At 33.9% G+C, this 69,378-nt stretch overlaps 9 protein-coding genes across 18 annotated transcripts; 4 read left to right on the forward strand and 5 right to left on the reverse strand.

The window, feature by feature from the left end:
* Positions 1-17: 17 nt before the first annotated feature.
* LOC7482288 (protein TAB2 homolog, chloroplastic) lies at positions 18-3,045 on the reverse strand. Its single transcript, XM_002313274.4, has 5 exons — positions 2,501-3,045; positions 2,291-2,360; positions 1,697-1,868; positions 1,271-1,414; positions 18-385 (listed from the first exon to the last, which is right to left on the reverse strand). The coding sequence occupies exons 1-5, from the start codon at positions 3,028-3,030 to the stop codon at positions 126-128; spliced, it is 1,176 nt and encodes a 391-aa protein (XP_002313310.3). The 5' UTR covers positions 3,031-3,045; the 3' UTR covers positions 18-125.
* A 2,054-nt stretch (positions 3,046-5,099) lies between these two features.
* On the forward strand, positions 5,100-11,181 carry LOC7482287 (uncharacterized). Of its 6 annotated transcripts, none has more exons than XM_002314004.4 (13): positions 5,100-5,265; positions 5,866-6,011; positions 6,112-6,238; positions 6,832-6,959; positions 7,053-7,122; positions 7,233-7,335; positions 8,168-8,285; positions 8,472-8,553; positions 8,719-8,780; positions 9,490-9,562; positions 9,655-9,738; positions 10,259-10,345; positions 10,722-11,181. In XM_002314004.4, exons 2-13 carry the CDS (start codon positions 5,977-5,979, stop codon positions 10,893-10,895), a joined length of 1,143 nt encoding a protein of 380 aa, XP_002314040.3. In that variant the 5' UTR covers positions 5,100-5,265; positions 5,866-5,976; the 3' UTR covers positions 10,896-11,181. The 6 variants fall into 6 exon arrangements, with proteins under 6 accessions (XP_002314040.3, XP_052311810.1, XP_024463864.2 ...); XM_052455850.1 differs by having other exon boundaries at positions 6,151-6,238; XM_024608096.2 differs by having other exon boundaries at positions 5,111-5,265; positions 5,871-6,011.
* Positions 11,182-12,593: 1,412 nt separating this feature from the next.
* LOC127905781 (secreted RxLR effector protein 161-like) lies at positions 12,594-13,468 on the reverse strand. The gene has a single exon (XM_052455851.1). It carries the CDS (start codon positions 13,435-13,437, stop codon positions 12,772-12,774), a length of 666 nt encoding a protein of 221 aa, XP_052311811.1. The 5' UTR covers positions 13,438-13,468; the 3' UTR covers positions 12,594-12,771.
* A 5,344-nt stretch (positions 13,469-18,812) lies between these two features.
* Positions 18,813-23,762, forward strand: LOC7482286 (uncharacterized). Its single transcript, XM_024608769.2, has 3 exons — positions 18,813-19,214; positions 20,554-20,912; positions 21,619-23,762. The coding sequence occupies exons 1-3, from the start codon at positions 18,983-18,985 to the stop codon at positions 23,062-23,064; spliced, it is 2,037 nt and encodes a 678-aa protein (XP_024464537.2). The 5' UTR covers positions 18,813-18,982; the 3' UTR covers positions 23,065-23,762.
* A 1,110-nt stretch (positions 23,763-24,872) lies between these two features.
* LOC7467336 (actin-related protein 7) lies at positions 24,873-28,943 on the forward strand. Its single transcript, XM_006379031.3, has 7 exons — positions 24,873-25,095; positions 25,285-25,506; positions 25,610-25,751; positions 26,159-26,403; positions 27,340-27,523; positions 27,664-27,731; positions 28,572-28,943. Exons 1-7 carry the CDS (start codon positions 25,018-25,020, stop codon positions 28,722-28,724), a joined length of 1,092 nt encoding a protein of 363 aa, XP_006379093.2. The 5' UTR covers positions 24,873-25,017; the 3' UTR covers positions 28,725-28,943.
* Positions 28,944-33,027: 4,084 nt separating this feature from the next.
* Positions 33,028-34,926, reverse strand: LOC7467335 (cytokinin riboside 5'-monophosphate phosphoribohydrolase LOG1). Of its 3 annotated transcripts, none has more exons than XM_052455852.1 (7): positions 34,592-34,926; positions 34,343-34,440; positions 34,205-34,235; positions 34,018-34,117; positions 33,823-33,893; positions 33,562-33,705; positions 33,028-33,366 (listed from the first exon to the last, which is right to left on the reverse strand). In XM_052455852.1, exons 1-7 carry the CDS (start codon positions 34,607-34,609, stop codon positions 33,277-33,279), a joined length of 552 nt encoding a protein of 183 aa, XP_052311812.1. In that variant the 5' UTR covers positions 34,610-34,926; the 3' UTR covers positions 33,028-33,276. The 3 variants fall into 3 exon arrangements, with proteins under 3 accessions (XP_052311812.1, XP_052311813.1, XP_002313309.1); XM_052455853.1 differs by having other exon boundaries at positions 33,823-33,916; positions 33,966-34,117; positions 34,581-34,922; XM_002313273.3 differs by having other exon boundaries at positions 34,581-34,917.
* Positions 34,927-40,371: 5,445 nt separating this feature from the next.
* Positions 40,372-44,180, reverse strand: LOC7482285 (polygalacturonase QRT2). Its single transcript, XM_002313272.4, has 9 exons — positions 43,631-44,180; positions 43,381-43,512; positions 42,691-42,858; positions 42,552-42,572; positions 42,213-42,420; positions 41,990-42,071; positions 41,734-41,842; positions 40,848-40,964; positions 40,372-40,730 (listed from the first exon to the last, which is right to left on the reverse strand). The coding sequence occupies exons 1-9, from the start codon at positions 43,958-43,960 to the stop codon at positions 40,512-40,514; spliced, it is 1,386 nt and encodes a 461-aa protein (XP_002313308.4). The 5' UTR covers positions 43,961-44,180; the 3' UTR covers positions 40,372-40,511.
* Positions 44,181-52,264: 8,084 nt separating this feature from the next.
* LOC18102041 (carotenoid 9,10(9',10')-cleavage dioxygenase 1) lies at positions 52,265-60,534 on the forward strand. The gene is made up of 14 exons (XM_006379032.3): positions 52,265-52,647; positions 53,223-53,293; positions 53,412-53,426; positions 54,500-54,611; positions 55,455-55,554; positions 55,698-55,760; positions 55,889-55,999; positions 56,083-56,267; positions 57,298-57,436; positions 58,147-58,264; positions 58,350-58,451; positions 58,601-58,852; positions 59,149-59,260; positions 60,298-60,534. The coding sequence occupies exons 1-14, from the start codon at positions 52,402-52,404 to the stop codon at positions 60,325-60,327; spliced, it is 1,656 nt and encodes a 551-aa protein (XP_006379094.1). The 5' UTR covers positions 52,265-52,401; the 3' UTR covers positions 60,328-60,534.
* A 2,697-nt stretch (positions 60,535-63,231) lies between these two features.
* On the reverse strand, positions 63,232-68,783 carry LOC7467333 (nuclear transcription factor Y subunit A-7). 3 transcript variants are annotated; one of them, XM_024609130.2, is made up of 8 exons: positions 68,623-68,783; positions 67,793-68,070; positions 66,084-66,196; positions 65,824-65,895; positions 64,748-64,909; positions 63,915-64,032; positions 63,633-63,842; positions 63,232-63,513 (listed from the first exon to the last, which is right to left on the reverse strand). In XM_024609130.2, the coding sequence occupies exons 2-7, from the start codon at positions 68,055-68,057 to the stop codon at positions 63,649-63,651; spliced, it is 924 nt and encodes a 307-aa protein (XP_024464898.2). In that variant the 5' UTR covers positions 68,058-68,070; positions 68,623-68,783; the 3' UTR covers positions 63,232-63,513; positions 63,633-63,648. The 3 variants fall into 3 exon arrangements, with proteins under 3 accessions (XP_024464898.2, XP_024464897.2, XP_052311814.1); XM_024609129.2 differs by having other exon boundaries at positions 63,605-63,842; XM_052455854.1 differs by having other exon boundaries at positions 63,605-63,842; positions 67,793-68,067; positions 68,623-68,751.
* Positions 68,784-69,378: the final 595 nt, after the last annotated feature.

The raw sequence follows: 69,378 nt of genomic DNA on the forward strand, positions 1-69,378 counted from the left end.
CCATACTCACATGAATATTTAACTGGAACAAAAAATCGGGACTTTCTATTGCTTTCATATTCTGCAGATCGTAGCCCAACAACATTAACAGTACTGTAAAGGGTTTATGAGAAAACAATGAGTAATCATACAGGTGGAGGCGGCAAGTCTAGTAAAAGCCAAAATCCGACACAGTCATCTGAATCCAAGTCGTTTTGGATGGCAAGAAAATGTAAACCTCCACATGCCTTCTTTGCAGCTTCCCAGGCTTCAGCTTCAGCTGTTGTTACAGGAGTTTTCTTATAGGTAGCATAAACATAACGGGTTGCAATTCCAACTGATAGAATCAAGCAAGCACGAGAAGTGTCAGCTTCGATCGCGACCACTTCCAGCCCGTTCATCCACGCTGCAATAGCAAACGAAAAGATTCGAATAGGTGGCTCAGTCTTACGAGCGTCACAAAGTTCTAGAAGGCATACTTACAATTAGATGCACTAAAAGACCACAAGATAGTAAGACAGGGACTTCATGGAGATGGAAGTGGGGAAGTCTGTTAAAAAATAAACAGTGTTCATGGCAATCACATTTTTTTCCCAAGGAATAATAAGTGCTCGTAACAATCATCACAGGAATCAGATTCTTGTATATTTTGATCTACATTGGGATTCACCAAAAATTATGGAAGCATCTGCTGTCGATACAGCAATTTCAGTTCCAATTCTTTAAGTGCATAATCAAGTAGAGATGTTATTTCCCAAAACTCAGAAACAAGAAAAAGCACATCATGCTTCTTTCCTATAGAAGAACGATGGTGCTGAGCAATGTGATTATCACTTAAGATGTCATCAGCAGGGATATCACAAATGCGATTAGGGCCCAGAGAAAGCTAACTGTATCAATGACATCATGCCCTGCAGATTGTTTTATCCGATGAACATTTTAAAAGATTGAGATGTGAAGCAGAACAAGTGAACAACATGCAGCTGCTTTATGATCTTGGTGAAGTGAGTTTTGCACAATTGTCCACGAAGCCAATGTCCATGCAGCTGAATAGTGCATGAACTTGAGAACTTTCTAGTCCATTTTCCCTTTTTCTGTGATTTGTTAAAATTTAACCCGGTATCTTGTACGAGGATCAAATTTCCCACGCCACAACAGAATTAGAATGCACATGGTATTCAGAGGACATAACCAGACGAATCATTTCAATATATGGTCTTTGACTATAGCAACATTTACATGAAATAACATTTCCGAGGCTAAAGTAGATGAAATTAGAGGGAGAGTAGACCTGCTAATGGTTCAGCACGTGAAGATGCAACAGCAAGTCCAGGTATCATTGTCTTGTCATCAATCTCAATTCCCAATAAATCCAAATCCAGACTTGCACCAAAAAAAAATCTTGTCTCTAATGATGCAATTTCCTCTCGGACAGCTGAAAGCAGGAAAATATATCAGCATAGAACAGAGCAGGTTTTCAAACAAATCAAAACATATAGTATATCTAAGTTGGCAGTATGTTATTAGCTTCAGAAAGCTTGGCCCTTGTAGCCCATGCCACTTTTTAAAATTTTAACTTGCGGTAAAAGTTGTGATCCGATAGACAGTCTACAATACCAAATTAAAATAACATGTACAAATGTCATTCATATGCAAGGCATATTTATCTTATGTGTTCTCAATGTTATATTTGACAACAACATGTAGTTACTTGTACCTGAGAAAGGTAATTGGACGAAGGCCCATTTCTCCCCAAAAAGGTTGTCTGGAAGTTCCATTGGGAAAGGGTTATCTAATGCCAGAAGTGGTTTAGCTCCCTTTTGGAAACCAGGATGACGCGTATATACAGTCTCATAGCGCTCCTCGAGCCATAGAAGTAGTGATATGCACTGTAAAACATATCAATTATCAAAGGTGTGACTGTAGAACATAGAAGTTCTAATCCAAAACTCGAATCGTACTTCAAACTTAAATAAGCAAGAAGCTAGAGAATCCTCAATGCACTCCATGACAAAGTACATGAAACTAGTGTGGCATGTCTGTGATTTTGAGGTATCTTAAGAACCCCCTAAATTTCCTTTCTCACTGACTAGCAACCGAAAAAATTGCGATATTTTCTCGTGTCTAACTTGGTAATGTACCAATCATGCTTTTCGGAAAGCAACTAAAATACAAGGTTTAAAGCATAGATAAACTTATTAATACTCTTAACATCTAAACTTAACCTTCAATGGTTATGACCATTTCCACATTTGATCGAAACCACATCATTAATCATACTCGTAAAACATGAACGGAAAACAGTACCTACCCGTTTACTTGGAATAGGCTTTATACCTATCTCTTTACATGCTTTGGTTATAATTGTCAGCATCTGTGACCTATAAACCAAGAAACAATGTTATCATCGGGCACATACCATCTTTAGTAAAGACAATCACTTATGCAGCTGTGTGTGTCTGCGCTAGTAAATATATAACAGAAACAGGTAAATAATGTACAAACTACCGTAAAAGATCACCTGAAGAACCTGATTCTTTCAGGCAGGGGGACACCAAGATCCACACTAATGGATACAATAGCATCCTTCAAAGTGATACTATTGATAACATTGTTAGGGAAGTATTTTGTGAATTGAAGTGACAAAGAATCATCACAAACAACAAGCTCCCATACTTTCTTGCCTCTGACATCAAGTATAGGTCTAGAACAAAAATCCAACTCCCACTCCACAATGCTATCTGGGTCAGTTTCCTGGTCAAGATAGACCGTTTCTGCGGTTGGGTCATCCTCTTCGAGGTCCTCTTTTTCAGTCTCCACTTCTTCTTCTTGTGTTGAAACTGAGAGTTTGGTTATGATGTTTGATTGGAGATGGAGTGGTTTTACGTGGTGTTTTGAGGGTTTTAGAGAGAAAGGGAAAAGCAACTCTGAGGGTTTTGAAAAAGAAGCGGTTTTGGATATGGGTTTGTGAGGAATTCTGGTTGGATTGAAGCTAAGAGTAGCCATGGAAGCTCTGTGACGGAAGAGTTGATAAGCATGGTAGTTCGGCATTTATATATCCACCACTCATGTCCGTTGGTTGTCATGGGCTGGGCTTGGATAAGATTGGTGATCCACGATGGTTCTTGTAGCCATGCCCCATGGTTGACGAATCGGCTGCTGCGATCATAATTTTAAAAGGTTACCTTAAAAATGTTTGTTTTTTTATAGATTAAATTTATCTAATAATTTCTCCTCGTATGTAAAGTGGATCTTAAAAAAATTTAAAGAGAAATATAGTCTCAGTTAATATTTGAGTTCATCCGATAATGTCTTTATCATAAAATATAAACAATCATAAATGTCAAGTCAATATGATTTTCAATCGAAATAATGGCTCATTGATTATGATGATTTTTCTTTTATTCTGGATTTAAGGTTTATTTGAAAGTGTGATTACAGTAACTTTTTAAAGTAATTTTTATATCAAAATACATCAAAATTATATATTTTTTTTAAAATTATTTTTGAAATCATCAGATCAAAACGATAATTTTTAATAAAAAAATTGAATTTTTTAAAAATACATGTTGGCTTGTGTTTTCAAACGCTCTCTAAATTAGATGATCTGTCCATGGATTAAAACTAGATATTTTCTTTACATTTTTCAAACTAAAATTAAGTAAGATGTTGGAAATTAAGCAATGTTTTTTATTGCATAAATTATGAATTATTTAGGCATTTTTAACTAAATCTCTTATCGATACTTTACCCCCCCTGGTATTATAGTTATAATTACATTACAATTATGATTATAAAACAAACTAAAACAGGATAGTATTCTACTTTTTTTGATGTGATGCTTGGCTCATGCGTGTCGTAGACTTATACGGTTAACTTGAATTGGCCATTTGTTTTGATCCTTGAAAAAATAGTTAATATCAATAACTCAATTTTTTTTTAATATTATTTTTCCATATTATAATATGATATTGTTTTAAGCCTAGTAATTTGTTTTTATTTCTCATGCTACAAGTGATGTCAAAAAATATCTCAACAGATAACTTATAGAATTAAAAGACATTGTTACATATTATATATAAAATAAACTAAAAATTCATTGAAGAAGATTTTTTTATTTTTTTCTTAATGAAAGTCTTGAATTAAATGTACTTATTTTCTCATTTTTCATAATTATCAATTCCTACCGCGTATTATTAATTTTTTTCTTTAGAGAATCCAAGTTTTTTGCTGAGTTTATTAAAAAATCAAAATTTCTATTATACCAAGCTTAATATGGCGGGCATCGAGTTTGAGAGGCAAGCCACACCCAACAGCTTTGGGTCTGGCTACCAAGTGTGACCCAACAAGTTTTGGAATTAACAACAGAAAAGACAATACTCATATTGCTACAGAGGAGTCCACGGTACAAACATTTTATGTTTATAATGTGGTCCGTAATGTAATAAAAAAAATTATATTATATAAAGCTTAATGATTGGGTTTGAGAGGTAAGTGAGATCCAAGAGTATTTTGTCTGATAACAAAGCCAGATCTAATAACTTTTTTTTTAAAAAAAATATTTTTTATGGTACTATAATATCATCCACAGTATAAATATTTTATGTTAGTAGTGCTGTTCATAGTACAATATATCTATATCCATAATAACCTGCATAATATTTTTCGCAGTTGTTCACTAGCTGAAAAAAGAACAAGGACGTGCATCTAATCTTTTATATAATATTTATAATAACAAAACATTTTTTCATAGAAGTAAAAAAATTGCATGACTAATCAAATTAGATTTTTGATTAAAATCATTTTTTTCAGTTTAACTCATCGTAGTTTTATTGAATATATGTTTTTTTTGTTGCTTTCTATTAAAATAAAGATGTTGTCAATAAAAAATATTTTATTTTTGAAATAAAAAAATTATATGAATCAGAAAAATTATTTTAATGAAAAAAATATAAATTTCTACTTTAAAATTTTATTCACACATATTTTTATTATTTTATAATTAAATAAATTCTAAAAAATTATCGTGTCGTGGAAAATACCTCTAGTAAATACAAAATAGAAGAAATGGGTAAAGTAGAAATTGATTGAGGAATTATACCTAACAATTCTAACGGTAAGACAAGGAGAGAGAAAAAAAGGACCACGAAAAAGCCCTATCAAGTATCAACAGAGACTTGCCTCAACAAAACACTTTCGTGACCTAACAAGCACAGAGGTCTCTCTGCCGCGAAGAAGGCGCGGGAGCCACTTTTCCAGTTTCGGCGGCTGATATCTTCCTCTAATGTAAACCTTAATCTCTCTGTTATTTTCTCATAATTATACAGCAATATGTTCACCTACGAAAAACTATTTGGGCTTAAGCCAGTGTATTTATTTCAACGTCTTGTTCCTTTCCTGTTTGATTAAATGCCTGTTAGAGAGTACTTTCTCTTCTTTCATCCCCAATTTCCTAGCACCCAGAACAGTTTATTCTTATGCATTCACCATAACGCTTAGCTCCAACAGGAATTTAATAGTCTAATGGTAAGAATCCCAAGCTCGAGATGTCTCCGAGTCCTTTCAAGTCCTATCTTTACTATCTAATCCAAAATTTGAATAGAAAAGAAAGGAAAAAATATATCATTTTGGCTTGAATGAAGTCGATAATTCAAGAATGTGACCAGTTTAATATCTCCATAGGGAGATTTGTTGTAGAGCATGTCAACTTGGTTGCTGCGTATAATATAATTTATATGATGATGTAGTTTCTATTTAATATGGATATAGGCACCTAAGAGGAGCAAGCTTTCTCTGATTAAAGAGAGAAAGAGGTGGTGAAGTTTCCTGGGTATTCTTTGATCTTTTCATTTACTCCTTTTCATTGTTTTATTCTCAAAAAAACAGCGCAGATTGTCAGCATTAGATTTATTTTCCAACAATTCAATCAAGTCAAGAAGAACCCCTTCTATTTGTGCTACTAAACATCAATTACATAATATAAACACTCACATCGAGATGGGTGCCGAGCGATACCGTCCTCCTTTGTTCAGGTGCGTATACTTGTGTTTCAGTTTCTCTTATTTGTTTGTTTAATTGAGTTGATAGAATGAATTTTTCTTTGCAATTGCTTTCGATTGGTTATATTTGCAGTGTTGCACCTATGATGGAGTGGACCGATAAACATTACAGGACTGTTGCACGGATCATATCAAAACATGCATGGCTGTATACAGAGATGCTTGCTGCGGAAACAATTGTTTATCAACAAGGAAATTTGGTATGTGAGTGAAAGATTGAGGATGGAAATGAATTATTTTTTATTGGTTAGTGATTGGGTGCCAGTGTGCAGACTCTTTCTGGATTCACCAGGAATTGTAGACTAACAAACGGTTTCAAGAACTTGAGATAGGGAGTTTCTGATGACTAATGAGGTTGAGCGGAAGACATGTTTCTAGTACTTTAGATCTTTCATCATGTTAGTAATCACATAGCTGGTTCCAACAATGTCATATAAAACGCATGTGTGCGCACATGTCCGTGATAAATACACACTGAAACCAAATAATTGATGAAATGTATTAATGGGGTATGCTCTTATATATATATATATATATATATATATAATTGCCTTCTCCTAAGCATGCAGTTTGGATCATTTCAGCTTATCTGTACCATCTATGGAAACTAGTTTCCTCCTTGGTATCTTCTTGTAAATGAATGTACCTACCTTTTGCCTCACATATTCGCCTGTTTCTTTCATCATTGCCATTGAGTGTTTTGGATTTCTCCTTCATTTGGTGAGATCTTGGCTTATTGATTAGTTCCTTCTTGAAAACTACTAATTCTGCATTTCTTGTTTATATTGCTCAGGACAGATTTTTGGCATTTCCTTCTGAACAACATCCCATTGTGCTGCAAATTGGTGGGAATAATTTAGACAACATTGCAAAAGCAACTCAACTTGCTAATGCTTATGGCTTTGATGAAATTAACTTGAAGTTAGTAGAATTCTCTGCTTTTCTTTTAATTCTCTTGTTGTTTTTTCTAGGATAAACTGAGTCAACTAATTTTTTTCCTCCAAAATTTACCAGTTGTGGGTGTCCTAGTGCCAAGGTAGCTGGACATGGATGTTTTGGTGCCCGTCTTATGCTCGATCCAAAGGTTTGGTAACTGTGCCAATTAAATTTATTAGTCCTGGTCTAGATGATGTTTTATTTTCTTTTTTCATATTTATTATGTTCTCATATATTCTTTGGTATTTACAAGGAAAGTTTGTCAGTGAAGCCATGTCAGTAATCGCTGCCAACACAGATGTCCCTGTCAGTGTTAAGTGCCGAATTGGTGTAGATGATCATGATTCTTATAATGAGCTATGTAAGGACCCTGCATCTGCTTTTTTATGTCTCTCTGAGGGAAAACAAAATTAGACGATTATGTAATTCAAGCACTTGTCCTGTCAAAAGATTTAACCTTTGAACAACTAGATAATCGGAAAACTGAGAATAGATGTTCTCTATCGTTCCTCTTCATGGTTTATCACATGACCTATTGCTTGCAAAATGGTTTTAAATTCTTGTACCTATGCTTTTATGCGCTTTGGATGCATTTCATCATCAAGTTATTTACTCACCACTGGTTAGAATCTTGGTATTGTGTCAGAGACCTGTAACCACAGTCTTGTGATTGTTTTTACTGTAAATTCTGAAGTACTTCACAGACCTTGCAAAAGCCACTGCTGTCCTGTTCATGCATTTTATAAAGAAGATATCTCGCACTATCTGTGTGTAAGTTAAAAAAAAAAAAGGTCACAGAACTACTAATTAATATCTCCTCTTCATTGTAGCTCTCTACTTATTTTTGTTCTTTTTAAGTATTTCCTTTCAGATCTTTTTATATATATAAGTTTTGAACTTCAAATCAGCTATACAATCTTCTGTAATTTTATTCAAGATTGTTAAATATGACCCCAATGAAAAAACATTCTAGCTATGCCACTGAGTGAAGAGGATGTATTAAGAGGTAGTTTGCTTATTCTAACAATAACACCATCCTTGATTAGCATGTAACTTTGAACACAACAGCTTGACTGATGACCATGTATATTAAAATTGTCCATACTGAATATCGACTGCTAATTACTTGTGATTTTTTGGTGCTAAAATTTCTGGCATTGTACCTTGATCTTAATGTTTTCTTCCCCTTTCAGGTGATTTTATCTATAAGGTTTCTTCTCTATCTCCCACTAAGCATTTTATTATACATTCACGGAAGGCTCTGCTCAATGGCATTAGCCCAGCTGACAATCGAAGGATTCCTCCCCTGAAGTATGTATGGGCTTTAAAATTTTAGTTTGTGATTGAATTTTAACATAATTAAATTGACGTTACATAAATTATTTAGTAAGCACAACAGTAGGTTGCTATTCTACAAATGAGTTTCTCCTTAATTTTAAGCATCCTTTGATCAGATAATGATATGCTTGAATTTGTGTTATGAACATTCTGGTGCAGATATGAGTACTATTACGCCCTCTTACGTGATTTTCCTGACTTAAGATTTACAATAAATGGAGGCATAGATTGTGTTGATGAGGTGAGGCCTTGTTTTCTCCTTGTATAATTAGCTTCTGTTTACATTTTGATTCTAGCTTTTGCAATTCTTTTAAAGGTTCATCGAATTATGAGTATTCTTTTATTGCCCATGTCCCTCATGATAAGGCAAAATTGTTTTGCTCATCACAGACATCTCAATTGATAGGTAAATGCAGCATTAAGGGAAGGAGCACATGGTGTAATGGTTGGGCGTGCTGCCTACAATAAGTATGTATAATGAGTTTTTTATGCACTTCTTGTACCTGACTTTTTTTTTTTTTTTTGAGAGGGGGTGGGGGTGGAGGAGGGAGAACAGGTGACATGGTTTAGGCAACCTTAAAATCTCCCTGTGGACATGATCTGATAATCCTTGTCTTCTCACAGTAGGGAATTTCAATGAGTGACAAACTCTGAATATCAAACGAACTGTATATTGTAAAGGAGAAAATAAAAAACTCTGAAAATCGAACGAACTGCATATTGTAAAGGAGAAAATAAAAACTTTAAATGACTTGTTTTCCTGTCTCGGGGTATTATAGTAATGATATTTGGGAAGAAGTAAAAGATACATATATGGAGAGAGAAGTTTTCATTGCAGAAACACAGGTAAAACACTTGCTGCATCATTCACACTGCTGGACAGACTATATGCCTGTTTTCTAATGTGACGGTAAAAAAACTAGAGGGGCAACTGTAAGTTGTGTTTTTTAGTCCACAGAGCAGTTGCTTCAAGCAAGTGTTCAGGCTTCAGCAGTAGAATTTTCTCCAGAATTTCTTTGTTAGGACATTTGTTTGATGTGAGACCATAAGGCCCTTTTTGGTCCCGTGGACAAACTTTGACCAAACTAGTATTGCGTTTCCATTTTTATGCAGTCCTCTCTCTATTATATTGTTCTCCTCTGATGATTAATCTAAAGAAAGCTTTATATTTTTTCAGCCTTTGGAATACTCTGGCACATGTTGATTCTGCTGTTTATGGCGAGCCAAGCAGCGGCCTTACACGTCGTCAGGTTGAAGAGAAAATATGGCCTTCCATAGGCACACACCTTTATGATTTCCTTATGTCCTATTAACTTCATTTTCTGGTTTCATTGATTTTCAGGTCCTTGAACAATATCAAGTATATGGGGATGCTGTTCTGGGAACGTATGGGAATAATAGGCCTAATATGCGGGAGTTGATAAGGGTACATTAGATTATTTTACTGATTATTTTGAAGCAATCATTTTCTGAAAATAACTGAATGTCTTATTTGAAATATAAAGCTACATCTCATAAAACTCTCTGTTTCCTTGGTATTTGCCAGGGATGAATAATTATACATCTATACTCCCTCCATAGTGCAGAACAATATTTATAATTTTTTTTTCCATGTCTACTAATTAAATGTGTATAGGGATGGGTGTACAGCTTGTGCTGCTTTTTGCCATCATCTGCTGGCTACGAGAAATTTAGATTTAGTTCTGATTTTGTTGGGTTGTAAGAAAAGGATATGCAGACATGCTATTGGTGTAGGACTCTTTTTTGTTAATCACATTTAACGTCTTGAAGTTTTGGCTACTGTTTGGTTTGGATTTATTCATGTTCTAATCCCCTTGGATAAGAATGGAATCTGCTCTACATCTCTCTGTTATCCTGTTCTTTGAATTTGCATTTTTTTACTGCTATAATATATTTGAAAACTGAAAAGTGTTAATATGCTGCAGCCTTTATCTGGTTTTTTCTATTCTGAACCCGGAAACAGTTTGTGGAAACGCAAAGCTGATGCTGCTTTCCTGAATAAGAATATCAAGGTATGTTGATCACAATAACCTACCTAGTTTTGTTGTGTTCCGATGGCTGTTTGAATCCTAACTTGCAAAGTAGATCGTGTTTAAGAATTGGGGCAAGCTTGGACAGTGTTTAACCTACTGTTTGGTTTGCAAGGGTGGTTGTGAGTGTTCGAACTACAATATCCCGATTGGAAAAATTTCCTAGTGTGTAGGCACTCAATAGCCAGATAATGTCAATGCAGAAGTTTAGGAAAGCATTGATTCATTCTTATTTTTAATTTGTCTTCCTTTCTCTAATCAAGTAACCTCACGCTAATTCCACTGTGTCCTTTTTGTTGAACATGAGATTACAGTTACTCAATTGTTACCTAAATTCAAACTACTCTGAATATTGCAGACAGTCAAATCCTTTTTTGAAGAAACCCTAGCAGCGATTCCTGATGCTGTCTTGGATTCACCTGTTGCGGAGCTACCATCTGGTCGTATAGATCTTTTTGCTAATGTACGGGGATTGCTTCCACCACCATATGAAACCAGAACAGAGGAGGTAGTAGTAAATGCTCAGTCTTAACATAGAGACTTGATTTATACCTTCCTACATCCCATAGCTTACACAGCATTTGCAATTTTTTGGATGACCTGGTCGATTGGTCCGTGTAACATTATGTGTGAATTATGTGTTAAATCAGAAGATTTATGATTGCCCCTCAACACTGAGGTACAAACACTTTGGATGTATGTACTAAAAGCCTTCGAACTAGGATTACAACAGGATACCCAAATTGCAAGCAGGTAAAATTACAAATGTATGGCAATGAATCTGATGATTTTGGAATATTAACATTTTTCAAGGTTTATTTTTTGTGCTCGTATTTTCGATGCATATGGGATTACAATTTTTGGCTTTGAAAGTCTGTGATGGCAGTTTGTTTCTACCTTTCAAAGTTTTATGGGCTGGAGCAGTCTAGCTTGTATATGCATACTCTGTCGACCCAATTCCCTGAACCACTGGTTCTCATTCTCTAAACAGATTAGCTACCGGATGATTTAAGACCACTACTTCTTCCCCATGATAGATGGCACTGAACTCGTGGATCTACGTATGTGTTAGGATAAGAGACAATACCCACTTCTTTTTCTTTCCTTTCACTTGTATTCCCGGAATTTAACTAGCCTGGACCATATAGAAAACAAATGAAATAAATTATCCGCAAATATAGCAGTACCAGTAACCAATGTACAAATGGCCTCAATCACCATGGCTGCCTCATTCGTCAACAGCACAACCTTTGGTGCCCGGTCTACTGTAGCTTCCAGCCGGAGACTTGTGGTTGTGCTGCCATCGGAACTATAATGGGATTTGATTTTCAAAGTATAAATGTGTTAGAATAATATATTTTTAATTTTTTTTAACATTCACATCAAAATATTTTAAAAACATTAAAAAATTATTATTTTAAAAAAAAACTAAATTGGAACAAAAACACGACACTCTCGCTGGGATTACTGTAGCCGAGGAGCCGAAGCCACGGAGCCCACGAGCCAAGAAGATGTACGCATCGGTTAATGTAACCATGCCAACCGCTAAGATCTGTCGCAACTGAACCGAGGATATTGTTGTCTTATCAGTTTTTCTATTCTATTCTTATTTTGAGGTTGCCATTCCCAAGAGCCTGAGATCATTAACCCGTAATGAAGCAACTTTAAACTGCTTATATTCGGCTTCTTTCGTTGAAGTTGTTGCTTCACGATCCGTCTGTGCTTCGCATCTATTTCTGTTATCATCTCATTCTCGGACAAGTTTTGACCGAGGAAAGACCAAAACAAAAAATGATCCTTCAGAGAATCAGATACATGTTTTTTTTTTTTTTTTACCTATGCTCCTTTACCACATAAGTCAATCCGAAGCATCCTTGACTCTGTCTTAATTTTTTCATATTTTTATCTGATGATGAAGATAATGGCATCATCTGACCCAAGTAATCTTCCCGCTGCGTGCGGCGATGAAAACTCTCCTGTCCTGCATGTCTCAGATAATGAGATAAATCTGGGATCGAAGCGTGCGGTGCGTGCATGGTTCAAATGTGTACTGGGGAATCGTATATGAGACTTCTCCTGATTCACAAATTTGAAATTTCAAGCAAATTAACTATTAGACAGACCATGGCCAATTTCAGGATGATGATAAAAATAATACTCTACTAGATAATTCAATTAATGATAAAGAGCCTATAAATAGGCATTACATAGTGCATAATGAACCCACTAACCCATGATTCTAGCAACACAATCACCACTCTCTTAGCCACCTAAACACATTCCTAAAGACTAGGTTCATTATGACTAAATCAACATAAAATAAATAATTAAATAAAACAATGAATTAAATAAATAAACTTTAACACCCTCCCTTAAACTGAAATCTGCAGATAACAGTTTAAGAGAAATCATCCTTCTTCAGTATTCTTAATTACTGCTGATCGCGAACACATTCCAAGTAGACCGCGCAATTTCATAAATGCAGCAAGTTTAAGAGGTTTGGTTTGTATATCTGCAACTTGATCTTCACTTCTGCAATAAACTAGGTTGATCATGCCATCATTACTGAGATCTCGCAAGAAGTAGTATCTCACATCAATGTGTTTGCTTCTCCCATGTAACACCGGATTTTTGGAGAGTTTGATAGCTGAGTTGTTATCACAAAATACCGTTGTAGCTCCAATTTGCTGAACCTGTAATTCTTCAAGGATTCTTCTTATCCAAATAGCTTGACAAGCACAAGCTGTGGCAGCAATAAATTCAGCTTCGGTGGTGGATAAAGTAACAATTTGTTGCTTTTTTGAAGACCACGAAACTGCACCTGTGCCAAACATAAAAACAAATCCCGAGGTGCTTCTCCTGTCATCTTGATCACCTGCATAATCGCTGTCAGTAAACCCAACCAGCTCCATCTTTTCTCCTTTCTTGTAGAACAACCCAAAATCCTTAGTTCCTTGCAAGTAACGAAGGATTCTCTTGGCTGTAAGCAAGTGCATTTCCGTGGGATTTTCCATATACCTGCTGATTAGGCTTACAGAATACATAATGTCAGGTCTTGTTGCAGTTAAATACATTAAACTGCCAACAATTTGCTTGTAAAGTGTGTTGTCCACTTTCTTCCCTCCATGATCTTTGTTGAGCTTTAAACCAAATTCAGTTGGAGTGCTAACAGGATTGCAATCCTTCATCTGAAATCTTTCCAGAATATCATGCACATATTTCTTCTGACCAATAAAAATGCCATTTACAGTTTGCATCACCTCTATGCCAAGAAAGTAATGCATCATCCCAAGATCGGACATTTCAAATTCAACCATCATAGAACTCTTGAAATCTTTAAACATATCCGCATCATTTCCAGTAAATAGAAGATCATCAACATATAAGCAAACAATAAGTAATTTCCCCCCATCTCCAATTTTAACAAATAATGAATGCTCATATGGACACTTATGAAATCCTTCTCTTAAGAAATAAGACTCAATACGACTATACCAAGCTCGTGGAGCTTATTTTAAACCATAAAGAGCCTTTTTCAAACGATATACTTTATGCTCATATCCGATCTTAATATGACCAAGAGGTTGATCAACAAATACCTGCTCCTCCAAGTTTCCATGCAAGAATGCTGATTTGACATCAAGCTGGAAAATAGGCCATGAATTCTGTGCAGCCAATGCAATTATCAACCGAATTGTATCATGTCTTGCAACAGGAGCAAAGACCTCCGTATAATCAATTCCATACTCTTGCTTATACCCCTTGACTACCAATCTTGCCTTATACTTATCAACTTCACCATTTGCCTTTAATTTGGTTTTGAAAACCCATTTTACGCCAATGGATTTTTGTCCTGGTGGAAGATCAATCAACTCCCAAGTATCATTTCTTTCAATAGCATCGATCTCATCATCCATTGCTTGCCTCCATTTTTCTTCTTTGACAGCACTTTCAAAGGTCATGGGATCACAATCTGCAAACAAAGCAAAATAGGTAATTGGATCTTCAATTCCATTTACCTCATAATCTTCCATCCAAGTAGGCCTTTTACGGATACGAGGACAAGGTGGAGCTGGTGCAACAGGAGCTACTGCCGTGGGTGGGAAATTTCCAGCAGCTGCTCCTGTTGTTGAGTGAATTTCAGTAGCTGTTTCTGAGCAAGGCTGCTGCAAAATGGCTGCTGCTGCTGGCCCCAAATCTGCATCTATTTCAAAATCAGCATGCATAGGCTGCTGCCTATCCCAATCCCAAGTTTTCACTTCATCAAACACAACATCACGGCTGGTCACAATCCTTTTTGTAAGAGGATTGTACAATTTATAGGCCTTGGAGCACTCACTCATGCCGAGAAACACACACTTTTCACCCTTATCATCTAGCTTCTTTCTCTTCTCATCCGAGACATGTGCATAGGCTATGCACCCAAAAATTCTGAAATACTCAACATTGGGTTTCCTCCCACTCCATGCTTCTTCAGGTGTCATGTTCTGGACTGAAAAGGTAGGGCTTCTATTCAGCACATGAATACTCCAATTTACTGCTTCCGGCCAAAATTCCTTTGGGATTTTTCCTCTAGCTAGCAAGCTCCTCACCATGTTGAGAATTATTCTGTTTTTTCTTTCGGATACACCATTCTGCTGTGGTGTATAACTAGCTGTTAATTCCTTGCGAATGCCATGCTCTCCACAAAAAACATCAAATTCAGTTGAACAAAATTCACCATCACGATCTGTTCGGAGAGTCTTAATGAGCTTCCCTGCCTCATTTTCAGCTTTAGCTTTAAAGCTTTGAAACACATAAAAAGCTTCCGCCTTGTGCTGTAAAAAATAAACCCATGTCTTCCGAGTAAAATCGTCAATGAAGGTGATTAGATACTTTTTACCTCCATTTGAAGATGGACTAATCGGTCCACAAATGTCCGAGTGCACCAATTCAAGAGCATGCTTTGCTCTCCACGATTTGCCTTGCGGGAATGGAGAACGATGTTGTTTGCTAACAACACAATCTTCACATATTTGTGAAGGAATATCAATTTCAGGAAGACCTTTTACCATATTCTTCTGGTGAAGAGTTTTTAGGCCACTAAAATTCAAATGGCCATAACGGAAATGCCAAAGCCATATTGGATTCTCAATTTCAGCAATAAAACAGGGCTGTGATATCACAATTTCTAAAGGAAACAGCCTATTTGAGCTCATTTTCACTACTGCAATTGACCCTCTCAAAGGATCATAAATTTCACAAATACCATTCTTTATATTTATCTCATACCCCTTCTCTTGCAATTGACCAGCACTCAATAAATTGCTTTTTAAATCGGGCACATAAAGCACATCAGAAATTGTTTCTACAAAACCATTCTTGGTCCTAATCTCAATATCACCCTTTCCTAAAGCATTCACAGTAGAGTTATCACCAAAGCTTACTGTCGAATTAAAATCTTCATTTAAATAAATAAAGGAAGACTTACACTCACACATATGATTGCTGCAGCCCGTATCCACAAACCAAATTTCAGACTTCTGCTGCTGCTCCCGAGACCCCTGCTTCAGCTTCTGGGTTGTCTCCACAGCCATTAGCAGAGTTTCTTCTTCCCTTCTCTCGGCAAAATGTGACATCTCAGCTTTGTCATTGTGTATCCTGGCATAACACTCAGATCGGTAATGCCCAAATTTGTGACATCTAAAGCATTCAACTTTGGACTTGTCACCTTTGCCTCTATTTTGTCCCTCAACACCCCTAAAATTGCCTCTGTTCCCCTCAACACCCCTAAAATTCCCCCTGCCTCTGCCAAAATTATCAGCAGCCCTAAACTGGTTTCTATAACCATCTCCCCTGTCTCGGTTCCCATCTCTACCTCTCCCTCTGCCTCTTCCTCGGAAATTTGAGGAATGAGAATAATTTGTAGCTTTCAGGGCCTGCTCATTAGTATGTGAGCCCCGAATCATTTTCTGCTCATGCACAAGCAGGGAGCTTTGCAGCTCATCAATGGAGAGTTTTTCAACATCCCGGGACTCTTCAATTGAACAAGCTACGTAATCAAATTTGGGTGACAATGAACGCAATATTTTTTCAACAATCACATTATCATCCATCTTCTCACCGTGAAACCTCATTTTATTGCATATCTCCATCGTCCTGGCACAATAATTTGTGACTGGTTCCCCAATTTGCATCTGCAAAGTCTCAAAATCCCGTCGCAAGGCCTGAAGTTGTGCACGTTTCACCCTTGTCGATCCTTGATATTTCAGCTTCATGGAGTCCCATATGTCTTTGGAAGTTTCTTTGCTAAGAATTGTTTCCAAAATGGGACGATCGATGGCTTGAAACAGATAATTTTTCGCCTTCAAATCCTTCAGCCTTCTCCCTTCCAACTCTGTTTTTTGAGTCTCGGTCAAGACGACAGTCACTGCAGGTTCTTCAATTCCAGCTTCAACAATCGGCCAATACTCCTTGGACCGAAGGAAATTCTCCATTAGCATGCTCCAATGGTCATAGTGACCATCAAAACGTGGAATGGCTGCTTGAACAAAGGTTGATTCTGCCATCGATGTACTTGTGCTTCTGAAAAATGGATGAAGAAAATGGTTGAAAAATTGGATTCTCTCGTCTGGTCACGATTTGAGAAAAACAAATAGCTGGGTTTCTCTCTTTGCTCACGATGAAAACGGCAGGAACTGATTTCTGTAATTTGGGTGGGTTTCTCTCGGCTGCTTACAAAATGAAGGGGAGGGTGTTAAAGTTTTTTTTTTTTTCGCAGGTTGCTCACGGATAGGAATATTAGGGATGTTGGGTAAGGCTCTGATACCACTGATGATAAAAATAATACTCTACTAGATAATTCAATTAATGATAAAGAGCCTATAAATAGGCATTACATAGTGCATAATGAACCCACTAACCTATGATTCTAGCAACACAATCACCACTCTCTTAGCCACCTAAACACATTCCTAAAGACTAGGTCCATTATGACTAAATCAACATAAAATAAATAATTAAATAAAACAATGAATTAAATAAATAAACTTTAACACAGGAGTAGCTAAGAACGTGTCATGCTTAATGTTCTTGCAGAGCCCATTTCATAATGGTGGAGTGTTAATTGACTGACAAGGCTCATTACAATTACAAACAAAACTAAAAGGTATCTGCTTCTTTGCTTCAAATATTGTGCATTCTTTCACAATACAGAATTTAAGCAGTGTAATTTTTTTGGTAATTTTTATTTTGGTCCTCGAATTATTATTTTGCGCGATTTGGTTCTTTTAAACCCAAAATAGCCTTCAATTACATATTTTTTTAGGAGGAAAGGTTGAATTGAAAGCTAAATAACTGAAGTGAAAATCTCGGATAACATGGGGAGCGAATTGAAAGTTTCATTGAAACATTCATTTTAATTTTTAATTTTTTAAAAATTTAACACCTAACTTATGAATGCTATAAGAAATCATTCAGCTACCAATCTCAACTATATAAAGTTGAAAATGAATGATTATACTAAGTTGTTTCCAACACATGGAAACTTGGTTTGCCGATATTATATTAAAAATGTGTTTATCGGTTAAAATGTTATTTGTTTATAACTTGTTTTTTTAAAAATGTTTTTGGATTGTATGTTTAAAATTTGTTTTTTATTTAATTTTTAAAATGTTTTTGAATAGTTTTAATACAATAATATCAAAAATAAATTTTAAAAAATAAAAAATATTATTTTACTATATTTTTTAATAAAAAATATTTTAAAAAACAATCATTAATATAATAATAAACAGTCACCAAAGCAACACAGTTTGCAAACAATTTCGCGCACCACTGAACATTTTGAGCCATATGCTGTCATTTTCGTTTTTGAAAGAGAAAGGCAGTACTTAAAAAGATCATCCTGAGCTTCCTTCCATAGCCCTTCAAACGAGTATTGAACAATTAACTATTCACTACTTTTCTTTGTTCAGGAAACTTTTTTTTTCAAAGGTGTGTTCATGGTAATGATTATTTTTTTAAATATATTTTATTTAAAAATATATTAAAATAATATATTTTTTTATTTTTTAAAAATTATTTTTAATATCAGAATATTAAAATGATTTAAAAATACTAAAAATATTAATCTAAAATAAAAAAATAAAAAAAATTTAAAGTTTGTGCTCTAAATGATGTTTCTAAAAAAATTATTATTATTATTTTATATTATTTTGATTTGTGGATATTAAAATTAATTTTTTAAAAATAAAAAATATTACTTTAATATATATATTTTTAAAAATAATTTTGAAAACATTGTCTAACGGTACTATTAAGTATTAACACGTGTCCAGTAATATTTGATCCACGTCAACTTGTCGTCGATGTAATCAGCTCGATCGCTTTACTAAAATTTGTCGTACATCATCTTTTTCTTTTTAAACAAAAAGTAAAAACTTGTGATTGAAGACTTCCTTCCCCCCTCCAAAAATATAGCAAAAACCAAACAACTTCCACAGCGCGCGTATAAAAATCCTACTACATCACCTCTTTGTGGGTCGGCTCACATTTCTCCTCTGAGAAACCACACACACACACAGCAAATCAGAAAGAACCAAAACCCCTGAAAAAGCCTAAGTAACTAACCAAGCAACTATGGAATCGTCTGAGAACTACGTCAATTACGGCACTTCATGGACCGCCGCAACTAACTGGACCATCGCCGCTGGCTCTCTCGTTAACTCACTCACTTTCGAGTCCTCTCTTCCCCTAATCAGCGACGAAGATAATAATGATCACCATCAAATCTCCCCTGACGATTCTAAATCTAAATCTCCTCTTATCATCTACGCTCCTACACCTGATTCCGCTCCCTGCGAGATCACTAGTAAATCTTCCAAACTTATTTTATTAATTTTTTTTATTGTAAATTATTTATCTGTTATATTTTTTGAGAATCGATTTTTCCGCCCCCGAAGATTTTAGTGTATCTGCTGTTTGGACACAAAGATAACGAAGGGAAAAGAAAAGGATGATTTGAAAAGAAAAGGGGAAACAGGAAACTTGTTTTTTTCTTTTCATGAATTTAAGATTCAGGTTGTTTTTTTTATGTGTTATTTATGTTTACAAAAACTAGAAAAATTCAATGCGTAGAAGTACATACTAATTACTTGTGTTTTGCTCGTTTAGTGGTTTACTGAAGTTTTCATAGAAATAAATAATTTTCTTATAATTTTAATTTCTAAACTTTCTTGGTCATCTGAAGAGGAATTGGTGGATTAATCAGTGATGAATGTCTTTGTGAAATTCAACAATCAGTTTGTAAATGTCTTATTCCGAGTTATTTTTGTGGTTAAGGTACATCATGTATGAATTTGATGTTTGAGAGTAAGTGACTATTTGGCGCAGCGGTTGAACCATCATTGCGTTATTTTTTTATTTTTTTTTTGTTTTTAAATTGTTTTCATGTAATAATATTAAAAATAAATTTTAAAAAATAAAAAAAATATTATTTTAATATATTTTCAAGCAAAAAATATTTTAAAAAACAATATTTATTGTCCAAAACACCCCCCTAATATTTGGCCCTCAATCTAAAATTTGTCGGAGTGTAAGCATTTTTTAGACAATGATAGAAATTAACGTTGCATTATTCTAAAATTTGCATGGTAATGGGTCCTGCAATGTGCTTTTTTCTTGAAGGCTTCTTAATTATTATTTTTTGATATTTGTGAAGTCTACCCTTTTAGAATAGGTGGCCATTTGAGCTTATTGGCAAATTTAGATTATACATTTGGGTTTTATTGCTCTTATGGACGAGTTTAGTTAATGGCATTTATTAGTTAATGGGCATTTTTATTGCTATATGATGTATTTTTCTATCCACAATGGTTCATTTGATCGTAAATCCTCAATTGTTTATAAGTAAGTATTTTTCTTTGGTTTTTCAAGATATTTAAGTGTTATGGTGGGACTAAAATTGTCTAGATGTCTGATTAATGATTATAGACTTTTATTAATTGTTGCTAAAAATTAAAGAAGAGTTCTGAAATTGTAAGATTTTTATGGAGAAATGGTGTATTATCACTCATCATCTTAAACCGTTCTGTCACACGGAATGTTATTATTTGTAATCTTCTTATTTATGTCAACTTGAAGCTGGACGAGAAATTTTATAGTCCTTTTTCACTCTCTTTGTAAATGATCCAATAATTTCTTTAATGCAGTTAATTTTGCACAAAAACATGAGGTGAGACAGGTTTATGTTCGAAGCACTGCTCGAGTTTATGAAATATACTATGCCCCTGAGCTGCAGAGCAGCAGCGAGTATTTGTGCACTGTTTGCTGTGGCATTGCTGCTAGAAATGAAGAAGTGCAGCATGCTACCAATATTGAAGAAGCTGTTTTGGCTCATGCAAGGAGTTCCACTCAAGAACTAGCTGAAGAGAAACTCAGAAATGGTAGAAGCCTAACCCCCAATGAAAATGACTGGTTTGAAGTGAAAGTTCTTGATAGTCCCCCGGTCATCAACAGAAACAGTTCTTCACCATCAAATTCTGACATAAACCCAAAGAGAAACTCACAGGTATTGAGATTTGCTCTTTTATAGACTTATCAAAGACAAGCTCATCTGCCTCCTGTTGCCATGTTGGGATATTTGCCTGTTTGTTTCTTTCCATTTCCCCCCAACAACAAAAGAACTCATCCAAGGTGTCAAAGCATTTTTCTTTACCTCTGTCTCTGCAAATGATGGGGCTTTTAAGCACTAACTCTAATGTAACTGATACATACTAATTTGAGCTTTTTTCACAAGAAAATGAATACAAGAAAAAAAAAGGGAAAGTGGATGTGATTAAAGTACCCTTTGAATTTAAAAGATCGGATGTTTCATGTTTTCAATGACCAGGTCTTTCTTGAGTCGAATATCATTAGAGGGATGCTAATCTGTCTCGCTTTTCCAGAACAAGATGTGGATGCTATTTCTGGAGTCGAGCCGTGTAATATATCTTGTGTGATATATCTTGTAACGGGTCAAGAAAGGCCTTGCCTGTCCTTTTTTTGCGTTTTTTTTTCTGGCTTTCCCTCTCTGGTTGGTTCTGTCTTACTGCACAATATCACTTCCCTTTGGGGCACTTTTCTTTGGTTTGTATACTACACAACTCTAATTCCGAGGGAGCGTTGAAATGAAGAGAAGCTAAACAATAGAACTTAATTGAAAGCACTTAAGCACAGTTGACTCTTTACTGCTTTATCTTAATTGATTGTCAATGCCTGATGGATAGAACTTTCAGGACTTGTATGAGGCTGCAGCAGAGATCACTGATGCAAAACCTTCCACATCCCTTACACTAAGGCTGCTTTCACTTCAGAATAAAGGTTATGTTAGTGTTGATGAAGTTTATGTATTTGGTGATCCTGTCGACACAAGTAGTTTGGATAATCAAGTGGGTCTAATGGAAAACTATGCTGGAAATTCACCTATGGCCATGCTTGTACCTGCCTTTTTTCAGTTGTCTAAAACAAAGGGTATTGGTGGAGGAGAAGATAAATACAATATTGATACAAGGGAAAGGCAAGAGTTGCAGGAAATTGGGTCAAAAGAAGCTGTTCCAGTTGATGTTGAGAAGAAAATTCAGGAGGAAGTGAGGTTGCACAAAGTTGTCGGGCCTACTTCCAAACCAGTCCAGCATGAGATCCTCCAAGTTTCAAATACAGAGAGCAAATCTGATATTTCACACAATCATTTTCAAGGTGTCCTGGATCAGCTTGTCTCTCGAGTTAACAGAATAGAGGATCTCTTTTTGAGGTTTGAGGAAAGTATGCTGAAGCCCATTAACAGCATCGATGTGAGGCTCCAGCGAGTCGAGCATCAACTTGATGTGCTCACAAAGAAAACTGAGAACTCTGCTCCGGTTTCTTGCACAAGAATTTCTGCTCCTGAGTTTTCATGCAGTGAATCAGAGACCAGCTCCTTCTATAACAGTGGGAGTGGGGATATTGGTTATATGGCATGTGAAACAAATAAGAGCCATTCACCTTCACCTCTGACTTCCATTCTCGCTGATGCCACCCCTGTTTCAGTAAATGACACAAATTTACAACCTGGTCTGGTAGTCACTGCTCCTGAGTTCTCAAATTATGATGACGAGGTAGAAGATCATGCTGTGGAATCAGTGAAGGAATCTCCAAAGGTCAAACAAAAGCATGCTATGTCAACTGATGATGCTTTTGCATATGCACTTGCTGGATTCTTATCTTCGACTTCAATGCGGTCCCAGAAATATTCTCAAACTTTTGCATTTAAGGCTCCTGATTTTCCAAGTGAGGAAGAAAATACCAACGAGAAAGCAGCTCCACCAATGGTTGAATCTGAACTAAATATAGACCCTTCGCCTTATTTCAGTGAATCTGATGGGACAGAGCACATGGGAATTTCACTTTCTTCTGTTTCAAATGTTACTACTTTAAAGGATGATGAGAATGTGATGAGATATCTTGATGATAATCGATCTTTGAAAATGGTCGTGGGAGTTGATGAAAAATGCCAACATAGTGAAGGGGGAGAAAGTGATTCACAGGACATTTGTGTTGGCCATGAAGTTGCACCAGCCACATATGATGTTGCACCAGCCACATATGATGTTGCGGGTACTGATTCATATCAGATGAATCACGGCATAAAGGATGGAGAAGTTGGCGATGGATCAAGTGACATTTTTGATCTACAGACAACCTGAAACAATTTTCTGTAGATCAGCCTAATGATGGCTTTGTTACTATCCAGGAAGTAGCTGTTTTTGTTACTATCCAGGAAGTAGCTGTTTCAAATGAATTGGTCGCTTCTACAGAAGGCACAGAAGAAAGTCTAAACAAGACATTCTGCAGAACATTGTTGATCTCTCATGCGCTTCTTCCATAGTAGATTTTGAATCTCCAATCCTGAAGTGAAATTTGTTTCTCAAGGAAACTCGGGTATCAAGCCTCCCCTTGAAGCCCTTTTGGCTGGCATGCCAGACCTGGAAGTTGAAGTTCCTTCAGTTATGGAAGACAATAATGATGGTTCTGGAATTGGCGATCAGTGCAACTTAATTTCAGTTGAGGATTTTGGGGCTATAAACCCCCATTTCAGTGGATATGGATTATCACAGAGTCTAAATGAGACGCCTTCGAATATGGAAGCTGATAAACTACACGACTGTTATACAAGCAGCGGCCAGGAAATGCCAGCTTCAAGTCTGATATGAGAATGAGCTGTTTCTGTTGATATGTAGAGGCTAAGCTGTATACAAGTACTAGTAGCCTGCCAACTGTTATCTTCTTCCACTGATTTTCCCTGTCATTTCTACCTCTGTTAACGTGGTAGTCAATGGCTGCATTTGATGGATGCTGTTTTGTCACTGAAAATTTGCAAATGCTAATGTCGCTTCTCAAGAAACTCCCCAGTGAATCTTTTTCTGCAATATACAGCGTAAGCTAACAAAAATGGGCAATGAATGAAGTAAATTGACTTTCTTTGTCACAGACATGGAAGGTTGGGATCCATTCCATTACTGTTTACGGAATCACAATTTTAGCTTCCCCGTCTGTGTTCTCCAGAAAGTAGTTCTATTAAAAAAATTAGTTTTAATTGAAAGTAAAATCTAAAAAGTAAATTATTTTTTGATATTTAGTTGTATCGTGTAAAATGAGTTGGAAAATAGTGTTGTATTTGACTATGAAATGAAAATTAAATTGAAAAATAATATATTAATATTTGTTTTTAAGTTTATTAAAAAACAGGGACTATATCTAGTAAATGAAAAGGTTGAAAAGGAATAAAATTTAAAAAAAAACTTTAATTTCATATGTTATTTTAAATAAAATAAATAGTAATGAAAAAAATCAAAAAGTGTTTAATCATTTTACCTTGTTTTTTTTTTAAAAAAAAAAGTTTCAATGAGAAAATAAAAGCAAAGCATTTCCTTTAAAAATTACTTTTTTTTAATTGGAAAGTATTTTATTCATGATCATTTTTCTTAAGATTACTGAATATTTAGAAACTTGAAAAATTGGTTTTCATGAAACAATCTTTTTCCCATGGACCAATTTTCATCAAGTAGAAAATGAAATCACAAAGAAACCTTTGTTGCAAATAAACCTTCATTTTCTCCATTAAATTTGTAATTACTTTCTTATTATTTATTGCTAGTCCCATGCTAATATAACTAGTTAATAAAAGTTTTAAAATTGATCCCTAACTTTTGTGCCCCACTTGAGATCCCGGAGATTTGCTCAATTAACTTCAAATATCATTAAACACGGAGGCAAACGAAGGACTAAACTGAAAGCTAAACTGAAACCTCAGGGGGGATCTAGCAAAATTTATAGTTTACGAGGGGGGAAATTTGACAAGAACTCCAAACCTGGGAAGATTTTGTGATTTAAACAATAAATAAAAAAGAAAATAAAGCACTGCTAAATATATTAAAATAATTATTTTTATTTGATATTATAACATATATAAAAATAAAAACAAAATACAATTTTGTTTTTAAACAGACAGTACCACCGAGAAAAACAAACACAACCACGTACTGGCATTAGCCAGCAGCGTTTTCAAATTGGACTACCCGCTAATAAAGAGAAAAGAGAAGAAGCTAAATATAAGCTCTCCCCTCCAGTAACAGCAGCAACTCGAGAGGCGCTTAGCAATGGAGGCGGCGGTGATAGACGCTGGTACTCAGCTCCTTAAAGCCGGCACAGCAGTTCCAGATCAAGCTCCGCCCATGGTAACAATAATCATCCCTCCCCTCCCTTAGGGTTCCCTAACAAAATCACAGCCAACAACAATTTATCTTCTAATTTTTACCTTTTCACTTCTTTTTAACTATAATTTTATAATTTTAATTTCTATTAGGGTTTTCATTTCCATTAGTCTTTTTTAAATTTGTATTAAAATTATTTTATTGTTTGAGTAGATAATTCCGAGCCAAATGAAACGAATGGTGGAAGATGGAACATCGGGTGATAATAATGAATCCGTATTTGAGGATGTAACTGTCGATCCTGTTGTTCGAGGTTATATAAGAGATTGGGATGCGATGGAAGATTTGTTGCATTATGTTTTATACACTAGTCTTGGTTGGGAAGAGGGAAATGAAGGCCAAGTTTTGTTTACCGATCCGCTTTGCACTCCCAAGGTTATTTAACACCTTCCTTTGACATTCCTTGCCTAATTTCTTTGTTTGTTAGCATGAATTTAGTAAGAGAGTGTGAAAACCTTATTGAATTTTTATATTACAGGCTGTTAGAGAACAATTGGTACAATTGATGTTTGAGACATTTAATGTTTCTGGGTTTTATGCATCGGAGCAAGCGGTGTTGTCTCTTTATGCAGTTGGGCGTATCTCTGGATGCACCGTTGATATCGGTCATGGGAAGATTGGTATGTAAAACCTATCTCTTTAAAGTTTAAGCTAATGGTTTTTTCCATTGGATACCTTCACTTTCAATCATTGCTTGCAATCGATGTGCATAAATTTCATTTTCTTGTTATGCATGAAGAGTGTTTCTGGTACTTAACTTGTCCCTCATAATGTAAGCGTTTGATGATGAAAACTGGAGATGGAGGTTTTTGTAAAGCTTAATTTGCTTGGTGGTTCGCACTTGATTATCACCTATTTTCTTTCTTTATTTTCCATTTCAAATAGCTTTTGAACATGAGTTTGTAGTCCTTTAGTTAGCTTAAGACATAACAAATACTAAATGGGTAGTGAGTACCTTTGTTTGGGTTAGTTTTCTGGCTGAGGTGTGATCTCTCTCTCTCTCTCTCTCTCTCTTTCGTATTGCCAGATATTGCACCAGTACTTGAAGGTGCTGTTCAGCACATTGCTTCAAGAAGATTTGAAATTGGTGGTGTTGATTTGACGAAGTTACTTGCCCAAGAACTGAGTAAATCTAATCTTTTGGTGAATCTCAATGCATCTGATGCTGAGATGTTAAAAGTAAAGTACTCCTGTTGTGCTGAAGACGAGCTTGCTTACGAGAAGACTCAAAGGTCAAGTGATACAGAGGAGCATACCCTTCCTGATGGACAGGTTTGTTTTTGTGTGTTGTTTTAAAAACTAGCCTAGTCCAATCAGGTTCAACCTGGGTGTTCAAGCTATGATGTCAGAATTGTGCAATAATTAAGGGATCTAATAATGATAGTAAGCTACTTTTATGTGATAAAGTTTTCTTTTAAGTTTAATGCCTTGGATGGTATATGTATAGTGTGGTTGCGGTTGCTTTTCAAAGTGTTTTTCACTTGGAAATACATTAACATAATGTTTTTTTGTTTTTTTAAAATTATTTTTGACATCAGCACATCAAAATGATCTGAAAACACCAAAAATTATTAATTTGAAGCAAAAAAAAAAAAATTCAAAATTTTTCAATAGCGTTTTTGAAACGCAAAAACAAATAGGCCTGCAGTATGTGGAATAGTTAAGCTAACACGTAGTATAATGGCCCATTCGTTCAGTGGCTCACTTTCACTCTCCTGATCCATGTTCAAACTTTTATTTCCCTGGCTGTCTTTATAATTCAACATCACCCAAATGACTGGGTTGATATATCATTTTCTTCCCTGTTCACTAGTTGACCTGCAATTAGTTTGAACCAACTGGTTCTTTGACATCTGTTTTGATGGGAAAATTGGACAGAGTCCCAATTTCATGCGGTTTCATGGTCTCTTGATCCATGTGGCTGGTACCATCAGGAGCAGGCCTCAAAAGATTGCTTTCTGGTGCTAAGATTGAATGTAAATTATGTGATAATACAGTACCTTGATTATGTAAAACTCTTGGAACTATTTTGGGTGAAAAATGAGATTGGAACGTGTCTGACAAGTGACTGCAAGGGGAGATTCTCCTTTTGTGCCGAAAAATAATTTTCTAGCCTAGGATTGCTTTTGTTAATCTAGTATTAGCATATTCCTGATTGACGCTTGATATGAAATATAGGAATTCAAAACTGCTGTGAATGTTTGTTAGGTGATTAGAATTAGAAGAGAAAAATATACAATTGGTGAGGCATTATTTCAACCATCTATACTGGGTATAGAGGCACTTGGAATAGTTGAGCAGCTTGTACGTAGTATTTCAACTGTTTCTTCAGAGAACCACCGCCAACTGCTGGAAAATACTGTACTTTGTGGTGGCATAACTTCTATGCCTGGTGAGTTTATTTATTTTTAATTGAAATCTATGTACAGTAGTTTAAACATGATGCCCTTTTGCTGCTGCATTCCCTTCTTGATCAGAAGGAATTTGTTGCTTGGGACAGCTAAAAAATTGTTATACTGATGCCCTCTGCAGGTTTTGAAGATAGGTTTCAGAAAGAAGCAAGCCTGTGCTCATCAGCTATTCGTCCTTCACTTGTAAAGGTAAGTGATCAGATAGACTTTTATTTATGTATTTTTCCTGAATTTTTGGGGTTTCATGTTTATTGTGTGCATGTTTTACCGTAATTATCCTTATGTTGGCCCTGTGATGTGAGGATGCTGATTGGTGGTGGGATTGACATGAGCGAGGCAGCAATGGGAGCACTTTGCTTCTTTCCTGCTTGCCGGTGCATAACAATCCTCAGATGTTTAGGATTTTTCTAACTCACATGTTCTGTCCGCAGTTCGGCACATAATGCTTTCGTGTTTATGTGAGGAAGCTGCACGTTGTCCCATTGTAGATTTTCTTTGTGAAGATTTCATAAGGAAACATATTTTAAAAAATTGTCAGTGTATCAAATTCTTTTTAGAAGTATACTTGTTTGAACATTAGAGGTTTTATAGAGGGATTCTTTTGATTTAAAATATCATAGATTATAAATGAAATCACCCTTTCTACAATGTTTAGATAGATTTAATGCTTTTGTTACTTTTAGTTCAATATCCTCCATGCTAATATTACCAGTATTTCTAGAAGGAATAAATGAAACAAGACTACGTTACAGGTTAAAAGTTCATTAAATGGTAAACTATATTCTATCTTATATATAGTTTCAAGACATTTGCTTTATAAGTTTGTCATCATAGACTATGTCTAACATTTTTTTTCTTCTAATTCCCATATATTTTTTCACACACCTGTTTACGAGTGATAGTGATAGTTGACAGTTTTCTCCTCCTGGAAGTAGTGGACATGGTTTTCCTTTTCCTTTGTGCTTTATGTTCTTTTGGTACAGTCTCTTATATAGCACATTTCAAAATTTGTATTTGTGTTCACTACAGCCTCCAGAATATATGCCCGATAAGTTGACAGAGTACTCTGCATGGGTGGGAGGTGCCATACTAGCCAAAGTTGTGTTCCCTCAGAATCAGCATGTTACCAAGGGAGATTACGATGAAACTGGACCATCCATTGTCCATCGGAAATGCTTTTGACCCGTTTAATATGTGTGAGTTGCTAAATGTTTTTTCTATTCCTACTTGTATTATGGTAGATGGCTAGGATGGCACTGAACAATAGACTAGTAGGATTATCAACTTGGAAGAAATGCCAAATAATATTGTCTGTGTTTGTAGTTTTTCTTCATTTTTGGACATTTCATGGATCGTATGATTCAACAGGATTCCATTTAACCTTAAAACATTTCTTGTTTACAGTGTCGTCTTTACAGAAGTCTGGTAGCTGTTATTTGTCAGCAAGTAGGTAATCTTTTACGTGGGATTAGATTTAAAACAACGTGTACTTCTTGACATTTCTGAAATGACCAACAAGAGCTATATTATATTATTATTTCAGATATTACATTAATAGGGGCAAACTTAAGGAATTGAATGGGAAGACTGAAAACTCTGTTCACTCATCCGTGTATGCACCCACTCACACTTTCTTCTCACCATAGTTCTGTTGACCTATGTTTCCTGGGTCATGTGGTCTGGTGTTCAATTCCAAATCCAAGCAACCAGAGTTCAATCATTGGTATCAGCACAGCACCATAGTTCCACTGTATGCATTAGTAACCAGCTCTGCTCCCGGTTCTTCTTCTTTGTCTAAGCTAGGTGCCCAAGTTACAGGATTTTAATTTTCCTTTCTTAATAAAGCCTAATCCTATGTTTATTAATACAGTGGTAGGTTTATTAATCCTTCCACCAACAGATCATTTTAGCTGAGCATCGGCATGTGGACGACTATAAAGGAAAAAGTCAAGGAACTCCTCCATTGATGATAATAATCATACCAAATTCAAATGATTGAGAATTTGATTAGATTGCCACACCTACTACTTTTTAATAAACTCTTGTCCTTACTCTTTAGTATCTATAGTCTACTCTTGTCCTTGCTCTTTAGGATCTATAATCTTCCCTAAATATGACGATGTTTCTGCTCACCCTCAACTCGAAGTGGACTGTTTTAGGACCTTGTTTTATTAACTTGGACGAGTAAAACCTGGAGGTTGAATTTCTGGGTTATTATAAATAGTCCCGGATTTTATTTTTCTGAAACCTACGATGTTTCCTATTCCTATCGAGTCCGAGACCTAACCTGAGTTCTTGTCAAGTTTAAAGGAACCCTCTGAGATCCGCTGATGCTCATGCTAAACTGATGAGTTTATGGATTTATAGTTTTCATGGAACAGCCCATTTGCTTATTTTGTAACATTCGCTCATAGTTTCGTAATTTATTTTTAACTAAAATTTTGCTGCCACTTGGTAACTTGAGTAAACATCACTTGAAATTCTATAAAGAAATAAATGTTACGCTTATAGGTGAAACTAATGGTAGAAAGTAGAAACACTAGTGATGGCCATGGATACTGTATCCATGGATCAGGTTTTGTATTATTCATTTCCAAATATAAATCCAAAATAACTAACGTGATTAGATATGAATTTTTAATATATCAGTCTAATCCAATCAGATTTCGGGTACTCATGACTCAAATCTAAATCTTACATGAACTTGAATGTTATAATTCGTAACTATTTGATAAATAATTAGCTTGATATAAATATAATTTTTTCAAACTTTAAGGTTATTTGTTTATTTTGAGTCGGGTGGATCAATATCTATACCCAACCTAAAAACCGATCTTTTGCTTTAGAGTTTTACATGAACTTGATCAGGTCTAGAGAATTTCTATCTATTTGGTCGATATCATTTGGGTTCGGGTGAAATTCCCATGTATGTTTAGTATTGTGGTGCATAATCCTTTTCAAAAGTGTTTTTTACTTGAAAATACATTAAAATAAATTTTATTTTATTTTTAATATTAGCACATTAAAATTATCAAAATACACTAAAAAAACATTAATTTAATGTTTTTTTTAAGTGAAACATATAAAAAAACAAAAACTATCATACTTTTAAACAATTGCTTTGAAAACAGTTGCTTTGAAAGGTTGACAATTTAAATTGCTATGACCAAACATTGCACTTTTATATAAAAATTTAGAAACAAACTTTTATTTAATTAAATGATAATAAATATAAATACGTTAAAAAAATAATTGAAATAATTGAATAAAATTAAACAAAAAAAAACATTAAATAGGGTTGCAGAAAAAGAATGCATACTAAATAAAATCAAAATCATTCAGGACTTCATTCAAAAAGATTTTAAAAAATATTGAAATTTATTTATTTTAATTAACCTCAATCAAAATAAAATACTCATTGGGTTGGGCATCCAACACATTTATTTATTTAACTAATCTTGTTTAGTTAAGCTCAATTTAATTAAAAAATAAATAAAGTTATTAGAAAGAGCCAGTTGGGTGGCCCAACACTTGGCCCATAAAAGGAAAAGCCATGCGTGTTATTTTTTGAAAATGACCTAAATAACAGATGATATATTGTTTATTCTTTTTTTTTTTTTAAATAAAAATAGATGACGCGCATCTAATTTTTCAGAAACCAGCCGTCAAGGAGTGGTAAATAAATCATGCAATAGTTTTCTAAACCCAAAATTAATCCAGGTTTCTTTACCCAATGTCAATTTAGTCCTTTTTTGTTTTAATTTTGTGATATTAAAAAATTTAAACATTTTTATGTAAAGCAAAATGTGTTTCTTAGACTTCGAGAACCCTTAAAAGAGTTTATAGAGATAAATTGTCAATACAAACAATCCAATACGGAAGGAAGGATTGAATAAAAAAAATTAACGTTAAAAAAAAAAAACTAAATTTTTTTTTTTTGGCATGGTGCGAATCCCCATGCCAATGGTAAATGTCTACAGGAAAAGGAACATTGAATTCCTTGAGTGGCATTGTGTTAAGAGCAAGGTACTTTGTTAAAAGTAGGGCTGAACTGGATTTTGTTTTTTTTAATGCGTATCTCGATTAATTTTACGAATCTTGAAATTCATAATTTAATTAATTAAACTATCCAAGTATAAATAGCTCTTTTTTATTACTATTTTCAATAACAATGATATTAATAATAATATTAAAAATTATTATTAATATTTTCATTAACAATGAAATTAATTTTTTAAAATTAAATTTATCACTAATATATATGGTTTATATTCATGTTGTTTTTTTCAAGTTTATACTTTGTAGGAATTTGACCAAACCAAGGGATACTTTAGATCTCATTAGTCTTGATAGCATTGACCTAGTTTTATATTTAAAATATTTGTGTTAAAACATTTTAATTTCATAATATTTTGATATTTTGTTTAAGTTGAATTACTTTAAGTTAAAGATCTATTTAATCTTGACTATTTAGAAATATTTTAAATTTTAAAATTATATTTGATAGACATTGTGTTGGTATTGCATAATTTATAATTAATTTATCTTGAATTTGAATTATATTTGTTGAATATATATATATATAAACGATATACCGAAACACTCCAAAACTAAAATATTTCATTTCAATTAAAAAAACAAAACATTTACCGAAACGGAATTAACAACCTTGTTTCCTGCTGCCACCAACTAGATGGCTGGGCTGAACTGGATTCTTAAATCACCTGGTTAGAACATGCGGTTCAACGGGTTTAATTCCCACAACCTCTTATTTCAAACATTTGATCATGTCACAACTCCATGAGTAGATAGATGTCTGCAACACCCGATCACTATTTTTAGACTTTTGTTCAAAATTCCAAAACCACTTGATGATATTTTAATGTTTCGTTCTGGAAAAGACATCCCAACGACAATGTCTTTTGGTATCTCTACAAAAGCTGAGAAAGCGCCAAACAATCTATAAATAAGAAAAATAAAGATTTGGGAACCAAAGTCATGGCTATGCCATCCATCTGGTTACTCCTGTTGCCTATCATCCTAGCTTCACGTGTTGGTTTTTCTTTTTTTTTGCCAGTTTCTTCACTGAGCTCTGCACCAGAGAAAAACCCTACACTGCACTTCTATTTATAATTTGGTGGTTATCAAAATAGGAGTTGAAAAGGGACTAAGCTACAAAGCTGTCAACTATGCTTTGGGACCCAATGCATTCAGACCTGGTGGCAATCCAGCCAAAATTGATGGCTCCAAGCCACGCATCAGAAGCTAAAAAACAATTTGGGTCCAAAAGCAAGTGGACAAATTAAAGTCCTGTTGCCTCTTCCTATCCCATCCCCTAAGAAAAGTAATCCCCACAAAGAACAACAATCTATCATTCAACCCCTCTCAGTAGTTTCTCTGCCCTCTCCCCACCACACCTTGTGATCCCGAGTCACAGACTGTATGCTTTTTTGACATGGTCAATGGCCAGAATATGACAGAAAGGTGAAGAAAGTACTCGAGAATCTCTTATTATTCAATTGGTTTAAAGAGAACTGGAACATACATGTCATTATAAATATACAGATGGATGGGTGATTAAGATATGGGATCGATCTTTAGACTTCCCCACTGAAGAGGGATTTGTTATCTTGCTGTCCTTTTCTTTTCTTTTTTTGATTAAAATGGGACTGCACCAACACATTTATCTTTTCTTTTCTTTTTATACACAAACGGATCATTAAGATCTTGGATCCTAGAGGTTCCCACTTGCAGTAGGCTCTGGTAATTGGTCCACTTCCCAACTTTGTCTGGGTGCAACCTTGTCATGGACAGGTGCGTACTCCTGCGACATAGCAATCAAAACAATAACAAATCATTCCCTGCTTCTATCTGAAACCTTGCCCTGTCATCCCCTAAAATAATTCAGCAACCAACTCCAATACTTGCATTAATTATGCTAATACACGCTCAAACCCAAACCTATATTTTACATGATATACATAAAAGAAACTGAGGATCGACTACTTCCCTTTTATACCTCCATTTTCTTGATAAGTTCAGCTGCTGTTTCTGCTATAACCACTATGTGCCTTGCGGTATCATTTATGAAGCCTTCTTCAACTCCCTTGTCAAATAAGGCAAGCAAGCTGTTATAATATCCATCCACATTTAACAGTCCCACCTGGTATAGAAAAGTGAAAATGAAAGAAGAAACACAGTACCTATCAAAAAGTATATTCTAAATTGTAAAAATATTGATGGAAGGTATATAGAATCTACAAAGACCATTTGATCTTACTGGTTTTTCATGAATTCCAAGCTGAGACCAGCTGATTATCTCTAACAGCTCTTCCATGGTTCCATAACCGCCTAATGAAAAGATTACACGAAAACTTGATTCAACATATGCGTGTGTGGTGTGTGGTGTGTGTGTGTGTGTGCATGCATGTATATTTTATGCATGAGTAGTTGCTTTGAATGAGAATACATGTACCAGGAAGGGCAATGAAGGCATCGGCATGTTTTGCCATTTCTGCCTTTCTTTGGTGCATGTCTGCAACAGTTTTCACTTCTCCAACGGCTTCTCCTGATATCTGGCAAGTAGAGCTTTAACTCCATTAAGATGCAAGAAGATGTTAGACGGTACAAAAGCATGAAATAATAGGGATTGAACAGCATACCTCATGAGACATTAGAGCCTTAGGAATCACTCTATATAAACAAAAATGAACAAGCATGTTATGTTTTCTGGCAACGGCCAAAAGAAGAGCGAATATTAAAAGTAAAGAAATTAAAAGTTAGTGATAAATATGGAGTACCCAAGAACATGGCAGCCTCCATTGAACACGGTTCGTGAGATCAAACCCATAAGACCTGCACTCCCCCCACCATAGACTAAATCAATCTTTCTCCTAACCTGGCAATTATTACAAGGAAAAACATCTGGTAAGCAACATACAAAACCTCCTGACATAGAATATGTGTGTTCCTTACAAACAGAGAGCCTGTATGCAATTCTTTGATTTGTAATTATGACTTGATAATTATATATATTACCAGCTGTTTACCAAGCTCAAGAGAAGCATCACTAAATGAAGACTTGTATCCAGCTCTACTACCACAAAAGACACAAATCCTTTTGAACCTTCCTTTTTTTTCACTTCTTGCAGATATCCCTTCTTCTCCTTCCATTCTCCAAAGAAGAATAATATAAAGAGAAAGGTGATATGGGGGAGAGAGGAAAAGAAAAGTAAAGAAAGAACGCAGAAGAGATTACGAAGGAGGATATTGTATGTGCGAGGGAAGCAGAAGGGACACTTTGCTTTTGAATCTCCACAACTTCACCCCCTCTAGGACCCCAACCTCTCCTTTTGGCCGTCGTGTTTGTAAGCGTTATATTTTTTTAAAAAAATGTTTTTTACTTAAAAATATATTAAAATAAATTTTTTTATTTTTTAAAAATTATTTTTAACATAACCTATTAAAATAATTTTAAAATATTAAAATAATAAATAATAATTTTTATCAAAATTATTTTTAAAATATGAAAATAAATCATTTCTACTCGGTTGGAGAAAGCCCATCTCCATCTCTCCTTTCATCTTCCCCATCCGTTGCAGTTAATTTTCTTTCCCAACTATAACTGTTAAGGAATCTTTCATGGAATTTTAGACAAAGTATATCTACACGGACCATGCCAGTGCTCTTTCGACCTCTGTGCCCCATCTTTATCATTTTGCTGTCCTTCTCTCTATCCCCACCCCATAACAATTACTATTCTTCGTAAGCACATGAGAAAAAAAAAAAAGTTTGTATTTTTCTTATTTATTTTTGTATTTCAAAAATACTTTTAAAAAAATTTTAAATTTTTTATTTACTTTAAATTAATATTTTTTTATGTTTTTGAGTCATTTTGATGTTTTAATATCAAAAATAATTTTTAAAAAATAAAATTATTTTAATATATTTAAAAAAACACTTTAAAAGTTAATCACTATCATATTCCTGATCACAACAATTTAAGTAAGTGATAATCCACTCTGTTCATAGCTCAAACGGCACGTTGACTTTCATCAGTAGTGTCCAACGTTTCTTTTCTTATTTTTTTTAAGATAAATTTGATTCCTTTCCTTATTTTTCTCGATTTAATAGGATTTTCAAATTCATCACAGAAACCCCTAAGTAATTAGTTCATTGTCAGATCATTAAACTATGAAATTCCCATTTGTTGGCTTATTCGCTTTAGAGTAACTATAGAAGGGAGAATTTGATAGGTAAACTTACTGTGTCTGTTCATATTGTGATGTAATTTTTAATTTGAAAATTAATTAAAATTATTTTTTTATTTTTTATTTTTCACATCAATATATCAAAATAATAAAAAAATATTTTTTAAATATTTTTTTAAAATAAATACATTTTTAAAAAACATCGAAAAACAAAAGCTATTCTTACACCTAAGGTCATATGGTTATGTAAGAGAGGAGAGCTAGAGTTAGAGCTAAAATAATTTTTTTTTTTTAAGACCACACATATAATATATATATATATATTTTATTGATCTAGATTTTGTTTTTAATTCTTTTTTATTAGAATTTTCTTTTTCGATTTCATCTCTTAATATTTTATTGATCTAGATTTTGTTAATCTTTCGGGTCACAAGTTTGAAAGATTAGACCGGGTTAGTTTAGATCTTTTTTTCATTTTTTTTTTACAATTGATTTCTTCTAATTCCATCCTTCTATGGAGTTATCTTGTTTTCATATATCAGGTAACATGTTTGGCGTATTAACCCTGCTTTTAACCTGACCCAATATTTTTTTTAATTAATTCATTTTTATTATTGTCTATTTTTTATTATATTATTAAATTAATAGAGGTTTAATCCAATTCTCAAATTTATTTTACTTTTAAAAAAATGCTTTCATTAACTAAATATTGTTTTCCGTGGTTAAAAAAATTGGTTCGGCCGTGGCGTGTTACGTGCCACCAATCTAATTCATGTATATAGGAGATCAAGAAATTAGTGGGAAATGGGAAAAGTCTATACGCTGAAATATCAGTTTTTGTCTTTGACTAAAAAATGAAAGTCAAATGGTTATTTTCAGATCGGAGTTTTCACTTTTCAGTCTTGAAATGATATGGCATGGGATACTAGTAAATGTTTGTAAATTGTTTTAATATGTTAATATCAAAAATAAATTTTAAAAAATAAAAATTATTTTAATATATTTTTAAATAAAAAATATTTTAAAAAACAACTATTATTACAATACCAAATATACTCCAAACATGCAATCCATACACGTTATAACTTAGACATTGGTTTACAAGTTTTAAATTGGAGAATTCAGTCTTCATTAACAGGATGTTTGTGCAATGAGTGGTTTTATTTGATTCCTTTCCTTATTTTTCTCGATTTAATAGGATTTTCAAATTCATCACAGAAACCCCTAAGTAATTAGTTCACTGTCAGATCATTAAACTAACTATGAAATTCCCATTTGTTGGCTTATTCGCTTTAGAGTAACTATAGAAGGGAGAATTTGATAGGTAAACTTACTGTGTCTGTTCATATTGTGATGTAATTTTTAATTTGAAAATTAATTAAAATTATTTTTTATTTTTCACATCAATATATCAAAATAATAAAAAAATATTTTTTAAATAATTTTTTAAAATAAATATATTTTTAAAACACATCAAAAAAACAAAAGCTACTCTTATTCTACTATGTTACCGGTAGATAAGGTAAACAAAATATTGTATCTTGTGAAAAATTATTATACATATATGTCTATCACCTAAGATCATATAACCACGTAAGAGAGGAGATCTAGAGCTTGAGCTAAAATATTTTTTTTAAAAGAGAAAATCCTTTTTCTTTAAGACCACACATATAATATATATATATATATATAGAGAGAGAGAGAGAACTTTTTACCGGGCCCCAGTGACCCTGTCTCCGCCCCTGCAACCACGGCTTTGATAATTGGAGTTCTGACACCTTATCGTCTTCTTTCAGTTTTCACATGCGTTTATCATTTACGTACGCAGCGCCTAGAAGTACTATCTCTTCTCACTAATTGGATGGATGGATGGACTTTCTATTTATAGCACATATTGTTTTTTAAAGTATTTATTTTTAAAATAATATTTTTGTTTTTTAAAAAAATTAATTTTTAATATCATTATATATAAAAATACTAAAAAAATTAATTACAAGTAAAAAAAATTAAAATTTTAACAATCAGTGTTTTAAACACAATATCAATCACTTTCTAATACTCAAGAAAAATACAAATGATAAACTATAGGAGAAGTTCTTTCTTTCTATTCATATCGTACTTGTTATATAATCCTCCTCCTTCATCTTGATGTAGACGAAGGATATTTATGAAAAGAGCGATGTAACTGTATTTACATTTTTCACAATTGGTTAATTTTAGAAACTTAACGAGAATTGCAAAAATGTTACCGCCCATATATGCATCCAGGTCTAAATATAAATTTTAATTTCATTTGAACTTTGTTTCCTCTCATTTGAATATTTCAAATTCCTTATTGCAAAATAAAAAAGAAAGTGATGAATTAGTGTGTTTTACATGTTAATTTTATCTAAAATACATGTTTAAAAGGGTAAGAAATAAGATGATGACCTCCTGTTTTTAGGCTCAACTACATGCAGAGTCCAAGTACATGTAGGTTTGACAAGCTACCAGACCTGACATTCGTTGGCTCAGCATCTTGCTAGGCCTAAATGGATATGGAACTGATGATCTTTCTTTGCCTCATATTGGATCACAAGACTTCACTTGTTTTTTTTCTCGTTACTGTTAATATAAAATGTTAAGGTTAATGATACTCATTTTTCTAAAAAAATTATTGGAACTCCCCAAGAGAGTTCCTCAATGCCTCCAGCAACCCCAGGAACTTTGGGCTTCTTTCCTAGCAGTAAAAATCTCATCTCTTGTACCGTCTTAAGAATCTTTTATTTCAGGATATCCACCTAATTAAAATGATCTGAAGTTGTTTTTCAGTGGAGCTCAACTGAAGAACAACGCCTTGCATCTGTTCCTTTTGCGATGCATGGGCCACTTTGAGTCTCCTTAGTTTGGCCTCCATAAAAAATTTCTCCACTCTTAGCTGTTGGAAGGCAACTTGATCTACTCTATGTTTGGCAATGGCCTCCATTACTTGGTTCCTCTTGGACATCCAACGCTTCTTGAAATGGACGCACATCATGAAAGTCAACAAAAAAAAATATTTTAAAAAAATAATGGCCATAAAACCAAACTAAAAGGTTAGACGAGAAAGCTCCTTACATTAAAGGTCATTTGTCCAATCAAGGCCAAATAACGGTTATAGTTATCATCATATATCATTGAAATGTCTAAAGGAATTATGAGAATCATCTTCAACTGTCTCACCACCTCTAGGCCAATCTCCTTAAGGAATGACCTTCCACCAACATAAGTCTCCATAAATTGTCTCTCCTCCTCAGTCAAAATGAGGAAAATAAATGGAGCTTAACTAAGAGTGAAGTTGGAAAAGGCATCCTCAAATTTCAGGTAAAAGGGATTGCATGTACCAACTATTAAAAATGATCTTTTACATGTACCAGTTACCAGTCATCATAATCAATAAGAATATATCAAATTGTTAGAATCACGAGATTAGTCGATCATCCAAGACATAAACCTGATACCTAGTTACTTGGATTTTATGGATCATCATAATAAAGATACAAATTCTCTAGTTTTAAGAAAATAACTAGGTCAATTCGATTTCATTTATGAAATAGCCAGTAGAAACGCTTGATTAAGAAAAAGAAGAAGTTATAAATTAAAAAAAAAATACAATTTATTAAGAAATTTGCTGAAGTTCAACCTCTATCTATCTACTGATAGAATCTAATTTCTAAAGAAAGTAGCCATAAAAATAATAATTAGATAAACCTTAAAAATACCACCTACCACCACATAATTCTTAATATCAAATTTACCCTTAAACTTTTAAAAATTCTCAATTAAAGATTTTCATCCCTTTTAAGGCTTTACGTTCATATATATTTTCATCCAAATTATATTATTTTTTATATAAAAGATGATATTATTTTGTAAACAAATAATATTTATTTAACTGATTCTAATAAAAACTTTAAATTGAAAAATCAAAATAGATTAATAATAAAATTAATAAAAGAAGATGCAGTTTAAATATTGTAAACTTGATAATACCCGATGTCATTTGATTAATGTATATATTTATGTTTGCCCAAAACTTTTATATTAGCCATATGGGTGGGTTACTTAATATACATGCTCCGTGGTCAACCAATCGGCCGTGCATGATATTAAGAAATTAATATTTTAAATATTGTATTCTTCTTGAAAGATCCTGGTTGGATTTATTGATATATTATTGTTTGTTTTTATATTTTAAAAGTATTATTTAAAAAAAATTAAATTAATTTTATTTTAAAAAAGGGGTTCTGTTGATATTAAAAAAAGGTTATGGTTTATGGGTTCTCTTAGAACACTTATGAAGAGTCATTTAATATTCTAAATTAATTTTCTGTGAACACTTAAAAGTATTGTCATATAAAATAATATTTATATAATATAGATAATCATTATCATTGCTTTTCTTTTAAATATTTAATTTTTATTATTTTTAATATATTCAATAAAAAATATTATATAATAATTTTACTTAAATAATGCCTAACATGTGGCCTGAGCATGCTTGTTATCTTTTATCGTAGACTTCATTTAAGTATGTTTTGACACGACTGTCACTGAAAAAAAAAATACTTTTTTCTGCTTTTTGAGACCTAAATTACAGAGAATATAATTATAAATAAAATAAACACATTTTTTATTTATTACTGTTTCTAGAATGAAAAATAAATGATAAATTATTGGAATCTCTAAGATCAGCTAGCATGTATTAATACAAGAAAGATCCATCTTCCTATCTTACGAGTTACGAGCACTGTGGAAAAACGTCCCCTCTCTTTCTTAAATTAACATTCGCGCATGAAGCTTCGGGCTTCCCGTTTTCTTCGAGTGCTATATTTACATCCTGCAACAAAATCCCTCGACAAGGGATGTTCTTGCTGCAATCAAATTTAACAGCTACATCCGAAGCACTAGTTCCCTTGATGTTCTTGTACATCACATTGCTTATTTGCACAGCCGAGGTCTGCCAATATAGGAGAAGAATGGTTTATGACTTGTGTTCTTTAGATTATTGAAATCTTCATTAGTGCTACTCAAGGGATGATCGTATTTAAAGGTGATGGGGTCAAATGTGCATTACCTGTTCTTCGCATGGACTGTCTTGATCACAGTAGTTTTGATTGATAATTATGGGATTTGTCACATTACGCATGACCACATTTTGAAATACTATGTTCCTGGCATATCCAGAACCTCCCTGCAATTCCCAAGAAATATGAACATAATATCATTAATTCGTCTGCAGTAACATAATCATTTAGCAGACAGCCCACGAAAAACACACCCTTATATACTAATCATTTGCTTATAACACCAGAAATTTATATCAACCATCTAGTACTGCCTCCTCTGTCAAGTACAAGAAGTTATTTTGGAACTAGTGTCATTGCATTGACTGCATTGTTTATAAATTCTAAATGTCAATCAGTCATTTAATCAAAATTAGTAAAGATTCCACTATTGAAGGATGTGGTCAATTATCATGAATCCTAAGTATTGTTCCTACTGTTTCAAAAGGAAAGTAGAAAAATATGCCATCGTATCCACGACCAGCGGGTCAAAGATGTTGCTTTTCACAAATTTAATTTCGTTGTTTTTTGTTTTGGTTACAACAGATTTCTTTCTTTAGGTAGCCTTATTGTGGGCTCCTACGTCTAATTCAGAAATCAGCATATTAATCTTGTGCACGTCCATGTTTCTCAGTGCTCTAGGCCCAAAATTCTACGAGGTCAGGATTGCTGACTTTGCCCCCATTTCAAGCTTAAGTACTGATTGTTTCATACATGCTCGTGCTTAACATAATTCAGCATACTGAATTGCCTCCACAAATATATATATATATATATATATAGACACACACTGTGTGGTATTAATACTATAGATGATTCATCTTTTGTAGTGCATATGACCCTGAAGCTGTAAAGTGCATATGCCCCATAAAAGATGATGAGAATGACTCTAATTACCTGCCAAGTCTTGATTCTGACTCCGTTGGTGGTTCCTGAAATTGTTGCTCTATTAACAAACACGTTTGAAACTTCGGCCCCTGAATTATCTGCTCCCAGGCTACCAATACTGCAAAATAGCCCACAAAGCAAGCCTTAGATTTAGGAAGAAAAATCATGTAAGAAGACTCTTGTACACCTTAAAAGTCAGATTGCATTGGTTGAACTTGGTTAATAATTAGGTAAAAAAAAGTCTATTAGCAGTTGAGATGGAGACCTTATTCCATGACCTGGTCCGCAGGTTATGTCAGTGGCTTCTACATTCTTAGACCCGCTCACTATTGAAATACAATCATCACCTTCAAAACATAAATATCAGTTTATTAGACAATAAGTTTCGGTAAAGGATTCAAATTGAAATTTAATTTTATAAAATATGTTGCTATATCATTTGCTTTTGTGGCTATCAAGCTCGTGTTTATCCAAAGTGGTATGTTTACCTGTCCTTATGACACAATTTCTTATCCTGATGTTTTGGGTGCCGGTGACATGGATGCCATCGGTGTTCGGGCTCGTCCCCGGTGCAATTACCATGAGATTCAAAGCTCTGACATTAACACAATTTTGGAACGAAAGATGCATTTGCTGTGCATTTTGGAACCTCAGGTTGGCTACTATCAAACTCTTGCATTCCAAGAAGGTGACGGCCTGTGAAACAAATATATAGATTCTTAAGAACAAAACGTAAAAGAGAAAACTGAAATACCTCGTTAATCTCCAGGTTTCAGGAGTTAATTTATGGGCTAATAACAAGGTGATCGATAGGACCATGAACTTACAGTTGGTGCATGTTGGCAAGGCTGCAAAAAAGGAAAACAAAGGAAGAGAAGAAGAGACCGTGATTAGGTTTTTTTAAAATACATAGTGGTACCAAATTGATTGCAAGATCAAATGGGAAGATTTAATATTTAAATATACCTGGCTTTTGTTGATTTTGCAAGAATTTTCCCACCATATTTTCCCATTGCCATCGATAGTGCCACCACCTCTAACTCTGAAATTTTGTACATTTTCGAATACGAGCCAATGTCTTCTATCATTCTCATAGTCGCTTACTTTAGCAGACGCTTTGATTGTCCCAAAAATCTGGTGTGTTAAGAAAAAGCAAAAGCGGCTAATATCATTTTTTTATTAATCAATTACAATATTTCAACATCCGTGATTACAGGGACTAAATTAAATTTCATGATGTTTGTGCTTATATATTGAAAAAAATGCATGTAGATAAAAAAAAAAGTAGTCCAAAAGTTCGATTGATTTGCACAAAAGTCTTAACATTTCTATTCAAATATGAATGATGATCCAAATCCATTTAGATATAATGGTCCCCTTTGATTAAAAAGATTTACTTTTTAGTCCCTAAGCTGCAACTTTTTGTGTCTTTAGATGATTTTTGTCGAGCAGCTTTCCAGTGGTAAAACTCTAGCTCTGCTTTAGGATACGCCATGGAGGATCAATACAAACACAAATGCCATTATTTAAGTTGCTATTTACTGCAAGTGCCATTATCTATTTATAGAATTTCCGTGATTCTTTTCTGGTTATTTAATTGCTAATTATATACATCATATTCATATAGAAATACTGTGCATGCATGCTTGAACTCACCTTGAACACAAGATCAGATTCACAAGGGCCTGAAAATGTCACTGGCTTGAGATAATAGATTTTGTTCTTAGGGATCACGATAATGGCACTTCCTTTAGAAGAGCAAGCCTCCTCCCACGCTTTCTTAAATGCCTAACAAAGTGCCAACAATAAATCCCCAGCATTGCAGCCGTAACAAAAGATTAAGATTTAATAACAATATAAATACAATTAATAATATTATATTTCATTTTCATCAAATTAGTTATACCTGACTATCATCTGTTCCATCAGCTTTAGCTCCAAAATCGTCCACATTCACCACCTTTGCTGAACTCACAGGAGCGCTTGCTTGATCAAGTCTGGCTACAACTTTGGCCTCAAAATTGAGTAAACGTGGAAATATATGCTTCAAATCGTTGTCTTTTCTATCAATGGTGCTAAAATATGGACGATAATCTCTCGAATCATCATAGCTATGGGTATGCTCAAGTACATTGGCAACCGGGCTCTCTTGGTAAGTACTGCTAAAACAAGAGACAAAGGAGGGCAAAAGGATGAGAAGCAGGAGCAAATGTCTTGGTGGGTATTGTGGATGCATTTTGTCTACTTTCACTTTTCAAGGAGAGCAAAGGCAGACAAATATTGAAAGATCTGGTAAAGTTGCTACTTGTTAGCTAGAATAATCGGAGGTATGGATGTTAAAATTATTTGTCGTGAGGTGTGCATATATATAGAAGATACACGGATGGACAAAAGTGGACTTGCTTTTCAAAGAGAGAGAGAGAGAGAAGAAAAGGAGGTGAAGACTTCGAAGAAACAATGGCTGCTCAAAGAAAATATTTTATGACTCAGAGAGGTATGGACAGAGATGCAAGAGATTGAGACGAAAGGATTGTTGGGCTGGTAGCCGACTTTTTTTAATTCACAATTCTTTTCTAGCTCTGAAGAAAATCAAAATGGCTATTAAGTTAGTTAGTAAGAAAGTATTAGTCTACCCTCGTACATGTTTGATGCTTGTTCACCCAACATCCACACGCATGGCGATGATCGAGGTGATATGTTACCGAACATAATTTGTATACCTGCTTTAATTTTGTGTGTGTGATTAGGTAACTAATTAACAAATGATGAATTTATAATTGGAACAGATAAAGGAAAGATCAACAAATTTTAATAAATAAAATATATATCCATGATTTGGACACTGTCAATACATTGTAGCCCGGCCCGGATATCTTCTTTTTTCTTAAGCGTTTCAATTTCGAAGCATTTTATACCAGCTAGCTAGAGTGTCTACTGCATGGAAAGTACTGGACAGAATGTAAAATCACTTACAAAACATTAGCTACTTATTTCCTAAACTCCTTTTTTTTAATTCACAAGGTGTATTAATTGAGATTTTTGTAGTTGTATCTGAATTAATTAATATTATTATATATTTATTCGGTCTAGATTTTGGATTCTCACTTGGAAGCTTACCTAAAGTGTTTAAGATTTATTTTCACATATGTTAATATGTTTTAATTGAATTTGATTCATGCCTGTTCTTATTCCGAGAGTGTTACATATTAGCTATAGTAAGCACGTCTGTACTATATCCTTAATTAATTAATTAATTTAATTATAATTAAGGGTAGCTAGCGATCAATCAAATTTATTAACTAATTGTTGAAATTATGATTGCAGCATTTCTTGAACATAGGATTTGGCATAATAATTAAGGTGTTATAATTTGGCACCCATTTATTTATTTCATGATTTTTCGTTACTGGTATTTGACAATTTGGTATTTATCCACCTCTGACAAGCTGCAGGAGATTGCCATGGACGTACAATTTAATGCTGTTGATTTCCAAAAGAGAGACTGGTTTTGACCGCTTACAAATTTGAGCAGGATGGAACGCTTGGAAATATTTGTATGTGTCAACGCTTAATTTCAAGCGCAGAGAATATTTCTGTAGTCAACTTCACCAAGGAATACTTTTAATTAATAAAAAGTGGAAGATCCATTTCCACTCACTGGCGACCCTCTAAAGAATAGATGATTTTTGCTCTTAATTTAGGCCAGTTCTCAGCTGCTTGTAATTTCTAGGAAAGCTGCGCGATACGAAAATCAACAAGTCTTTGAATTGATGGATATTAATATTTTTCATGTTCTTTTAATTGATTCCCATGTGTTGTAGAAAATATTATATATAAAAACATTATCAGCCATGGGTAATATCATCAATGCATTGAAACCTTTTTTATAAAAAAAGAAGAAAAAGAAGAAGAAGCAAAATCAAATACCATAGATATTAAAATTGATATGAATATAACCCCGAGAGGTGTAGCTTAACTGGTCTGATTCTAAGTTTGTTCCTTAAAGAGAAAACTTACATGATCGTTAACTTAAGGGTCCGTGAAATTAGTCGAGCTGCACACAAGCTGAGCCGGACACTCAAGCTAATAAAAAAAAATTGATATGAATGTTGGCCTTTTCTTTTTCCTTTTCTTCTTTACCTGCCACGGAATCATAATCATAATTTTGATCAACATATAAATTTGTATTAAAAAAAACCACATGCTAATATTGTAATCGAGACAGAATACAGGGGCAGAAATAATATAGACCTGAAACTGGGATTTTCTATGTAATTAATTAAGTTAGGGGGAGTTAGCAATATTTTAGGTGAATTGGCCATAAGCGTGAGGGAAGGAGAAGGTAAGATTGTGGTAAGAGAATTGAACTTGCGTGTGCCTCCAAGGGGATTAAAAGAACAAGTAATTGGTACATCACCATCATCATCATTCAGACTTGCCGTGGTGTGTTTGGGAAACAAAGCCGAAGGTATGGGAGGGGGGGATTTTGTGATCTAGGTTTGTTGCCATTGCAACAAGGATTCTCTGTCGTTATGACATAATCAAGGATAAGACTCGAGTTCATGTATTAACCCCCAATATATGAAATGTGTAGTTGCAAAACATGTTACTTTAATTTTAGCTTTTTAAAAAAAATTAAGAAAGTAATCGTTCTCGAAGCAATTTACATTTATTGAAATTTAAGTCCAGTTTTTTTTTTTTTTTTTTGGGTCCAGGACCATCTATATCAGGATCTGAAGATCGAAAGGAAATCCATTACTATAACTTGGTCTTGGAGTTAAACTCTAATTAAATAGATGGGAAATATACTCATGAACCCAACTATATGAGTTCTGATTTTAAAAATAATAAAAAAATCTGAATTGTTTTCTTCGTTGATAGACTATAAATGATTAGGAGAATGCTTTTTTTTTTGTTTAAACTATTTTTTAAAATGTTTTTTGTTTTTAAAAAATATTAAACTCATATTTTTGAAGTTTTTTTTAGTTTTGATATAAAAATAAAAATAAAATTATAAAAATTATTTTAATATATTTTTATTTTAAAAATATTTTTGAAAAACATTCAGCATTATTAAACAAACACCCAAAGTCAAATGAAATTATTAAAAAAATTATAAAAAGTATTTTAATATATTTTTATTTAAAAAGTATTTTTGAAAAACATTATGCATTATTAAACCAACACCCAAAGTCAAATGAAATTATTATTAAATTGCATTCTTGTACCCTACATGATAATTATTAATTTAAAAGATGTCTGATTCGGTATCATCCAGGGAAGGAGATGGAAAAACACTTTTTTAATTATATGATTATAGATTTGAAATTTCTTGAGATGGAATGGGGAGAAAATTATAAATTAAGGAGAACAAATACATTGCAAGTTTTACTTGCCTAAGTGCGCCGTGGAAATTTTTGAACTGCTAAATTTTTCAAGAACAGGTGCTTTGGACCCTAAAATTACGGGAAAGAAATTAAGATCCCGGCTTAGAAAATCAGTTTAAAAAGAAATGTGTGAAAAATTATTTTTTTATTTAAAATTATTTTTTTATTTTTGTATTGTTTTAATATATTAATATAAAAATAAATTTAAAAAATAAAAAAATATTTTTTTAATATATTTATAAATAAAAAATATTTAAAAAAAACTTGATAATTTCAAACACAGTGTAAACTGACTTTCACCGATTAGTTTTCAAGTTTTATGTAGGAAGTCCAAAAAGTCATCGGGGTGCCGATATGGGCTTTCGCCGCAGAGTATGGTCAGCCTTCTTTTGCAATATTGGGTTTGCAAATTGCAATCATCACGGGAAAAACGGAGTCGTGATCTCTTTTTTCTCTTGCATTTCCCGGCCGAATTATCGGTTTAACACAACAAGACGATCATCATTATGGAGGACGTTAGCTAGGCCACTTGACTTGACTTGTGAAATTACAATTGTTTAATGGGGTGGTTATGTTGGTTAGCTTTGACCAGTAGAATACAATACCCAAGTCAGCAGAAATTGAAATCAATTTCGTACAAACCGTACAGACCTCGTGGGTCTGGGTTCGTACCCTTCGGACATGGTCATGTCTCAATGATCGAAACTAGGTCTGTGAGAGCCACGGGTGCAAGATTATGGCGAGCCGTGAAACCCTCTCAGGTATCCAAGGCTCGCATGGAATTCACTTTCATTTGCATTTAGTTTTCAAGGACTTGTTTTGCAAATGTTTTCCAACTCGTAGCAATCTTGAAAATAATACCATGGGAGGTTTTCAACAATTTCATCAAAATCCAACCTCAACTTGTATCTTAATCCATTTATTATACGACTAAGAATATTTGCATTTAGTTTTCAGTTAGGCTGAGTTAGTTTTCCAGGCAATTATATTTGTTGGGTATGACTTTGAACTCAAAAGGTCAATAATAACATGTAGCTCAACGTGACCGACCAGGCAATGTTGATGTCTATGATTCACACAATAGTTTGCAAGATTCGCAAGCCTAACACTCGACATCTCATTAAATGTGAAAGCTTCTCCTTAATTAATAGCTTCCCTTGATGAATGAAAAAACAGAAGAGTCAAAAGGGTAAAAAAGCCTAACATTGGACCAGAAAGTTGATTTCGCTTCCTAAACCCCATTTGCTCTAGAACATGTCGACGTCAATCGGGCAGTTTTAGCACTATTTCACCTCCTTTTATCTGGGGGAGCATTTTCACTTCTGTCTTTTCCTTTCACTGTGAAACTTGAATTCAGTAATATTTGAATGGAAATTCAGTTTTTTCATTCGAAAATACTCCCTTCGCAACCCAGATGATCATGCGCAGGGAGGTGGGAGGAGACCATGGAATTTCTATCACATGCTTGTTGTGTGATGCATCGGATTCTTCCTTCTTCTGTTAATTCAGTGGAAGAAGAAGAAGAAAAACGGTGCGTGGTGGCAAACCAGAGCATGCCTAATTAGTCTTCTTCTTTTCTAAGAAAAGAAAAAACTTAACTGTGTGTGGTCTAATCCCGGGCAAATGGCAAATTGATTTTTACGAGCTAAAATCTTCATCGCTGGAGCATTTAACGCTGTTCGAGAAAGAGATTGTTTGATAGCAGAACCAAGTCGAATATAAAGTAGCCCAGCAATTAATTACAATAGTTTTATTAATCTATAAAAGCCCATGACCATTTATAATAGGTTTCTTCAAGCCCATGTTACATTAAGGAACCGAGCCCATTCGGAAAGGTATCCTTCCTTTTTCAATATGTAGCTTTGATTTTTATAAAAACACTCTTGGAGCATCAAATAAGCAATTGAATATATATAATTTGACACGTTTGGCCTGTATATTCAACCAGATTTTATGTTAATTTTGGATTTAAAAGGAAGATGAAACGTGGCAATTCCCTCTCGGATAAGAGATTGTTAAAATCTTGAAAAAAATATTAAGAAATCAAAAACAAATCCAAGAATCTGTTAATTTCTTTTGCCAATTAAGTACTTGTTTATTGCTAGAAATTAGTTTTTAAAACTTTATTTATTTATGAACTAACACTTTTTTTCATCATAAAGTAAAGAGAGAGAGAGGCGGGCGGATAATGGATTTTTTCATACAAAAACTTGGATTTTGAGTTGATAATTAAGATTTATCTTGCCATTGAAAAACATGTTAGTAATGTTTGAACACTTTTTTTAACATTGAAAAAATTATGATATGATCTATGACACAACGCATGCCAATTATTTTGTTTGAACTACTAACAAAAACCAAAAGAGAATGTGAATTTGTCATTCACTTGCTCGAAAAAAATTATTTACCAAAACAATTTTTTTTATTAATTTTATTCTCCAATACCAGGATTACTGAGAATTAAACTTTTAATTTGACTTTCATGAGATTACACCAGTCTCGTGACTCAATTCATGAGCTTGATAGATTGACTTAAGTTTTTTTTTTTAATTAGATTTTTTTTACTTCCATCATTTAACATTAGATTTACTAGGAATAGATGTTCATAATTTATTTTATTTTATTTTTATGAAATTATTTGGGTATCATGATCTATAAAGCAGATTTGATAAGCTAACCAGGGTTGAGTTGGATTATTTTTTTGTGTTTGTTTTTTTTTATTTCAATTTCATCCTTCAATATTAGGTTGAATGAGGATCATGCTTCATAATCTGTTTTGATTTTCTTTTTACAAGGTTATCTTGATTTCATGACCCGAGTTGAGGGTCTAATTAGTTAATCCATATCAATCCTAGTCGAGTTAATATATTATCGTGTCAATATCTTCCTGTGTCAATATCTTTTTATAAAAATATTGTTTTAAAATTTTTTAAAATCATATTATATTTTTATCTATTCTTCAATTTGTTTTTAACTTGTAAAGTTTATCGAGACATGTAAAATCAACCCCTATACTGTTTAAACTTTTTGCAACTATAAAGAAGGTTAACAAAAGCAGCAACCCTTGTTACTTACTATTGACCAAAAAAATTACTAATTGAGCTCACACGTCCTTGTTAAACCTTGAGAGAAATGGTATAATTAGTTTAATTTAGTTCCGATACATGTACATTGTACATACAATAAACGTACGGACAATCATTGCGGCCAACCCACGAGGCAGTTTAACCAGTGCATTCAAAGGGACATTACTTATATTGTCATTTTTATTATCAATGCACTTTCATATTAATATTAGATAACTACTATATTGCTGGTCCGTCTGATACCACAAGCTGAATTAAATTTTTTTTTAATCTAAAAAAAAATTAGGAGGTGATTAATTTTTTAAAAAATAAAAATTTTGATAATTAAGTTAAATTTTAATTAATTTGACAATACGATAAAAAAAAATAAAGTAACAACAACAACAAATAAATAAATAAATAAATTATCGCCCTGGAAAAAGCTAGGTTAACACGTGAAATCCATGACTTGGACACGAGATATGTTCAGACCAGTGGACGAGGGAGGGGGGGCTGGCAGGGGCCCCGACCCCTGCAAGGAAATGCCCCTCCCTTGCCCCCCCTAATTTTTTTTTCTTGCTCCGCCCCTGGTTCAGACCATATGTTTATTGAGCATCATCATAGGTTATGAGGTCATGATAATTTGATAGAAAAAAAATTGACTGTAAATAAAAAAACTAAAAAAATTAAGAGACAAAGGTAGATCAAGATGTTTAATATCGCAACATAAATAGTTTTTCGATTGTGTTTAATGAACTTGTTATTAAAATCAACTTGTAATATAAATTGACACACCTATAAAATTTATTGAATAAAATAAAAGGAAGAAAAAAAATACTATGCAAGGTTGTATATAATAAAAATATTATAAAACAATAAACACTCTTAATTTTAAAAAAATAAATTTAATATATATAAAATTACAAATTACAAATGAAATATAAATTTATTTGAAAAAAACATGTAAAAAGATATTAATTAAAATAATTATTTTTTTAAAATGAGGGTAGACGTTGTTGGGTTTGATAAGCCAAAAATAAAAATCACAGAGAATAGGTATTAATTAAAATATAAATTTATTTGAAAAAAACATGTAAAAAAGTATTAATTAAAATAATTTTTTTTTAATGAGGGTAGACATTATTGGGTTTGGCAAGCTAGACTAAGCACCTGACGCATTAAAAAAAAAAGAAATGGCCCACACATTGGCCTTTAATTTCTCTTTCAAAGTTAATTCGTCCATACTAATTTTTTTTACAAAAATAGATAATGCGTTGTTTGGATTTACTAGTGGTTGGAAAAACATGGTTCATGATTTTTATCACAAAAAAACATTTTGAACCCATTTGTTTACCCAAAATACCTAGAAAACGCTTTTGAAACCTTGTTAAATCAATTCATGATCTAAAAAAACACGAAACAATGCCTTAAACCCTAAAATCAAATGTTTTTCCAAGTTTAGATCTGATTTTTCAAGCGCTTTTAAAGTAAAAAAAACTAATCTGAAGTTTCCTTATCATATAGAATTATTTGACACAAAAATAGACTATTTTGGTGGCTGGAATCGGTACCAATGACAACTTTCTTTCTCTTTACCGGAACTTGACAAGCTTTTCTCTTTTCTCCCACCCAAAAAGGACTGAGAAATTAAAAAAAAAAAATTTGGCACAAAAATGTTATTTTCTAAAATTAAAGAGATAAATATTTAATAGTTAAAACAGATGAGATATTAAAATAAATTTTTCAAACAAATCTCAAATTCATTACCTACTTTACTTGATTTTTCACTCAAGTTCTGGTTCTCTTAATTCAACCCTTACTAAAAATATATATATAATTTATTGTTAATTTAAACTAAAAAAAATTCAATTGTATAAAATAAAAATTTAAAAATCAAATTGTAATTTAAAAAAAAAACCCAGTAATATGTAAGTAATATATGAGATGGTCAAAGCAAAAGCTCGTTTAGTATATAGTTAATTTTATATATACACTTTTTTTTTTGTACTATTTTTTTTTTTGGGGTTAAAAATCGGGGCTAAAACGCCCATTATCGGAAAAATACCTAATATATAAATACGTGGCCAGTAGCACCACCGCCCATTATCGGAAAAATACAAGTCCACACCAAAAAATATCTGCAATGTGATGTCTTAACCAGTCAAGCCATCTCCTTCCTATCCAATTTTATCACAATTCAGTGCTCACAATTTAGAGAAAGCAAAATGGCGGAGAAATCACAAGTTGAGAAAAAGCAAGAGATCGGCGTCGGAGCAGGAAGCACGGTAGTGGAAGTGAATCCAAAGCCACAAAAAGGACTTACTTCAAAACTTATTGACTACTTGGAAAAGCTGATTGTTAAATTAATGTATGATACCTCTCAATCTCACCATTACCTCTCCGGCAACTTCGCTCCCGTTCCTGATGAAACTCCTCCTGTTAAAGACCTTCCCGTTAAAGGCTACCTACCTGTAAGTACTGCTTTATTTATTTGATAAAATGAATTAATTTTCTAAGAGTAACGATAGAATGATTTCTATTGATAATATTCCCTCGTCAACGATTTGTCTCATGTAAAGTTTGGATTTGTTTATAAATGATTGATTATGTGCTGTCGTGTGTTTGAATTTTGAAATTGTGAGAATTTTTTTACTCTTTAATTAAGTATTGAGTCCTCTGGGAGTTGTTGACTTATAAATTATAATAGAAAACTAGATTGCGATGAGTAGTCAAAGCAGAACAGGTACTGTACAGCATTAATTGGATGTAAAAATGACTACTGAGTTTTTAAGGTCTAAAAACTTGGACCACGATTTTTCCTGTGGACTAGGCCACGCGCCTCCTCTCACTCATGAAAATGTTTAGTTTAACAGAATTTTTAATAGTATTAATTTGTTTTTTTATATATCAGTTAACTCTAAATCAATTGCAGAAAAATAGACCATATCTGTATAGTTTAATTATGTATATTAATTTTCTTAGGCAATCTGTGTTGCATGTGATGTTTATATTAAGCTAAGATGCTTGTTTTTATTTTTAATTTTAGGATTGCCTGAATGGGGAATTTGTGAGGGTGGGTCCAAACCCGAAGCTTGTACCAGTGGCTGGATACCATTGGTATGCTCTCTTTATTTGTGTCAACATCTTGAAAATGTTTCTTTGTCATTGTAAATGAAAATAGAGTGATTGGTCAGTTGAATGTTCGTGCTAATTTCTGTTTTTGATGGTTGCGCAGGTTTGATGGAGATGGGTATGTTGCGCTAATACATTGCAGATTTTGTTTGTTCCATTTGTTGTCTCTGCAAATTTATATCCCAGTTTCTACAATGTGATGGTTTTCGTTGGCCTAACATCTTATTTTCTGCGGCCAAATTCTCTTTATACTATCAAGCACAACCAATCAAATGCATGTCTATTCCATATTATTTTTTAAAACACTGAATTTATGGTGGCAGTGGAATGTAATTTAGTGCCTGGTGTTTTCCTCTTTACCTTTTCTTCTCTGCCTAGGCTTGTCAATGCTGTTCACCTAGTTTTACTTCAAATGGTTTCAATTGGAGCACTAATAGATATGTGGATTTTATGTGTGCCTTGACATTCTACACTGAATTTGTCAGAGTCGATGTTTATAGAATGTCAAGTTTTAATGAAGTCACCCACCGAAAGTGAGCATTTTATGCTTTTGTCTTCATTATTCCTTCCTTGATGTTTGTTTAACAGATACATGAGTTATGCAAACTCGATCTGGTGGTAAGAATACCTAAAATGGATATTGAGTGTATTCAAACGTAAGCATCATGATGGTGTTGAATTAAAATTCTGCACAACCTTAGAAATAAATTACTTGAGTTTCCATAGGCAAGACACATTGGCAATACTTTGCAATTGAGAACAAAGTAGAGAGTTTGTCTCATCCATAATGGTTCGCAAATACATTTTTGTTCTTCCAATGCATTTACAAGAAAGAGAAGAATGGTTTTTTTTTAATCAAGAACTCTTCACAGAGCCTGATTGTTGTTCCTGTCACGGACATCAACTTATACAATAAGAATTATTTGAAGATGGTTGTGGTAGATCTGCTGTGTGTGAATTTGTGATCAGACTATTGGAATGCCTATTTGTAGACATAACCATTCATGATAATCTGTTTTCATTTGCATTATACATAGGTGGTTATTTCCATTTTCTTTTAAGCACCTTTTCTTCCTTCATAATTGTTTAGATTCCAAGGGTTATATGTGGCTTCCAATCCATCAGGATTATATTTATTCACTTACCAAGTCAATTATGACTTTAAATATATTTTGTCAAATGTATTTGCAGAATGATTCATGGTATGCGCATTAAAGATGGAAAAGCAGCATATGTCCGTCGTTTTGTGAGGACATCAAGACTTAAACAAGAAGAGTTTTTTGGAGGTGCCAAATTTATGAAGGTGCAGTCCCGAACCAACTGAATAGGAATATTTTTCATTTAAAATGGAATTATTTTGTGACATTTATGGGGATCATTTTAAGTTTATGTACAAAGCTATGACAATTCTGTTATCCAACTCTAAAGATTCAAATAATTGTGATGTTAAGAGAATGATGATTTCAACTGTATAGCACTAAGGATGTGGAAATTATACAATGCCTGCCTCTTTTCTGAGTTAGATAAAAAGTTATTCTTCACATAAATATTGCTACTGCTAGGGACTCCATTTGCCGCAATTGGAGTCCCTAACAGTATTCATGTCACGTATAAGAAATAGTCAAGATTATGTTTCTTTGACCAGTCTGAAAGAGACTTTAATAATTCATCTTTAATTATGATTATGCTCTCATGTTTTCTTTCAATCACAATTTCAGTCTCATTCTGCCAGTTAAAACTTCAACTTGGAAGAATTTTCAATTAAAGGGGTTGATTCTTTATTTGATACATTTACTCAAAAGAAAGCTATATGGCTGGTTGGAACACTCACCATGGAATGCGACCTGTACATTTTATTATATAGATATTTTGCTTTGTCCTGTCTTTATACTACATATAGTAATATGACAATAATCATTTATGAAACATGCCTGAGAAAGTGCAGATTAGAATTTTATATGGTACATATCTCACTCCAAAGTTAGGAGCCTTGGGTGAATTTTGAATCTAAGATTTCTTGATGCTCTCAGGTCTCGGTACTGTCACACCTCTTGTAGTTTTGCTCGCCAATCAAGAGTTTTTGAACCTTGTTCTACATGTTTTCTCTTGAATAATTATCTTTTGTTCTTTGACCTGTCATTTGCAGGTTGGAGACCTCAAAGGGCTTTTTGGATTACTTATGGTTAACATGCAAATGCTTCGAGCAAAAACAAAAGTATTGGACATGTCATATGGAAATGGGACTGGTAAGTTGGGTTTCTTTTGGTTGGCTTTAAAGTTTGATCTGGAGATGACATCCGCATCTATGTTTATTAGTTGCCGCTCACATTATTAATCATCCTCATAAAATAGTGTTAAAAGAAAATAATTGTCTGCAACCCTCTTCCAGGTAATACAAATCTCATTTATCACCATGGAAAACTTTTGGCACTTCAAGAGGCTGATAAACCCTGTAAGCTCATCTTTTCTCTTTATCATACTTTTGAGAAGATCAAAGAATTTTTTGTGTGGGTGAGTTGTTTGTTGCTCTTTTGCGGTCCTTTTGTGTAGAACTGGAGAGATGTCCTTTGAATCTTGCAGATGTGGTTAAAGTTATGGAAGATGGAGATCTGCAAACTATTGGCCTGTTGGATTATGAAAAAAGACTAAAACATTCTTTCACTGCTCATCCAAAGGTGGATCCATTCACTGGTAATGTCCTGCATGAAAAGGTACCTCGGCAACAAGTTTTACTGAAGTGAAACATTTTTAACATTCAAAATCCCTTAATGCAGGAGAGATGTTTACCTTTGGCTATTCACATGAACCACCATATGTGACATACAGAGTCATTTCAAAGGATGGTGTCATGCATGACCCTGTACCAATAACTATATCAGAACCCATAATGATGCATGACTTTGCAATTACAGAGAACTATGCAATTTTTATGGATCTTCCTTTGTACTTCCGACCGAAGGTACAATAATTTCTCAGTTATTGCAGTTTATGGACACAATTCACAGTGCTTATAAAACAAATGAATGAACTGTTCACAAGGTTCAGCATGATACATGCATGCATATGAGTGTCTTTCATGAATATCTATGTAAGTGAAAGGCAATTATAAACTTGAGATTTAAAAGTGCATAGAAATATAACTAGAGAGAGTATTGTGAGAGAGGGGAGGAGGGATGCCAACTCATAAAATATAACTAGATTCTTGGTCGGACTCTGGAAAACACGATCATTGATTTTGAGGGTGAATAATTTGCACTGAATATATGTACAGGTCTTACTAATATTGCATGTTTTAGAGTAGCTGTTCCTTTTGCTGTCCTTTTTGTGGTTGAGATTTTTTAGGTGTAAAAGATTTCACAAGTTTATGTGATTAAACCAGTAAATTGTCGGATCATCATTAATAATCTTCTATTAAAAATAAATGACTCTAAATAGAGAGCATATCGGACCAGTAATTTCAACAAACACTTAACAAGTAGAGTTTCTGTTAATTGTAACCTAATCTAAGCAACAGTGAAGTTCAATGCTATCCATGGGTTAATTATACTATTTTGATTTTAATCTCCAGCATTTTTATTTTAAGGAGAAGGTATGTAAGCTGGTCCCTCATTTCTGTTGATCTGTTTGTAACAAAAATAAGAGCAACCAACAACTAGCTAATTCTAGCTAGAAAATGCCTCGCAGATCTTGTCCAACCTTTGCTTGCGGAAAAGCAGTATAAGAGAGTTATGGTTGTTTTCCTGCAAACCTTTCTTCCAAATTCTAGGCAAAATATTCCTTAAGATCAGTTTCCTTTACTTTTGCTTTGCTTTGCTTTCTTCACTTCCAGATTGATTCTAACAAAACTTTCTTGACAGCCAAAAGCAGCCTCATGTAACTTGCATGAAAATTCACAGTAGTACTTGAATGCATGCACTAGATTTCATTCATGGTATGGAATGTGATGGAAACAGTCAACCTTAAATATTTTCCTTGAGACAACTCTTCAGGAAATGGTGAAAGAAAAGAAGCTCATATTCACATTTGATGCAACAAAAAAAGCTCGTTTTGGTGTCCTTCCACGATATGCAAAGGATGACCTCCTAATCAAATGGTTTGAGCTTCCAAATTGCTTCATATTCCACAATGGTGCGCTACTTTCTTTCCCATGTATATTTAAATTCCAAAAACGTCATTCTCTGAGTTAATAGTATTGTAACCTTTCCCGTGTCTATTTAAATGCCAAAAACATTATTCTCTGAGTTGATAAATCTGTAATATGAACACACTTGCCAAGCATATCTTTAGGTTATTATGCTTTATCCTAGGTTCTGGTATTGGCTAAAAAGTTGATCTTTTGTGTCGTAGCTTACATCAAGCTTCATATTCCAATTTGCTGGCCGCCTAGCCAAATCTGCATGCCTAGTAATTTCAATCAACATAGAGGCACCCTTGTACAAAATCTGTGGTCAGTTTTTCGATGCATGGTTTTCGAAAATTGTTATCTTTCGGCTTAACATGCGTAAATCTAGAAGACATAAATCAATAAGTCAAAGTGACGTGAACAAGTATATAAAAACTGCAGTAGACTGTCTTTCAGGCTCCTCTTTCGCCTTGAAAAGTCTTTGTCATGGCAGATTCCTGTTCTTAAAACTGATAGTCTGGCTTCTCTTCAGAGATGTGTACGGTGAACAAAGTTGACATTGTTTTTGGATGAAATAATCTGTTTGTCATATTTCACAGATTTATTTTAGTGGAACTTCAAATATACGAAGGCTTCTATTGGCTTATGAATAAGATACTAGATTTTGTCCTGTCTTCATGAGTCCATTCTAACTTTATTTGCTTGCTTTTACTAGCCAATGCCTGGGAGGAGGAGGATGAAATTGTTTTAATCACTTGCCGCGTTCAAAATCCAGATTTGGACATGGTCAGTGGGGATGTCAAAGAAAAGCTTGAGAATTTTTCAAATGAGCTGTAGGAGAAATATGACACATTCCTGTGAATTTTATAGTAGTTTATCTTTATGTCTTTCTGATGGCCTTTTTTTCTTTTTGAGCAGGTATGAGATGAGATTCAATATGAAAAGTGGTGTAGCTTCACAAAAGAAACTATCAGAATCTGCAGTTGATTTTCCCAGGGTGAATGAGAGTTACACTGGGAGGTGTACATCTACCCTGAGCTGCAGTTGTGTCACTAATGTTGTTCTTTGGCTTGAGTTCATTTTGCTGTTTCATATTTTACTTGTGCTGTTGACTGACTTATGTCTTCTGCTGATTATTTTTGCCTGATGATTATCTTGTGTGAATTCAGGAAACAAAGATATGTGTACGGGACAATTCTAGACAGCATTGCAAAGGTTACAGGGGTTGTTAAATTTGATCTACATGCAGAGCCTGAACCAGGAAAAGGAAAGATTGAGGTTGGAGGAAATGTCAAAGGCATCTTTGACCTTGGTCCTGGTAGATTTGGTTCAGAGGCTGTATTTGTCCCTAGTAAGCCAGGCACCACTTCCGAGGAAGATGATGGCTACCTGATATTCTTCGCACATGATGAAAGTACCGGGTAATCGCTTCCCTTTTTAATTAAAACTTACTTTACCTCAATTTGTAAACCTGTCAACAATTTTGGCCCATCTTTTTTTTCATTTTTTTTAATTTCCATCCAAGCATCCAGTTTAACAAGTGAACTTTGACTGCTCTAATATTCCAAAAATGTGGCTATATGCCCCGTCAAGGAACACCAGGCTTTCTCTTTCAATTTTCTGTTTCTCTTATTCTTTCTGAGGGGCATTGAGGATGAGGTGGTTTACAGGCTCATGGTATTTTTTTAAAAACTAACTTCTTATCTTTAACATGCAGAAAATCATCAGTGAATGTGATTGATGCAAAAACCATGTCAGCTGATCCTGTTGCAGTTGTTGAGTTACCCCACAGAGTTCCATATGGGTTCCATGCCTTCTTTGTGTCAGAGGTGAGTGTAATATTAGTTACTTCTGGATTTAGTTCGATTTTGATCTTTCATATTCAATTCATTTTTGGACTGACTTATACTAGAAGTTAATTTTTATGAGAGTTAGGAGGAGTTTTCAGAGAGTTGTATGGCGATGCCATTTAAGGTTTTTTTTTTTTTTTCTCACAATAAATGCCATTGAGAATCAATCAAGTGAAGTTCAGAACACCAAAAAATTGAGGACCAAATATTAGCTAACAATAACAGGTATTGATCTGATTCTTAAGATTAGGAGATGGAGTTGAACATATTGGAAACGGATTAAGTATTTGGGTATTCTTTGAAATGAATAATTGTACATAAATGGATCAAATACTAGCAAGAAGTTCAAGGCAGTGCCATTTGATGATGACAAGATACAAGAAAGCTATCTCAGCTGATGTGACATCTGCAATGAAGACTGGCTTTTTTTTTTTTTTTTATGAATGTGATCCAATTTATCAGGGTTGAATTGTCAAAACTCAAACTTGAGACCTAACCTCTCTTGCTTATGCAAGAATACCATTGAGTAACAAGTTTGTTGCTTATGCCGCAAAGACTAGCTGCGTTATTGTGTTCCTAGAGAATGCAGCCCTTACCCCTACTTGGAGTAGTGCATCAAGGATTAGAGTTGTAGTCACCTGTTGCTTGGAATAACACCTTGTACCTCCCTGAATTCTAGCTGATGAGTAACAGTAGTATGATGATTATCCAGCTATTCTTTGCTAACAAAATTTTAGTGTGAAATTCTACAGTCGTCCAGCCAGAAGGAATGTATTTTATTTCCAGTGTGAATATCGCTTAGCCTTTTTATCTTTTCATCCCTGATGTTTTTCTTCGGAGATTACCCGATTGATTATTTCCAGCAACTTCTCTGGGTTCATCCATTATACCATACAACCATTGCATGATAATTCATATCTGTACAGATGCAAGTTATTAAGTTTATTGTGTGCGGCTACGGCTACTTCTATTTTCCGAGCTGTGCTTCTAACCAAACTCCATCAAATGCTGAACAGGAACAACTTCAAGAACAGGCAAAACTGTAATTGCTCCACAGAAAGAATAGGCAATCATTTGGGCTTGAGATATGGTAATAGAACACACGGAGAACGGGAAGCAGAGTAATTTCCACTAGCGTGTAGTTGTTGCCTGTTATGCTGCCATTAATTCTGTATTAACAGAGAACCTGTAAACTATAAAACCTCAGCAGCAGTACTAGTAGCTATATATATCGAAATTTCTTCCTTGAATAATGTGATGGTTTATCTCTACATGTCCAGCTCATTCACAGATAATGTTCCCTGTCAATGTTGATTGTCATCCATTGCAGTTTCGCAGGTCCCATGGTCATCAGCGATTGGAGAGCTCGAGAAAACAAGCTTTTTCTCTAGCATTCCAATGGTTTATAATCACGTGATTAGAGAAAGATCTCGATCTATTCATTAATTAGCAACAACGATTTCGTTGCATACCCCTTTCAATTTAAGCAAGCATTTGTCAACTTGCACAGCAATAGTTCCCAAAAGGACAGCCCAACGGTTGAAAACGAAGAAAATCTTTAAGGCAAACTGGCAATAACCAAGAAGTTTGATAGACATTTTCTGGATTTGCCCGCTGGCTTACAAAAATCCTTATGTAGCGTACAAGAAAGAGGTCCATTCAAAATCGAACATATTTGCCAATAGAAAGCAGCACTGTCACTTGGTTTCGATGAATGCTTACTAAGAGTGTTTATTTTTGTATTTTAAAATTATATTTGAAAATTTTTATTTTTTTCAAATTCTATTTCTATGATGTTAGATTGTTTTAATTTGCTATGTTAAAAATAAATTTTTAAAAAATAAAAATATTTTAAAAAACAATCATTCTAACATATATAAACATTTGAATACTAACTACGTTTGAAATTATTTTAAATATTAAAAATTAAATTCTAAATAAAATGGAGATAATGAGAGGATAAGATAAAGGTGATTATATTCTTTATAAAATAAAATGAATTAAATTTTATTTTTTAAAATATATAAATTCAATTTATCTATTAATATGATTCAAATTGAACTTCCGAACAACCTGGAAATTGATTAAAATTGGAGTCCTGATTCTCCACATAGAGGGAGCAGCTGCAAAGCCTATCACAAACACAACACTTCGAATAAAATTCCTTGCAAACATCCGCTAAAACAAAAAAGAAAAACTAAGGTTTCTTCCTCTTCGTTTAGAACCTAGCAGGCTAGCACAGAACCAGCAGAATGACTCTTGATTCACATCTCGATTCAACAGACAGGCCAATGAGCTGTGATCAATCAGCATGGCACCATAAAAATTGACATTTTCTTACAGTTGATTTTGAGATTCACTGGCCTGGCAGCGATTTCTTTCCTTGTTTTTTTTTAAATAAAAAATGATGCCATTAAATCTTTAAATCTTCATACTAAAGCTTTATCAGATAAGCTTCTACAGATTTATAGTAGATCCCATACATTAGAGTAGTTCCCAAACCGATTTTGAAATCTAAATTTCAAAAAAGAGAAGAAGGTTTTCGGATTTATTTGCAAGTAAAACTAAAAAATGAGAACAGTAAAATCTTGTTCCATCACAAAAATGAAAAAAAAAAAAAAATTCCATCCCTCAGCCAAAAAGCCAAGCATCCACCTGCAGGTGCATGAAACATATGAAAGGGATGGTTGGTTGGTTCCTCAAACTTTTTCTTCTGCTAAAAAAGAAGAATAAAGGAGCACCCATCCATCCATCCATCTTTCCCTCATAAATTGTTTCAAGCACACTTCAGATTACTAAATGTTTCTTCATTGGGATATTTATATCTATATTTTCATAAATAAATGCTTACACACAGCATAATAATCAAGAAAAAGAGATAGAGTCGACTTGATACGGCGAGACAAGAAGAGAGAGATGAGAGCGCCGCAGCGTCGCGTAGGGAAGGGGATTGTTGTTTTTAAAAGGATCGCCCAAAACTACGGTGTTTTACATCTAAAACAATTCTTTTTTCCAAGGCAACACCACTTGTATCATATAACCAATCATGGTTAGCCACGTGTACAGAAGCCTTTTCTTTTAAAACCCGTCCTTTTAGCAATGTTTTATGGTGTTCTAAAAGTTTTTTTTTAAAAAAATAAATTTATTTTAATTTTTATTTTAGTTTATTTTAATGAGCTAATATTAAAAATAAATTTTTAAAAATAAAGATATATATATATATTTAAATAAAAAACACTTCAAAAAATAATCACTACAACAATATCAAAGATATAACATTTTAATAATTTAATTTTTTATAGTTATGGTTTTAAAAATAGATTTTAAAAATATATAATTATTGTGATATAATTTTTCATATATAAATAAATAAATAATAGTTCTCTAAACAAAATTTTATTTTAGCTTCTATAGAATTAAAATTTATGGGATGACTTGTCTCCCAATTTCGAAGGCGCGTGTTATAAGCAAACACTGACGCACAGAAAATGCTATTCAATACCCCCAGGATTCCGTCCCGGTGGTTTCTTTTATAGCACGACAATAATCCAAACATCACTTCCTGCAAAATAGAAAATGTTGGAAAACAGAACTGTCTCCAAATTTCTCCAGAGGGACTGTGATTGGATAACAATCGACCATGCCACTTTAACGAGGTACATACTGGCAACACGTGCAGATAATGCTCTGGCCTTTGTTCTTGTACAACAATGAAGCGCGCGCGTCCTACACACGAACAGTTGGCAGAATGGAGATGAATTTGACCCAAAGATGAATAAGCGAAACAGTTTCCAAACAATCATTAGGATGAAGATGAGGTGAATCCTAAGAACAATCAGAATTCATAAGGGAAAAGACTGACGGAAAGAACAACAGCCAACTCTTAGCGTCATTGAGATGTTAGGGTAGAAGAGGTAAACCCTTTGCTCACACATAAAGTAGAGGTCACATGAAAGTTCAAATGCAGACCATTTGGAATTACTACGTTCGAGAGTAATTTCTACGAGGTAGATACACAAGTTTTTGCCATTTTTACAGAAGCGACTAAAAGAAGAGAGATGAAATTAGTTCAAGTCTGAAGACAGCGTGAAGTCCATCACATATACTACACTCTCACCACCATGAATGCACCAAGTAACCAAAGACCTAAAGCCAAGAATGAATTGCCTGAGAAACACAGCACAGGAAAGGTTTCCTCCCAAGTTGAACATGGCTAATGCCTCCAGCTTTTCCTGCAGAAGGCAAACCCTTCCATAAGATACAAAGACTAGCCAGGAGAAAAAGGAAATTAAACGATGTCTCTATTGGAGTTAATAATCAAACCAATGTAGCAATGCTGAAGGCCCCGTACAACTCGAGGTGGAAGTTTAATGAATGGAGACAGCTCCATTAGACACCCTATTCCCGTGTGTGGTTTCCTTTTGCTGACCCAAGAAGCTGCCATCATGTGATGATGAATGATATCTTGATGAGAGTGCATGGCCATTACCATGACCATTGGAGGAAGCCTGTGACCCTTTTCCTTCTTCCAGATCGCCAGAGGAATTCAAATCTCCACTACCTTCAGTGGGAAAACATTCAGAAACTGAAAAGCTATAAGATTGTTTTGAGATATTAGCAACAGAATTAATACCCTTTTCTGATGTGGGATTGGTAGCGCTGTTATCAAGCTTCTTTGTATTGAGAAAACGGCCACCACAACCTCTTGCCCTTCTCAAAGCATGTTGGTGTCGAGACTCATGTAGATATGGCTTTACCAACCAACAAGAGACACAGATCATATAACAGGCAATTTATAAATTTAGAATGCATGAACTCAACCGTGAATAGGGTAATCAAATCAGAAATAGATTTCAGACCAGAACAATAAACTGAAGAATCAGTGACATTTGCAAGTGCTTAAAATCCCCATTAATATCTCCGACACCTGATACAGTTTCATCCCACTTTCTATGAATTTGTCTATTTCATTAACACACAGGTGGTTGACTATGGGTTCCTCCTGGGAAGTTCTTTATAATGTCTATTATCTTCTTTCAAAAGGAAGTACAAATATCCTGAGAAAGAATTCAGATATCAAACACATCCAAGGATGTCTAATCCTAGGAACTTCTTTAAAATCATCATCAAGCTAGCTAGCCCGTAACTGAGAGAATTTTATCCCGTGAAAAGGATAAAGAAATTGAACTTCTAATGATTCCATTTGAATGAAAGAACCACACAAAGCTCGTAACCTAGCAGAAAGAAACTTGCATTCAGGTAACATTGCCAAAAGGAAAGTGACACAGAAAATCAACTAATTTTAAAAGAGAATGCATGTTTTAACTTTGCACAAACAGATGAAACAAGCCATGCCAGGATTTAGATTAACAATTTAAGGACGTATCCATGCATCTAGACTTAAATTTTACCACTGAAAATACTAAATAATCTCAGCGGATGAAAAAATTGAAACATTGATTCTACCTTTCTAACTTTTACTGCCTTTTTTTCAAGCTCTGCCTTAGCACGTGCCTGTCTTCGCCTCATAATACCATGAAACTGTTTTGCATTTACATAAACAGGCTCCTCTTCCATTTCAAGGGGCAAGGGCATTCTGGCGTGTGGCATTCCATATAATTGAGGTACCTAGTAACAAAGCAAGAAATTTATTACCTATAAATGTATGAAAACAATAATTAGGTAGAAGAACATTAATTTAATCATTTCACTTGTCATTATCAGGAATAAATAAGATTGCACTCAAGCTGGCTCTCAGACCAGACATGCAATGGGATACCCATCCAAACCCATTGAAAGATGGTTGAACCAACAGCATTGAGAAGAAACCAGTATAAGATCAAAAGGTGAACTTGTTTAAGATAGATTTTATCATAATGAATCCCAACTGACAGCTATGAAGTTTTGATTGGCCCGTGTTAGTTTTATATCTCAAATTTTATCCACCTTTAACAATCAAATAATAAAAACAAATAAGCCAAACCCACACCCACAAATATATATATATATATATATATTTGTCAATCTACCTTAAGAGATCATCTGGTTTTCTTCTGAAGATGAGGATGATCCATGTAAAGTTTTCTGTTTTGTTTTTTTGTAATATACTTTCAATTAGTCTACAAGAAATAAACTGAATGCATAAGTGGTGGTTCAACCAAGAACCATAAGCTCCACAGTTGAATTAGAGAGCCGATGACTTGATCATTGATGGGTAAATGTTTGTAATTGTTTAGTAATCGTGAACAACAGAGAATACTAGAAATCTGTTGGCCTTGGCTGTATCATTCCTCTATCCACTTCAGCTCATAATGCCAGATCACCAATTGTGAACAAGGAGGCACAAATATAAATTCAGTAATGGGAGAGAACATCTAAAATGAGAAGCAAACATAGAGAAGGGACCATGAAGTATGCCAAATGTAATTCAGAAGCAAACATAGTATCTAAAATAAGATTCAAACGTGAAGCATGCCAAATGTGGTTTACTGTCTTTCTGTTCTTAAATTTATAGCATAGATAGAGGACCATGAAGTTCATACCATAGCTTGTGCTCCATAAGAAGCAAACATCCCGCCATACTGTGGATCTGTATATGGATGTGAAGTCAAAACCTGAAAAAGTTAGAGAACTCAGAATTCTGAGTAAACAGAAGTTGGAACCAGGTGAGGCAAAGTCCAAGAGACATTTAGCTGTCAATGCAATACAACCGTGAGTGCTCACAAATGTGCACATTGAGCATGCACTAGAAAAACAAGTGCATTTGTGCACACAAGGGAAACAAACAGGGGGGGGATCTTACAATTGAGTGGCCAACAAGTTCCATCTGGGAATTTGGTTCAAGGTGTCCGCCCATGGTAACAGTTGTTGGTGATGGAATGTGTTTGAGATGGTGTTCTTGTTCATTACTTTCATCTGGACAAGAAAAGAAACTTTAGCCATGTCATGGGTGGTGTCCTCACCTGACAAAATGTGACACTTGCAACAATATCATATGTCTAAAAGAAAAGGGTACATCTGAATTTCTACGAAACAAGGGGCAAACATGCCATATACATTTCATTCTGTTGAAGATTAGAAGTAATCAAGCACCAGTAATCAACACAAAGTAAGCATTCACGAACAATTTTCTATCAAAGTGCAAATAAACCCATAACACATGCATTCATTTCAAAATATTATTCTCAGGAGGAGGAATTTATGGACAGCTGCTACAATTTATCCCTTCAATTTTCTGCATCCGATGCAGAACATTGAGTAGAGTCATGTTTTTCTACCAAAATCTGGGTAGTGGCAAAGAGAAGGTAGTCTAGCATACTGCTACTGGCTGAGAACAAAATATAGTGGGGTCAAAGAGAAGACTAGAATAAAAGGAAGACATTGTTCCAATTCAACTTGCAACGTGTTTGGACATTGGACATGGAATTCAAAAAGAAACGTGGTATTAAAGATTTTATAAACATAATATTTATCTTACAGCAGGATGTGACAAAAAAAGGCCATCCAATTTTTCTTTTCCTTGAATTATTCTCCACAATTGAAATTTTTTGAAGACATTTATAACCTTCAAGAAATTGCTTGGAGCACAAACTGGCAGTATCAACCTAATGTTTCCCCTGTCTAACCAACCAAAAGCAAAAGGCAAGATATTTTAAATGAACTTGTGAATCCTAAACTCAAAAAAAAAAAAAAAAAATTGTAAGTATTAATTGTTAACCAAAAAAAATTACAAGAACAATCTGCCTGCTAAAAAAGACCTACCCTTCCTGCACTCCTAAAAGTAAGGAGCAAGGTTAGATCTATACAACGGGGTGCCAATACACTACATTCAAAATGAAAACCAGACAGATTCATTATCACACAGAATTTAGCCACCATAACAGTGCGACCATTTTGTTGTAGTCAAACTTAAGAATTGATCCAGGCTAAACAAAAATAACTAAGAGGGAAATACTATTACATGAATTCATGTGCCAGTTTCAATTGTGAGTGAAAATTACAAGTTTTGAGTTTGATTATTCTCAGGAGCTCTCCATCATTTTTGAGTGCCCGGCATCCATATCACCAAAGTAAATGAATATGATACCCAGGGTGAAGTAAAAGAGGCAGTATCCTAGCAATGTCGATAAACTTTATCCACAATGGAATATCACCAATCCTTTCCTTTCTTTTCCTCTTGTACAAGATAGAATCTTGTTCTTTCAAGCTGATTTCTCTAATTTCTAGAATAAACCTTTCATGTAAAAAATGTGAAGAGTAAGTAAAATATGCATACTGGAACAAGTTTGTGATGCAAACCATAAAAACATGGCATGCTTGGTTTAAATTCAATGGACCATGTTAAAGACGGGGGAACATTCTATTGATCACTCACATTGAGAGAAAAGCACAATTGGAATGCCCTGGTGACACTCTTTTCAAACAGTTATCTTATGCTGACTGTTAAGGTAATAATAATGTCTTCGTGCAAACATACTTGCAAAACAAAGAGATGGGTTCGAGGATTACTACCAGATTGCGATGTTACATCGGTCTGCATGTCTTTGTTCACCATAGCTCCTTTCTGTAAGCCAGTATTAACTTGTGATTGTATTGCTGCATTCGCAAGAGAACCATTTAGGTGCTCTACTGAAGACAATTTTGATGCAGTGTCACCTAAAGAGGAACTGTTCCCCACATCACGCCACCAAGGTTGCGAGTAAATGTTTGTTTGGAACGGGCTCGGTCCACTGTGGTCTAAACGTCGATCTTCTTTTTCAGATTTTGCCGGCATCATTCACAACGTTCTCCTAGAACATAAAAATTTCAAAAAATCCTAAATTTTCAATAATTTAATAAAAATAAAACACGACAGATGACACGCCGCAAAATATATGCAAAATTCAATCTCCATTGAATTACTCATCACCACACATCGCCAAACGAAGAGAGAGAGAGAGAGAGAGAGAGATTTACAGAAGACTTCATTTCAAGCTTTTTAGCAAAGAACAAATTTATTCAAACTTCAACAGCTTTAAAACAAAACTAGGCTTAACAGGGGAAAAGACGCCAAATTTTAGCTCAATTCAGCTATGATTTTCATCAGGATATCCTAAATCCACTCCAACCTTTTAAATTTCACAGCACAAAGTTCAAACCAAGCAAAAGTCTAGTTCTAAATCCCCCTTCTACTTGAAGGACAGAGCTAAAACATTTCCAATTTTTTCTTCTTTCCCACAAATTTTCTAGCAAGCCAGATACAGAAATTCCCCAAAGAACAAAACTTTATCATCAAAAACACAAAATGAAGATGCAAGCAGAGAGAGAGGAAGGATGAAGGAGGAGTTGGGAGAATTGCTTACTGTGAAATTGGGAAACCCTAAAGGAGCTTGAATTTTTGGAGAATCTATAGGAAAGTCATTGATTTCGGTCCATCTTTATTTATTTTTCTGAGTGTAAGGGAAACCTCAACAGAGAGAGAGTGTCATTGTGATGAAGAAAGATGTATATAAAATAAAAAATACTGTTTTGGATATTTCAGGAATAATAAAAATTCATTTTTTTATTTTTTATTTTTACAGCTCACGCAAAGGTCGTTTTCTTTGTCTGTTCTTCGGAAGAAAATTATAAATTTAAGAACACAAGGTATCTCGACTTTTTGGTATGACAAAATCACCCTTGGGTCAACTCAAAGCTATCCTCTTTGTTTCTTTCCTTTTCTTTTGTTCTTTGCGTCTGATTGAAAATTTAGAGAAAAATATGTTTTACCCAGAGACAGATAATTATATTATACAAAATAAAAAAAATACATAATAATTTATATTCGCTCAATTATTTTTCTTAAGCTATAATAGCAAGGCTCTATAATACTGTTGCTATAATCATATTTATTAATATTATCATTCTTTATACAAAAACAAAATCCAAGGATTCCATTTAGAGTTGAATACAAACCTAGCATTGTAAAATTTTATTTTTTATGTTTTTTCAATTGAATTAATTGATTGAAAGTGGTAGAAATTATTTTTTAAAATTCATTTATGATATCATACATTAAAAATATTAAAAAATTAATTTAAAAATAAAAAATACAATTGTACTACAAATATATATAAACA

The sequence above is a fragment of the Populus trichocarpa genome, chromosome 9 (genome assembly GCF_000002775.5).
Source record: "Populus trichocarpa isolate Nisqually-1 chromosome 9, P.trichocarpa_v4.1, whole genome shotgun sequence".
Lineage (NCBI taxonomy): Eukaryota > Viridiplantae > Streptophyta > Magnoliopsida > Malpighiales > Salicaceae > Populus > Populus trichocarpa.

Bases quoted from the DNA above. Each gene is read 5' to 3' on its own strand.
- LOC7467335 (XM_052455853.1), bottom strand. From the start codon at position 34,715: ATGGAAGGAGAAGAAGGGATATCTGCAAGAAGTGAAAAAAAAGGAAGG. The intron at 34,441-34,580 runs GTAATATATATA...AATAATTGCCAG, and splicing joins TTGAGCTTGGTAAACAGCTG to GTTAGGAGAAAGATTGATTT. The intron at 34,236-34,342 runs GTACTCCATATT...TTGTTTATATAG, and splicing joins GGAGGCTGCCATGTTCTTGG to AGTGATTCCTAAGGCTCTAA.
- LOC7482287 (XM_024608094.2), top strand. The intron at 8,554-8,718 runs GTGAGGCCTTGT...CTCAATTGATAG, and splicing joins GCATAGATTGTGTTGATGAG to GTAAATGCAGCATTAAGGGA. The intron at 10,346-10,721 runs GTATGTTGATCA...TGAATATTGCAG, and splicing joins TCCTGAATAAGAATATCAAG to ACAGTCAAATCCTTTTTTGA.
- LOC7467333 (XM_024609130.2), bottom strand. From the start codon at position 68,057: ATGATGCCGGCAAAATCTGAAAAAGAAGATCGACGTTTAGACCACAGT. The intron at 66,197-67,792 runs GTAGTAATCCTC...TTTCTTGTCCAG, and splicing joins CGATGTAACATCGCAATCTG to ATGAAAGTAATGAACAAGAA. The intron at 65,896-66,083 runs GTAAGATCCCCC...TAACTTTTTCAG, and splicing joins AACTTGTTGGCCACTCAATT to GTTTTGACTTCACATCCATA.
- LOC127905781 (XM_052455851.1), bottom strand. From the start codon at position 13,437: ATGTATTTAACTGCAACAAGACCTGACATTATGTATTCTGTAAGCCTA.
- LOC18102041 (XM_006379032.3), top strand. From the start codon at position 52,402: ATGGCGGAGAAATCACAAGTTGAGAAAAAGCAAGAGATCGGCGTCGGA. The intron at 56,268-57,297 runs GTACAATAATTT...ACAACTCTTCAG, and splicing joins CTTTGTACTTCCGACCGAAG to GAAATGGTGAAAGAAAAGAA. The intron at 58,265-58,349 runs GTAGGAGAAATA...CTTTTTGAGCAG, and splicing joins GAGAATTTTTCAAATGAGCT to GTATGAGATGAGATTCAATA.
- LOC7482288 (XM_002313274.4), bottom strand. From the start codon at position 3,030: ATGCCGAACTACCATGCTTATCAACTCTTCCGTCACAGAGCTTCCATG. The intron at 1,869-2,290 runs GTAGGTACTGTT...TATGTTTTACAG, and splicing joins AGCCTATTCCAAGTAAACGG to TGCATATCACTACTTCTATG. The intron at 1,415-1,696 runs GTACAAGTAACT...TCCTGCTTTCAG, and splicing joins CGTCCAATTACCTTTCTCAG to CTGTCCGAGAGGAAATTGCA.
- LOC7482285 (XM_002313272.4), bottom strand. From the start codon at position 43,960: ATGCATCCACAATACCCACCAAGACATTTGCTCCTGCTTCTCATCCTT. The intron at 42,859-43,380 runs GTGAGTTCAAGC...TTAACACACCAG, and splicing joins AATCTGATCTTGTGTTCAAG to ATTTTTGGGACAATCAAAGC. The intron at 42,072-42,212 runs GTAAACATACCA...TATGTTTTGAAG, and splicing joins AAATTGTGTCATAAGGACAG to GTGATGATTGTATTTCAATA.
- LOC7482286 (XM_024608769.2), top strand. From the start codon at position 18,983: ATGGAATCGTCTGAGAACTACGTCAATTACGGCACTTCATGGACCGCC. The intron at 19,215-20,553 runs GTAAATCTTCCA...TCTTTAATGCAG, and splicing joins CGCTCCCTGCGAGATCACTA to TTAATTTTGCACAAAAACAT. The intron at 20,913-21,618 runs GTATTGAGATTT...TAGAACTTTCAG, and splicing joins ACCCAAAGAGAAACTCACAG to GACTTGTATGAGGCTGCAGC.
- LOC7467336 (XM_006379031.3), top strand. From the start codon at position 25,018: ATGGAGGCGGCGGTGATAGACGCTGGTACTCAGCTCCTTAAAGCCGGC. The intron at 25,096-25,284 runs GTAACAATAATC...TTGTTTGAGTAG, and splicing joins CAGATCAAGCTCCGCCCATG to ATAATTCCGAGCCAAATGAA. The intron at 25,752-26,158 runs GTATGTAAAACC...TCGTATTGCCAG, and splicing joins TATCGGTCATGGGAAGATTG to ATATTGCACCAGTACTTGAA.